At 35.3% G+C, this 72,089-nt stretch overlaps 3 protein-coding genes and 1 long non-coding RNA gene across 5 annotated transcripts; 2 read left to right on the plus strand and 2 right to left on the minus strand.

The window, feature by feature from the left end:
• Positions 1-26,263: 26,263 nt before the first annotated feature.
• On the minus strand, positions 26,264-29,453 carry LOC109815522 (cationic amino acid transporter 1). The gene is made up of 2 exons (XM_020380271.3): positions 28,692-29,453; positions 26,264-27,803 (listed from the first exon to the last, which is right to left on the minus strand). The coding sequence occupies exons 1-2, from the start codon at positions 29,095-29,097 to the stop codon at positions 26,440-26,442; spliced, it is 1,770 nt and encodes a 589-aa protein (XP_020235860.2). The 5' UTR covers positions 29,098-29,453; the 3' UTR covers positions 26,264-26,439.
• Positions 29,454-38,527: 9,074 nt separating this feature from the next.
• On the plus strand, positions 38,528-43,142 carry ROS3 (RNA-binding (RRM/RBD/RNP motifs) family protein). The gene is made up of 4 exons (XM_020380281.3): positions 38,528-38,777; positions 38,861-39,040; positions 41,073-41,483; positions 41,618-43,142. The coding sequence occupies exons 1-4, from the start codon at positions 38,571-38,573 to the stop codon at positions 42,653-42,655; spliced, it is 1,836 nt and encodes a 611-aa protein (XP_020235870.1). The 5' UTR covers positions 38,528-38,570; the 3' UTR covers positions 42,656-43,142.
• Positions 43,143-44,052: 910 nt separating this feature from the next.
• On the minus strand, positions 44,053-52,615 carry LOC109815530 (benzoyl-CoA reductase subunit C, putative (DUF630 and DUF632)). 2 transcript variants are annotated; one of them, XM_020380282.3, is made up of 6 exons: positions 52,367-52,615; positions 50,831-51,724; positions 50,130-50,314; positions 48,546-48,769; positions 45,422-45,749; positions 44,053-44,619 (listed from the first exon to the last, which is right to left on the minus strand). In XM_020380282.3, the coding sequence occupies exons 2-6, from the start codon at positions 51,537-51,539 to the stop codon at positions 44,227-44,229; spliced, it is 1,839 nt and encodes a 612-aa protein (XP_020235871.1). In that variant the 5' UTR covers positions 51,540-51,724; positions 52,367-52,615; the 3' UTR covers positions 44,053-44,226. The 2 variants fall into 2 exon arrangements, with proteins under 2 accessions (XP_020235871.1, XP_082916494.1); XM_083060368.1 differs by lacking the exon at positions 52,367-52,615 and adding an exon at positions 51,850-52,081.
• A 1,551-nt stretch (positions 52,616-54,166) lies between these two features.
• On the plus strand, positions 54,167-58,854 carry LOC145953954 (uncharacterized). The gene is made up of 3 exons (XR_014431170.1): positions 54,167-55,054; positions 56,507-56,614; positions 56,938-58,854. It is a non-coding gene; the product is annotated as an uncharacterized LOC145953954 (long non-coding RNA).
• The last annotated feature ends 13,235 nt before the right edge of the window (positions 58,855-72,089 follow it).

The raw sequence follows: 72,089 nt of genomic DNA on the forward strand, positions 1-72,089 counted from the left end.
TCCTCCCCACCTCGGACGAATCGGTCACATGCCCCAACACCGTGCAGAATCGTGAATGTTAGCCAAGGACCATTCCAGACCTCGGGTCCGAGGGTCGGCACGAGACGCCACCCTTTCACTGATGGCATCATCGAGACCCCCCTCCCACATGGATGGAAGCCACTGAACATTGACCGATATGAGGGCACCTCAGACCCGGATGAACATCTGGACGCATACATCACCCAAATGAACCTGTACACCGATGACAATGCCATCTTGTGCCGCATTTTCCCTACCTCCCTGAAGGGCCCCGCTCTGAACTAGTACACTCAGCTACCTCCAAGATCGATAAGCACCTTCAACGAGCTTTCGCACCGATTTATAGCTTAGTATGCCACCAGCCGCCCACATCATATCACCTCGGCCGCCTTGGCCAACCTCAGGCAGGGCAACACCGAGTCCCTTCGCAAATTCATGGAACGTTTTGCCAACGTGTCTGTGAAAATTCAGAACCTCAACCCCGAGGTTGCACTCCACTCCATGCTCATGGCACTCAAGCCGGGCCCTTTCGTTGATAGTCTCTGCAGAAGACCACCCAACGACATGGACGACCTAAGGGCACAGGCTGCTGGGTATATACAGATGGAGGAGCATTCCGAGTTTCGCGAAAAAATGCGCGCAAAAGCAGGTAATGGCAACAACACTAACCATAAGGAGAAGCTCAGGGTCTCCAACGAGACCAACTTCAAGCGATCACGCCAAGGTAAAGGACCAAGGTACGATTTCTACACTCCACTGAACACACCTCGCGTCCACATCCTTGACGAGGTAGCTAATACCGACCTCATCTCCCTGCCACCTTCAGCACGCACCTCGGCGAATGTCGGCAAGTCCAAGCATTGCCGGTACCACCGCAACTTCGGTCACATTGTTGAAGAGTGTTGGACACTCCGCGACAAAATTGAAGAGCTCGTACAGGCCGGTCATCTAGGGCAATATGTCCAACGATCCTAGGCCAACAGAGGAGGGAATGTCAGACGAGGACGTGGAAGAGGGCGAGGATACCACTCTCGCCACGATCAAGCTATCAGGTCTAAACCCAACATCAGGCAGGCCGACCAGCCAGAGCCTAGTTCGGAGCCCAACCAGGCCCCCTTACGAGGTGTAATCAACACCATCGCCGGAGGATTCGTAGGGGGAGGCACCAGCAACTCGGCTCGCAAGTGACATCTTTGCAATGTCAACCATGTCCAAGGTCAGTCAACAAGCCACACGCCACAAAACCCTCCTATCACATTCACCGACGAGGATTATGCCAATATCAACCCAAACCAAGATGACCTAGTTGTCATCTCCGTCGAGGTTGGAAACGAGGCCGTTCAAAAAACTTTAATTGACCAGGGCAGCTCGGTCGACGTCCTATACTGGCCTACTTTCCTCCGGTTAGACATACCGCACTTGGTGATCTAGCGTCACCACGAGCCCCTAGTCGACTTTGCTGGGGAGCGTGTCCACACTAGAGGATACGTCAAACTTTTGACCACCTTCGGAACACCGCCCTCGACCAGAAGAATCATGGTCAAGTACCTCCTTGTTGACGCCTACACCTCTAATAACATCATCATTGGCTGACCCATGTTAAACCAGTTGGGTGCAGTAGTGTCAACCCCACATCTTACCATGAAAATCCCTGGACTTAACAGAGACATCATCTCCGTAAGAGCAAACCAGAAAACTGCGTGTCAATGCTACGCGGAGAGCCTAAAGGTCTCCACCCAATGCACCGACCAGCCATCCCCAGCAACAGTGGCTCACATCACCAGCCTAGCACTGGCCGACCTGGACCCCCGGTTTCACTGCACCGACCAGAGGCCATGCCCAGTCAACGAGCTTGTAGAATTCCAAATCGGTCAAAATCCAAGGTCAATGCACCAAGGTGAGTCAAAACATAAGCAACGAGCTACGCCAACAAATAATCGCCGAGGTACGTAAAAATGCTGACCTATTTGCTTGGTCAAGTGCTGACATGCTGGGGATTAGTCCCGATCTCATATGCCACATGCTAGCCATCCATAAGGAAGCAAAATACGTAGCACTACGCCCGCGTAAAATCGGAGGAGAACGGCGTGATGTTGTAACCAAAGAAACTCGAAAGCTACTGGATGCAAACTTCATACGAGAGATCGTCTACACCACCTAGCTAGCCAACGTGGTGCTAGTCAAGAAAAACTCGGGCAAGTGGCGTATGTGCGTCGATTATACCGACCTCAACAAAGCATGCCCAAAGGACGCTTACCCACTACCAAGCATAGATAGATTGGTAGATGGTCTGTTCGGCCATACTCTTCTCAGCTTCCTCGATGCCTACTCAGGATACAATCAGATTCTGATGTATTCTCCTGACCAGGAAAAAATGGCATTCATCACTAAACATGCCAACTTTTGTTACCGAGTAATGTCATTCGGTCTCAAAAACGCTAGCGCTACCTGCCAAAGACTAATGGACAAGGTCTTCCATCAGCAAATTGGAAAGAATATGGAGGTCTATGTTGATGATATGGTCATAAAAACCACCTCGATCGGATCACACATAGCCGATTTGGCTGAGGTATTTAGAGAAATATGGAAGCATAACATGAGGTTGAACCCCGAGAAGTGTGCATTTGGAGTACAAGGAGGAAAGTTCCTGGGCTTCATGATCACCAGTAGGGGAATTGAGGTGAATCCTGAGAAGTGTGAAGCCATCATTAACATGAAGTCCCCCCAGACGTTAAAAGAAGTGCAAAAACTGGCAGGTCGGTTAGCCTCCCTCTCACGCTTCATACCAAAGCTGGCAGAGAGGGTAAAATTGATCTTCAACCTACTGCGAAAACCCAAGGAATTCGCCTGGACTGAGCAATGTGAAGCCACATTCTCAGCCTTCAAGCAATTCCTCGCCACCCCACCAATCTTGACTCGACCTAAGGACCAAGGTGAGCTGCTTCTATACCTCGCGGCTACCGATAGCGCTATTAGCGCAGCCCTCGTACAAGAAGATGGGGAAAAGCAAGACCTAATATACTTCATCAGCCATGTCCTTCAAGACACAGAGACGAGGTACCAAACAATCGAGAAGCTAGCCTTAGCTCTTGTCACCACTGCTCGAAGACTGCAACCATACTTTCAGAGTCACCAAATTGTCGTCAAAATCGACTACCCCATCAGACAAATACTCCAAAAACCCAAACTCGCCGGACAAATGATTACATGGTAGAGCTCTCCGAGTTCAGAATTCAGTACGAAAGTAGGGGGACACTCAAGTCCCAATGTTTGGCAGATTTTGTTGCCGAACTGACCTCGATCACGACAGAAGATCAAGAGACCTGGACACTACACGTAGATGGCTCCTCCAACCCAAAAGGGGGAGGCACCGACATCATTCTAGAAGGACCCAACCACATCCTTGTCGAGCAGTCCCTGAAGCTCGATTTCCAATCCACCAATAACCAGGCCGAGTATGAAGCACTTCTAGCTGGACTGAGATTGGCACATGACATCAGCGCCAAGAACATTCATTGCAATAGCGATTCCAAGCTCATGGTAGAACAACTAGCGGGCACCTACCAAACTAAAGACCCCCTATTGCAACGATATCACCTTGCCACCTCGGCCTGGATCACGCACTTTCAGAGTTTCACCATCCACCATGTACCTCGAGAAAGAAATATCAAGGTCGACCTCCTCTCGAAGCTCGCCAATACCAAGCGCCCAGGACAACATAAAACCATTATCCAAGAAACTCTGTCCTCTCCAAGCCTAGAAAGCGAGGTATTTTGCTCGATTGAACCAGTCAAAAAAGAATGGATGACCAAAAAATGGCGCTACCTAAGTGAAGGAACCCTACCCGACGACAAAAATGAAGCCCGAAGAGTTAAGAACCGGTCGCCTCGATTCATCATCGAATTAGGCAAACTGTTCAGGCGAAGTGTCTCAATGCCGCTACTCAAATGCCTTGACAAGTCCCAAGCTGAGTACGTACGCGAAGAAATACACAAGGGGATATGCGAACTACACTCGGGAGCACGCTCCATGGCTACTCGGGTTCTCCACGCTGGGTATTACTGGCCCATGTTGAGATCGAACTGTAAAGCTTACGTACAAGGATGCAAGCCATGCCAAGAGTTCGGCCACGTACCTCGGAGTTCCCCGAGGTCTTACACCAAATGAAATTACCATGGCCTTTTGCACAATGGGGAATGGACATCCTCAGCCCTTTCCCCCTAAGCCAAAGGCCAAGTCAAAATCTTGTTAGTAGCCATTGACCACTTCACAAAATGGATCGAGGCCAGTCCCCTAGCCAAAATCACAGCCGATAATGTAAAACGATTCACATGGAAAAATCTAATATGCATATACGGGCTCCCACATGTGATCGTTACCGACAATGGAAGACAATTCATAGATAGGAAGTTTGAAAGCTTCCTACAAGAGCTCGGCGTCCAACATCACGTGACCTCGGTAGAACACCCCCAGACGAACGACCAAGCTTGATGGAACTAGGTGAGGAGATTGATGATTCCTTCACTTGCTCCATGCTTAGGACCGTGAATGCTATTGAGGTTAAGACTCCAATGACTCTTTGAAGCTCCTTGAAGTGTTCTTCAATGGAGAAGAAGCCTTGAAGTGGCTCGGTTACTCCTTAGCTTGAGGTAGAAGCTTAAGGAACCAAGGTAAGGTTGAAGCACCTTTGGAGAGAACTTAGGAGAGAAAGTTCTCTTCGGTTTTTGTGACTCTTGATTTAGAGAGAAAATTCATATTTCATTTCTCAAATTGGTCAAAAGTGTTTTACAATCAAAGAATTACAAGTTTATAGGAGTAGGAAACTTGGAGAGCAAGCTAGTCTTGACCATGGTTCACTAGGAACCATGGTTGAGTCTAGATAAACCGTCCAAGGTCAAGAGGCTTGGAGAGCAAGCTTCTCACTTGGCTTGCTTGGTAAGCTAGCCAAGGAGAAGCTTGTGCTTCAAGCTTCCAAGCTTAAGAAACTCCATGAATTTCGTCCAAGTGTGAACACAAGTGTGAACACACTTCTAAGGTGGGCGGCTTCTTGGAATTAATTTACTCCTTTTGATTTGAAAATGGTTAATTTGGTTTAGTTAGGTTCATTCAATGGGAATGGAACCTAGCTAAATCAAATCTATGAAAAATTAGGAGTAAAATGAGTCCAATATGAAAAATTTAGCCTAGGACCACCTTTGGCTAAATTGCTAGGAGCACTCTCTAGCTTACTAAGGACACTCTCTAATTTGCTAATGCCACTCCTACTAGAAAACTAAGAAAAGAATGTATTTCTAGGTTAGGTTAAATGGACTCAAAGTGTCCAAGTAACCTACCCTAGAATCAATATACAATAGCTACTAAAAAGGGAAATAAAGTGCCTTACAAATACAAAGGCAAAAATAACCTATACAAAAGAAACTATGTACAAAACATATGAAAAGGTCTTGAAGATCATCCCATTCCTCTTGGTTCTTTTATGATATCACCTCTTGGATTCCTTGGCCTTGGCCATAGTCTATCATCCCCTCCCTCTTGAAAAGGATTTGACCTCAAATCTCGAGGGTCCTCATGATTATTGGCCATACCTACAAATATATAATGAAATTCATCAGAAGTGATATTTTCAACAAATAAATGTGAAAGGAATATCCTAGAAGGAATCCTTTCATGAAACCTAAAGAAATCTATGATACTAGACCTACTAATATAATGAATAGGATCTTCTCCTAAACATAGACTAGGTATATTTCTAAATCCTAAAAATGTGCTAAAGCTAAAACTATAGCACACTAAAGACTTAATCCTAAAAACTAAAATATCTTGCCTAAAGTACCCTATGTGGTAAGCTAGGCTTTTCCTAAAAAATAAGGAAAATACTACTAAGAAATTCCCTAAACAATTTTGGATTATATTATTTGTTGGATAGTTATGAAAAGAATTTGTCACAAGGAACCTTGAAGGTTCAGATGTTATATCCAACAAATAATATATTCCATAAATTGGGTGCATTATTGACACAACTAAGGTAGGAAGACTAGCTACCTTGGGCACCACCAAGGAAGTAGCATGAGAAGTAGAACTAAAAGAAGTCCACTTCTCCTTCACAAAATCTTGAAGTTGAGATTCTTTTTCTTTAAAAATAATGGATTTGTGAATCTCTTCTTCAAGACTAGTGGCAGCGTGAGGGTAAGAGTTAAGGTCTTTATGAATAAAGAGAATAGTTTTCATAGGTTCTTTATTGACAAAGTAATTCTCTTTAGACATAACTCCCTTAGAGGATATTTCTTCCTCTTTACTCTTCCCTACTTTCTCACTTTTTCTTTTTATTTTCATTTGTGTTTGATCCTCAGCCACTTGTTGAGGTGAGAGAGGATAAAACACAAATTTCTTTTCCTTATGAGTGAAGGTAATTTCATTAGTAAGACCATCATGTACTGTTTTCTTTTCAAATTGCCATGGTCTTCCTAACAAAATATGACAAGCTTCCATTGGTACTATATCACATAAAACTTGGTCCTCATACTTCCCAATGGAAAACTTGACCTTCACTTGTTGGTTAACTACTATGTCACCATCCTTATTAAGCCATTGCAAATGATAAGGTTGAGGATGTGGCATAGTAATTAGACTCAACTTTTTAACCAACCTAGTGCTACAACAGTTGCACCATGAACCACTATCAACAATGAGAGAACAAACATTATTTAAAATATTACATCTTGTATGAAAGATGTTCTCTCGTTGTGATAGGGTACCACTAGGTTGATTATGAAGGATTCTCCTAAGCATTAGGAGCTCTCCTTCATAAGGATAAATTGGCTCCACTTTGGACCTCTGAAGCTTTGTTTCAACCTCACTCTCACTAGAAGAGGAGGTAGTAGTCTCTTCTTGACTACTATAAGTGTCATGCCCCCTTAAGATCATAACTTTCTTTGTAGGACATTGAGAAGCAATGTGACCTCTCCCTAGACACTTGAAACATTTAATATCACTAGTCTTTGTGCTAGTGTGTGGAGTGATGAGATCTCTATCCTTATCTTTATTTTTCTCTTTCCTTTTAGCCAATTCTTTGGAGGGTTCTGAAATAATTTTCTTTTCAAAAGGTTTTTCTTCCTCCAAGTAGTCTTTCCTAAGAGATCTAGAGTGGGAGCTTTCTCTTTTAGAAGATTTTCTCAACATTTGTTGTTCTACCCTTACACAAAGTTGGACCAAGTCATTTAGGTCCCTGTAGGGTAGTAGCTCCACTTGGTCTCTAATCTCTAAGTTAAGACCACTTAAGAATCTGGCTACTGTAGTGGCTTCCTCTTCTCTTATGCATGCCCTCATCATTAAAAGCTCCATTTGTTGTCTATAGAGTTCTACAGACATATCTCTTTGTTGAAGCCTTTGGAGCTTATTCATAAGCTCCCTACCATAGTAAGAGGGAATGTGTCTCCTCCGCAATGCACTCCTAAGATCATTCTAATATTGGATAGGTGGATCATTGTGGAGACGTCTTTCTCTTTCCAAAGAGGTCCACCAATACATTGCATGCCCTTGAAAGCTAAGGGTTGCAAGAGGGACTTTTCTTTCTTCACTTACCCTATGGCAAGCAAAGAGTTGTTCTACCTTCATCTCCCAATCAAGGTAGGCCTCCACATCATCCTTCCCAAAAAATTGAGGGAGATCCACCTTGGATTCCCTAGTTTTAATAGTTCTTCTTGGGGGAGGTTGATAATGGTTACCTACATTAAGGCTTTCATTAGGAGATGTGTATTGTGAATGTGAACTCCTACTCTTTTTCCTATGTTTTCTCATATCTTCTTTCAATTTTTCTTCCTCTTGCTTTAAAATTCTCAACTCTTCCTCAAGATAAGCAAGATGTCCTTCTCTTTCAATTCTTTCCTTCTCTCTTTCAATGGATTCTTGCTTTTTCCATAGTTTAAGTGATTTGAGCTCTTTAGTGATATAAGAAAGACTTTTTGGAGAGCCATCACTTTCACTATTGGAGGAATTTTGAGACATTTTAATTCAAGAGATATTTTTCACACAAAAATAGTTTTTATGAAAATAAGGTTTTGGAGTGCTTTAGACTTGGCACTTAGAGGTCTAAGAGTACAAATTGAACTTTGGAGGGAGGTGAGCTACTAAAGAGCCACTTAATAACCAAGCCTCTTCAAGTAAAAATCTCTAAACCCCCTTGTACTTTTGTCTTGCACAAAACAATTTTTCACAAAGAACTTTTCTTAAAGGAAAAATAACAAGCAAGTGCCTATGTGTACAATTTATAAGATGCTTGAAAACATAAAGAGCAAGAAAACTTAAATTGCTTGAAAACTTAAATGACTGAAAACATAAATTGCTTAAAACATAAATTGCTTGAAAACTTAAACTAGACGTTGAAAGCAATTAAACCTAAGTGAGAGCTTGAAAGGCACCAAAGACCTTCAAGGACCACTCTCACAAGTACTACACGAAAATTACTATGAAAATTCTTAAGGAGAGATGGAGATACACCAAAGGCACTCCAAGACACTCCTTAATAAAGGCCTTGTACAAAAATTTAGAAGACAAAAAATTACAAGGAAAATGAAATTCAAATTTACTTCAAATGAAATGCAAATTTACACTCCAAATGCAATGTAAATTCACTTTCAAATGAAATTAGTGGCTGCACTTAATTTCAAGGAAAACAAATTAGCCACTAATCTAGAAACAAATTTAGAGACGGATTTTGTAAGGAAAACAAGTTTTAGAAACCAAAAAAATTCCGTCACTAAAATTTGTCACTAATTTTCACAAAAAAAATTTCACAACTAGCTTTCTTCCTTCTTGCTCCAATTCAGCCACCAAGTTGCAGCCTCACAAGGTGTTTCACTCCTCTCTTAGAAGCAACCTTGACTTTGGTCACTTCTAGGTGTTTTCAAGAGCCTAGCCACCAAGAGAGAACAAACTCCCTAAGCAACCACCAAAGCCTTCAAGTGGATGTCCTTTGCCTTGGCCTCCTACACCTTTTAAGAAGCACTCAACCACCTTCAAGACTGAATATTAGTGCTAAAAACTGAAAAAGAACAATTTAGGAAAGCTACACCAATTGGTAGAAGAGAAATGAGACAAGACTAGAAAGAGTTCCACAAAATTGACAAGCAAAAAATAAGGCAAGTTTAGAAAGCTAGCACACAAAAGAATAACCTATGAATGGCACTAGAATGGATTAACAAATCAAAAGCTAAGATTAGAAAACAAAATAAGACTCAAATATATGGCTGGACCAATGCAAACTTGTCACAAAAATTTTCCAAATCCGAGAGCACACAACACCAAATTTTCACTCCTATGGCTTTTTCTTTTGCTATTTTCTTTCTTTTTCTTTTGCAAAATATTTTTCTCTTAATTTTCTTTTGATGTTCAGGAGTTTCAATGCCTTTTAAACACTTAGAATTCTCGGATTTAGTGTAAAAATACTGCAGAAAAAATTTCACACAAAACAAGAGGTGTTCACATGCATTTTGTAACTAGTGCTTCACTATTTTGTATTATTTTGAGAGAAAATTTTTAAGCACTCATTCTTTTGTTTTTCTCATGCATATAAGACACACACACCTCTGTTTTGGTTCTGTTTTAAGGCTAAAAAAATTGCACAAAGTTTCAGCCACTACACAAGACTCAAGGAAAACCTAATAGGAAAGTGTTTAACAATTTAATTTGACAAAACTTTTAATATGACATAATAGAAACCTAACTATAGGAAATTTGCTAGAACTAATAGCAAATTAAGAACTCAAACATGTAAAGCAAAAGCACATATAGGAAGGTTCAGATTTAATAAGAAAATACACAAAAATTTCGGACTCAAGAACACAAAACAAAAATTAGGTCAAACAAGCTAGTCTAGGAAGTTTCAACATATAAAGGACTACACATGACTTTCTAAGACAAAACAATTGATTCAAAAGCAAAATCTAAACAATATGAATGTTGTCCAATCACGGACACATGTTATAGAATGAAGAGACTCAAGCAAAATTAAAAGCACAAGTATAGGAACCTAAAGCACAACAAAACCGGTTTGATTCAAGAATTAGGAGAACAAGCAAATATGAATCAAACAATTATTATGTGACATAAGGATCCATCAACATATTTATTAAAACTAGATCCATGCAGCAACACAAAGAGACATGTAAAAGGAGGAAGATACAACACGGATTCAAGAACAAAAAGTTAGAAACAAAAACTTCAAGAGCACTAGGCTCTAGATACCAAAAATGATGGAACTAGGTGAGGAGATTGATGATTCCTTCACTTGCTCCATGCTTAGGACCGTGAATGCTATTGAGGTTAAGACTCCAATGACTCTTTGAAGCTCCTTGAAGTGTTCTTCAATGGAGAAGAAGCCTTGAAGTGGCTCGGTTACTCCTTAGCTTGAGGTAGAAGCTTAAGGAACCAAGGTAAGGTTGAAGCACCTTTGGAGAGAACTTAGGAGAGAAAGTTCTCTTCGGTTTTTGTGACTCTTGATTTAGAGAGAAAATTCAGATTTCATTTCTCAAATTGGTCAAAAGTGTTTTACAATCAAAGAATTACAAGTTTATAGGAGTAGGAAACTTGGAGAGCAAGCTAGTCTTGACCATGGTTCACTAGGAACCATGGTTGAGTCTAGATAAACCGTCCAAGGTCAAGAGGCTTGGAGAGCAAGCTTCTCACTTGGCTTGCTTGGTAAGCTAGCCAAGGAGAAGCTTGTGCTTCAAGCTTCCAAGCTTAAGAAACTCCATGAATTTCGTCCAAGTGTGAACACAAGTGTGAACACACTTCTAAGGTGGGCGGCTTCTTGGAATTAATTTACTCCTTTTGATTTGAAAATGGTTAATTTGGTTTAGTTAGGTTCATTCAATGGGAATGGAACCTAGCTAAATCAAATCTATGAAAAATTAGGAGTAAAATGAGTCCAATATGAAAAATTTAGCCTAGGACCACCTTTGGCTAAATTGCTAGGAGCACTCTCTAGCTTACTAAGGACACTCTCTAATTTGCTAATGCCACTCCTACTAGAAAACTAAGAAAAGAATGTATTTCTAGGTTAGGTTAAATGGACTCAAAGTGTCCAAGTAACCTACCCTAGAATCAATATACAATAGCTACTAAAAAGGGAAATAAAGTGCCTTACAAATACAAAGGCAAAAATAACCTATACAAAAGAAACTATGTACAAAACATATGAAAAGGTCTTGAAGATCATCCCATTCCTCTTGGTTCTTTTATGATATCACCTCTTGGATTCCTTGGCCTTGGCCATAGTCTATCAAAGCTGAAGCGGCGAACAAAGTACTACTCCATGAGCTTAAAAAGCGACTGGGATCAGCAAAAGGTCTATGGGCAGAGGAGCTCCCCAGCATCCACTGGGCCTATAATTGCACCCCGCAATCAGTAACTCAAGAAATAACATACAGGTTAACCTACGGCTCCGACGCCATGACTCCCGTAGAGGTCGGGGAAGCATCACATCAGAGGTTGACCTTCAATAACAAACAGAACAACCAAGAATTGGCAGCTAATCTTGACATGATCGACGAGCTCAAAGACGAAGCTCGAGTTAAAGAAGAAGCCTGTAAACTCCGAGCCGCAAGAAGATACAACACCAAAGTCAAACCAAGGAAGTTCTGACCAGGAGACCTTGTATGGCGACTCCGAGGTGATGCCAGAAAGGACCCCGTCGAGGGAAAGCTAGCACCAACATGGGAGGGTCCTTTCTGGATCGGTGAAGACCTTGAAAATGGCGCATACCGATTAGAAGAACTCGGCGATAAAGCAATCCCTAGAACTTAGAATGTCACCCACCTCAAATTTTATTTCAGTGAAAATGTATGATAAGACGATGTATTCTTTTTCCTTCTCAGTCTTTTTTGTCCCTAAAAGAGAAAAAAGAGGGTTTTTGGCCGAGAAGGTTTTAATGAGGCACGTCTAAAAATCAATAAAAACAAACCCATTATCACATATCCATTATTTTACATTATGCAAACGTGAAAGGTCGGATCTCAAATCCAGTTTCAACTTTTACAGGCCAAGTTTGAGCCTTAAAACGAAAAATCAAGGTCAAGTTTGAACCTTTACAGGCCAAGTTTGAGCCTCAAAACGAACGTTAAAGGTCAAATTTGAACCTTAAGGTCGAGTTTGAACCTTAGAAAAATTAAAGGTCAAGTTTGAACCTTTACAGGCCAAGTTTGAGCCTTAAAACAAACATTAAAGGTCAAGTTTGAACCTTAAGGTCGAGTTCGAACCTTAGAAAAACTAAAGGTCAAGTTTGAACCTTCACAGGCGAAGTCTGAACCTTAAAATAAAAAGGCCAAGTCTGAACCTTAAGGTCAACCTTGAGCCTTAAAACAAAAATTAAAGGCCAAACCTTAGCGCCAAGCTTCAGCCTTAAACACGAAAACTAAAAGTCAAGTTTGAACCCAAGGCCAAGTTCAAGCCTCAAAAGCAGGCCAAAATTGAGCCTAAGACCGAATTCGAGTCTTAGAATAAAATCAAAGGTCAAGTTTGAACCTTGAATAGAGACCGAATCGAGTCAAAATAGAAACATTAAAGAGCGCAAAATCAAGATCAAATAATTGGCGCCAAATTAATGCAAACAAAGACGAAATTCATTTAAAAAATATAAACAGAGGGTTCATACATAAAGACTGCAAAATACACCAAGTTCAAGGAAACAAAGGAAAAGGCCTAAGAAGCAGTGTTGTCGCTCGTGCTCTCGGACAGGTCATCCTCGTTCACCAACTCCTCACCCTGCACATCTTTTTCAATGTGCATAGCAGAAAGGTCGACCCCTGTCGCAAGCAACCTAGCTTGACGGACTGCCTTAGCAAAGCCCCGCCGATGCTCAACCACAACAACACGCTCGATCTCGAGGAGTCTCTTCACCAAATCCTTCTTCGAAGAGACCAGCACATCCATGTCAGTCTTCAAGGAAGCAATCTCCTCCTCCCTGCCTACGAGTAGTACCTCGTCACACAGACGCTTCTCGGCAGCCTCCCCAAACTCGGCCTTCAATGCCAAATTCTCCTCCTCCAGCGAGCGAGCCCAGCCTCGAGCAGATTGGGCTTCCACCCTACAAGACTTGGCGACCTCTTGCAGGTCACCAACTTGGGCGGCATACGCCTCATTGGCCTTCAAGGCAACTTCCAAAGACTTCTGAGTCTTTGAAAAATCCCTCCTTAAGGCCTCAAGCTCGGCTTCACCCTTCTTTTCTTTCTCAAGCTCGCCCTGAAGTCTTGATCATTTGCTCTTCTAGTGGTCCACTATGGCAATGGACCTCTACATGAAAACCTCCGCAGAATCCAAGCCCTCAACCGGACCAACCTTTTCGATCATCGCCTTGTCAGCAACAAAGGCCGGATCCTCCTTGTAAAATGCCCCAATGGTCACGCTCGAACTCCACAATGATGTCACGTCTGGCAACACGCTCATGTGGTCCAATCTCACAAAAAGACGACTTACATCAAAGCGCTGCACGATACACTTCCCCCTCGGAACACCTGGAGGAGGAGGAGGTGCAGCAGCAGGAGGAACCGAGGTCGACACCTCAGAACTCGGACCTTCCTCGCGAGCTTCAGCGGAGGAAGGCATTGAAGTCGCCTACAAAATATTCAAAATAAATTTCTAAGTTACAAAATAGGAATAGTACACGATACAAGGGGAACATCACAAGGCAAAGTAAAAACTTGTTTCTCCGGAGCGACCTCCACCACGGGCCTCCTCGGCGGCCCCTCGGGCTGAGGACTCCCAGTCAAGTCGATAGGGTCGGCATCGGCGACCCTCGATGTCACTTCCTCAAAAATGGGAGGGGTCGAGGTCTCGCCGACCTCCTTTAACGCCCTCTTTCTCTTGCGGTGAGTCTCTAGAGGAGCAACCTCCTCCTTGCCGGGCTCGGGCACTTCGAGCTCCTCTGTATTAAAGTGCGCCTTAAGTTCACGCCACTTGCTTTTCCCATCAGACCTGCAAACATAAAATAGCATAGCACATAAAGAACATCGCAAAAAACAACAGGAAATGCAAAGGGAAAATAATAAAGTACTCACTCTCCAAACCCCTCTCCTTATTCGTCAAATTGGCAAGGGACATGACGAGTTTGTTGTCCAATGGGCGGGGGAGCTTGACCAAGTTGGCGATGTCGTCCCTGTTAGAATCTAATAATTGGAGACAGCTCGACCCATTAAATTTGATTGGGCTTCATTGCCAAAAGAAAGGGAACCTCGGCTCTCCCTCACTGTGGAAACCACCTCTTCCCTTGGGTCGGCAACCACAGGTCAGATCCGGAAAAATTCTTTCTTGAAGTTTTTATATGAATGGGAGTAAAGCTGGAACAACCCCCCAGCCTTACTCCCACTGAGAGACACCCAACCTAGGGGAGGCTCGCCCAACTTAAGTTGGTAGAAATGCAAGGAAACAGGCAAAGACACACCCATTCCCAGGGCTGAACACAAAACCTAAAACGCCCTTAAGAAACCCCAACTATTGGGGTGCAATTGGCAGGAGGCCACATTGACAAGCCTACGAAAGATGCACTCAAACTCGGTGAATGGCAAGCAAACACCAAGATCCCGAAAAAAAATACTCGTACATATAAAAAAAATGGGGTATTCGGGGTACCTGCCATATAAACACGCTCACCGGGCTGGTAAGGCTCAACCCAGATGAGCTTAGAAATTTTTGAACTACAAATCTTCAGCGTTTTCCACATGGCATTGACATCCAAAAATGCCCTAAATCGACTTTCAAACTCCCTAACATTGCCCCTGACCCATTTGTACCCTGAGACGGAAATGGTGGGGTGAGAATCCTTAGGATTGTTCCCACCCCTTTTCTTTTCAGCAGCGACCATTTCCCCGGCCACCCCCTTGCAAGGTGTAGGGGGAACAGAACCTTGCTTCCCCTCGCCGACCATTGTTTGCAAAACAAACGCGAAAAGGAGAAGTGGGAAGAAGGGAGAATAAGAACGAGTACCTGACACTCCTAGGATCGAAACTCGCGAACGTCAACAACGAGCGAAGTTACCATAGGGAACAATGGGAAAACAGAGAACGCAGACAACAGAGAGACGAAGGCAACAAGGAAGACAAAGAAGAAGTAGTGGGGAAATAAGGAGGGAAATGAGGGTTTAAAGTGAAAAACAACACAGAGGCAAGGGCATTAAGTAAGGCTCATAATGACAGGGCACGCCCCATCATTACAAGCTGTCACTCTTTATGACAAGCCACCCCTGATTCGCATAATGAGGCGACATTTCGAGGCGGCGTTTCAACGACACATGGCACTCAACCTAAAAGATCAAAATGAAAAGCCACGACCCCTCACATGACATCGGCACTAACTCCTCGGCTAAAAAGCATTCGGAGCTCGGGGGACTACTATACCGCCCACATCGGCACTAACTCCTCGGCTAAAAAGCATTCAAAGCTCGGGGGACTAGTGTACCGCCCACATCGACACCAGGGCCCACCCTGACAATAATGGGCTTGAGTCACGCCAACTCGGAAGGTCGGCCCATCTCTCCATCAGATAAAATAAGCTGATAAGAAGGAGATTTTATCATATCCTAACCAACTCAATTATCAACAAGGGAAAAACCCTAATTATATCAAGTTACGTGCATTATATATATGAGACCCATACACCCACAAAGACGAACTTAAGCATTGGAGTTTCTTTTGCAGGTACCAACCCCATCTCGGAGCAGCAAACATACTAAGCAGAGGAGTCTCACCGATCTTACCCAGAGATCGTTATGTTTCTTCTGTTGCTTTTCCTATATTTAAATATAAATGTATAATTTTAAGATCTCTATGGGTTCCTATGGGAAACCCTAAGAGAATGCATTTGTAATTGTAACAGGCAAAATATGAATATTTTCTGTTTTGCTTTTTGATTATTCTGTTGTATTCCTTATTGTATGAGATGTATGAATATGTGTTTAATTTCGCAAATAAACAAGTTTTGATATGAATTAGAGTGCTTAGTGGGTTCCTGTAGGAATCCTATGAGAAATAGATAAATTTTAAATATTTTCTGTTTTACCTTCTGAGTTTTTTGTTGTGTTCCTTAATGTTTGCGGAGTGTAAATATGTGTTTAATTTTACAAATAGATGAGTTTTAATATGAATTAAAGTGCTCTATGAAAATTATGAATATGATTTGATAATGTGATATGACAATGAGATGTGATAATGTGATATGACGATAAGATGTGTTAATGTGATATGACAATGAGATGTGTTAATGTGATATGACAATGAGACATGAAAATGTGATATGAGAAAAACATGGAGTCTTGATTGACATGCATCATGTGCATAAATGTTTTTAAGGGTACGATATGGAATACACCACCAGAGAAGGCCCCCTAGTGTAAAATCTTTGAGGATTAGTCCTTGGGGATAGCTTGGTTTGTAAGTCTCAGTCTCGCCCATTGTGTGCATGGGATGTATCTTGCGCAGCTTAGCTATCCTGACGAGACTCTGGTAGTATGTCCTTCTAGTGAGAGTGTGCAGAGGGTGTGACCCGACATGTACTCCTAGACTACTCTTCGTGTATTGCTAGCGGCAATATGCCATGTGATATGTTACTAGCACCACATGCATGATAATATGTAGTTCGTGTCCATACTTATGCATGTTTAATGTTATATGATAAAGTGATGGTTTATGTCTTGGATGAGTGAGATGTGATGTTATTATTAATTTATCTATGTTATACCTGTTTTGTTTGTGTTTGGCTATCCGGCGTATATTTCTACACTGTGAGCCAGAGTGAGATGTTTCTCACTCCCTTTTCTTGTGTTATTTTTCTTTAACTGTTATACAGGTGATCATCAGCGTGAGGCTGAGGATGTTGGTGATGAAGCTTAGGCTTCTATGTTAGGCTTTGCTCTGATAGGACATGTGACATCGGGACATAGATAGGATTAGTTTAAGATGTTCTTATTAGATTATTTTGGAAAACTCAGTTTTATTTCTTTGTAATTTTATCGACATGTTATTTGGATTAAGTTTATGAATGTGAGCTCTTTATCCTTACGTGGTTGAAATTTTGGTTTTTAATGATGAAAAATTTTATTTTTTTATAATTACTGTATATGTATGTTGGGGTAGAGGGTTTCACATTACTACTCTAAAATATTTTTTTGTCTTATATTTTTAGGCATGTTTTCATTTATTTGTGTACCAAAAAAGAGATTTTGGAGAAAAAGTTGGACAACCAAAAATTCATATTTTAAAGAAAATTGATGTTAAACAACAGGCAACTGCCAAGCCCTCATGGATTTATGCATACATAAGATACACGAGGTACACTTTTTTGTAATTGCTTTATCATAAATTGTTTGCGATTGCTTTATCATAAATGCAATTGATTCTTTGAAGAGACCAAGACACATAAGTCAATATATTGTCATTAATAGATAGATGCATTCCACAAAGTTTATAAAGATTTTACTCTTCAAATACCATACAAGATAATTAGTGGAATTGCTTAATTCGCAATTGTGATCTTTGCTTTCAGTTGAAAATTTTCATTCATAGGTGAAAGATTATGGACTAGGACTTCTAAAGGAATGATCAAATTTTCAAACATTGACTTTTTATTGTCGCAACCGGGATTGCGACGGGATGACGCAAACATTTTTTTCAATGGAGCCACCACCAATATTTTATTTTAAGGGTAAAACATTGGAAAACCCTTTAAAAGATAATCTTTAAAATCAGAGTTGGGTTCGGAAGTCAATTATGTGTAGGGAAAGTATTAGCACCCTATGACGCCTGTAAAAACAATACCTTTAATTAATTGCGCAAAATAATATAAATTCATAAATATTTATTTTATTCCTCAAAAATGTGTATATATATATATATATATATATTATTTTATTTTTTTTTTAAAATATGATAGATGTTTCCATTGTATTTTTTATTTAAAAAAAATCATAAGGATTTGGGTTAGCAAATGACTAATCAATAAACCCTCCCAATAACATGAAAGATAGAATTGTTAGTCAATCAATGTTATTGATTTTTATTTGTTGATATTAAATTAAGTTTAAAGCTTAGGACAACAAATAATTATTCTACTAACTTTTATGATTTACATGATATTAAAGGGTAGAAGTGCTACTCAATTAATATCATTAACCATAAAAAATAATTATTGTATTAAATTTTATGATTTACATGATATTACAGGGTAGAAATGCTACTCAATTAATATCATTAACCATAAAAATAACGTATACATGAAGCAAAATTATGTTTATATTTTTATCTAAAGAAATAGATTTTGCATAAGGATTCAAGTTAGCAAATGGCTAATCAATAAGTCCCTTCAATAACGTTAAAAATAGAAGTGCTACTTAATTAACGTTATTGGTTGCAACATATCTTTATTCTTTAAAAAACAAATTGTACAGAGAGTTTAAGCTAGCAAATGACTAGTCATTAAACTCCCATAACATAATAATGTTAAAGATAAAAATATTATTTAATTAACATTATTATTTGTCGTATATTAAATACTTTATAAATAATAATCTTAAAGACAACAAATCATATTCACTATATACATACAATTATTTTCAAAAAAAAAATGATACCAAATGAGAGGCTTAAACCTGTTGAATCTTCCAATATGACGATGTATTAGGTGCTTTTTGGCTAGCTTTCACACTATAATATACCTCACAAATCTCGAGAAATACAATGAGAGAGAGAGATAGAAATTTTGAGCTCTAAGGAGTCTTTGACGAAGTTTTGCAGCCCCGAAAACAATGTCCAAGTCGACTATTTATAGACGTTAGACCTGACCAGAACGGCCCGTTCTGGAATCGGAATGACTTGTTCTGGATCATTTAGTTATGAGCTAAAATTGAAGCTGGAACGGCCCGTTCTAAATTCAAAATGACCCGTTCTAAACCCAAAATAGCCCGTTCTATTATTTAAAACGGCCTGTTCCAGATCATGGATTTAGGTCCTTTTAGTGACTTGGAATGACCCGTTCCATTTTGGAAACTGTCCGTTTTCAATTAGGATTTTATTTCTTTTGTAGTAACTTAGAATGACCCGTTCTCAGTTAGGGTTTTAAGTATTTTTTATAACATGGAACGACCCGTTTCAATTTTAGAACGGTCCGTTCTGTGTTACTTAAACCAAAATTTTCAGGCTTCAAACTTCCTTGTTGTCATATGGTGTTGCCTCCATACTTTGGGAGCTCCTCCTCTGCATAGTAGACGTCTATTTCATTGTTATTATGGATTCGGATAAAATTGGTTATTCACATTTATTATTTGACCAATTTTTAGAGTAAGGGGTCAAACATAGTATGTGTAATATTTTGGGGTTTTAGATATGCTTGAGAGTGAGTGTAGAAAAAAATTATTAGTATTATTACTTGCAATGTTAATATTATGTTATGATAAATTCATGTGGCATGCAATAAATTTTTTCAAAACAATATTAAGTTGCAATATAAAATTTAATATAATATTATATATTAATATTTTATAAAAAAATTATATTTTACTTAAAAAAAAGTACAATATCTATTTTATACCAATAGAAAATATATACTAATAGATAATGGAGTTTTTTTTTTTGTTTCCATAATATGCTAGTCTGTTTTATCGCTCAAGTGTGATAGTATATGTATAGCATCTTATTTAAGCTTTGTACAACAAGGGAAGTGAAAAAATTTATTATTTAATAATCACACATATATAGTAATTGCACAACCTCCTCCACAATCTAAGTAACCACATATTTTGGATTCAATATGGTGTATCTCTTACTTCCCATTTCTCTCACTCTAAATATTAGAGTGAAATGCTTTTCAACAAGTTACTTCATCTTCAATGATGATGATAAGGTTCTTCATATTGGTGTAAACGTTTATTTTTCATTTGTTCTCTATTTTAAAAAAATTTATTAATGATTTTTTTAATTTATTCTTTCTCTATTTTTTTTAAATTTATTGGTGGAATTTTCTTCTGTGATGGTAAGATAATTTTTGGGAACTCTATTCTTAGGACATTCTTTTGAGTCATGGATGTTTCAATCTCTCAATTTTCTCTTAAATTGCATTACTTCTAGTATTTCTACTATATGCAAGCTTGTCAACCTTTTTATAGGATTCTTTTTTCATTGTTGTAAGTTTTTTTTATTAAAAAAAATCATACTAGGAGTTCATAATTACACAAGTTGTAGTGGATACTTTTTAATTTAATTAAAATATATTTAAAAGAAAAATTAATTTAAATATTTTCATAAAATATAAAATTATTTCTACACAACATTACACTCTAAAAAATTTAATATATATATATATTAAACTTTTTTAAAGTTATGTCTATTTATCATTTTGAATTTTATTTTCTTTTAAGTTTTCTTTTAATTTTTAAAAGAAAGAAAATTCAATTTAAATATTTTCTTAAAATAAAAAAATAAATGTGTCATGAGTTGACAGTTACACTAAGTTGTAGTGGATTCTTTTAAATTTAATTAAAATAGATTTAAAATATAAAAATGAACCATGTCATGAGTTGACAGTTACGTAAGTTGTAGTGCATTTTTTAATTTAATTAAAATAAATTTAAAGGAACAAAACTTAATTCTAATATTTTCTAAAAATATAAAAATAAACGTGCCATAAGTTAAAAATTATTGGCAGTTATATAACTTATAGTGCATTATTTTAATTTAGTTAAAATAGATTTAATGGAAGAAAATTCAATGTAAATACTTTTTTTTTAAAATATAAAAGTATTCTTACACAATAATAAACTCTATTATATATATATATATATATATATATATATTTAAATGAAATAAGTTTAGTAAACTTTTTTAAAGTTACGCTATTTATTATTTTAAAATTTATTTTCTTTTAGTTTTTTAAATCTTTGTTTCTATTTGATTTAAAAAAATCAAAATATGTCATTAAACATTAAGTTTACTATTTTTTTTTAAATCCATATTTATCATATGTCAGATTTTGGATTTCGTCTTTTTAAAACTTTTTAAAATTTCATTTTCAAACTTATTTTTTAATATATTTTATAAATTAAATATATTTATAAATATAATCTTATTTCTATAAATCTTATACATAAAAGTATTAGAAACATAAAAAATTATTTATGTTATCCAAATAATATAATTACTATTTTAGAGTAAAATTAAATATGTATCTTAAATTTAATATTTTTTCAATGATATTAGGTCTATAAAATTATTTAAAATAAATAATTTTTGTGAACTATTTTAAAAACTAAATTAAACTTATGTCCGTTTATTATTTCCAAATTTTATTTTCCTTTGAGATCTCTTTTAAAATTTCAAAAAGTTTATTTTTACAATAAATTAAGTTTATTCAATTTTTTCAATTAAATTATGCTTACTCATTTTTTAATATTATCTTAAATTGAAAACTGCATATGTGTTAGGCAAATAATAAATTAAATGTGTTTCTCAAGTTTAGTTTTTTTTTTAATGAAATTAAGTTTACTCCATTTTTTTTAAAATTCAAATTTAAGATATGTCTTGTAACAGCCTAATTTTCACTGGGCCAAGGGCCCAATTAAGGTGGATCAGTAGCCCGGAACAGGCCGTTCCAAAATTGGAACGGGCCGTTCCAAATGACTAAATATACCTATGTTTGATTGCCCAGAACGGGCCGTTCCAAATGATGAAAATGAACCCATTTTTAAGTAGCAGAACAGGCCGTTCCAAAGTAGAAAATTTGCTTATTTGGGTTGTTCCAGAACGGGCCGTTCCCAAAGTGAAACGGGCCGTTCCGGAATAAGAAAAATGCTTAAAATATTTTTGTTGGAACGGGCCGTTCCAGTGGAAAATTTTGTGTATACTTGAAGGTTCCGGAACGGGTCGTTCCGCTTTCAGTACAGGCCGTTCCGGTAGGTGAGCCAGAATTCCTATAAATAGGCCCTCATTTCTCTCATTTTGACACGCCTTCTCTCTTATGCTCTTTTTTCCTCTTCTCTCTGAAGACCAAGAGGAACTCAGAGGATGAGGTTCTGCCCCAGTTTTAGTCCCGGTCCTTATTTAAGGAAAGAAAGGAGGAGGTTATGCCCTAGTTCCTATTTATCTAGGTACGGGGGAAAAGGAGATTATTTATATGTAGGGTTACATAAGGGAATTGGGTAGAGGAAAAGCCCTTAGGGTTATGAATAATTTTATAATTATTTCTGTTTGGAGAATTAATTGTCTTATGTGATTCTATATATATTTAGGACTACGAATATATGTTTAATTTGTAAAAATGATGCTCTGGGAGAGAGAACGAAATTATAGAAAAGTGTCTGTAAGTTAAGTTGTGAAAATTGGATGATTTCTGTTTGAGGAATTGAGGATCTCATTAGATTCTGTATGTGTTGAGGGTTATAAATATGCTAATAATTTGTAAGAATGATGATCCGGGAAAGAGAACGAAATTGTAGAAAAGTGTCTGTGAGCTAGGTTTTGGGATAATTGGGGATTTTACTATTTATGTTAAAATTATATTAAATTGATAATTCTATTGTTTATTATATTAATTTATGAATGTTATTGTTATATTATTTAATAAGAATTGATGATCTAGATGTGAATTGCTTGAGGATGTGTAAACCTTTATTTTGTTAGACTTATCTATTGAGTATGTGATATGGAATTGTGTATGTGATATGAAATCGTGATATGAGATGAGATGTTGTATGGACATGATTAAGAATGTGATTGCGATGTGTTTCCTCACACTAATGACTAGGGATGGCACGGCCCCTGGATAAGTGGTGCTACAGGGAGGGCGTGACCCTAACATGGTGTGGGATGAGTAAGACAGTTAACACACACCACTTATGTCGATTATGGCAGCCCTGACATAGGCTTCATTGCAAGAGACTGTATGGATTGTAATGTGATTGTGGTTCCTCACACTCATGCTTCAGGGACGAGCGTACTCCTGAATGATCAGGGATGATACGAACCCTGGGTAGGTGATGCTTCAGGGACGAGCGTACTCCTGGATGATCAGGGATGATACGAACCCTAGTATGGTGTGGGTTGAGTGAGGCAATTAACCCGTATCACTTGTGTCAGATGTGGCGAGGTCTTGGCATAGTGTTAATTGTAAGATTGGCTTGAATTATGGATGTGGAAATGATATTGTTAATCGTAAAATTGTGTGGATTGTGATGGATTGATAAATTATGATACATGCTTGTATATATATGAATTATGATTTCATTATGATGTGGTTGTATGTACTTTGCATGTAGATATTTTTTTTTCTCACCGTATAAATTGTGGATGTTTTAGGTGAAGAAGATCCAGTTACGAGTAACATCTAGAATGCCAACAGTTGAATTGTGGGTATGCTATGATATTATGACATCAGGGCAGAGGATTTTTAGGACATAGATTTTATATGGATTTGGAATTGTAAATATGATTTTGAAAACAATTTGTAAACTTTCAAGTTTTATTTTCAATTATTATGTTGGTTATTGATAAATGAATATGAAGGTTTTATGTGAACCCTTTTACCAACGTTAAAAATTTTATTCTTTAGTTTATTTATATGATTATATTTATATATGTGTTGGGATAGTAAGGGTGTCACATGTCTGATTTTAGATTTTATTTTTTTAGATTTTTAAAAACTTATTTTTTAGTATATTTTAAAATTTTAATATATTTATAAATATTTAATCTTATTTCGGTAAATCTTATGCATAATAATATTACAATTAAAACATGAAACATAAAACTTGATTTATGTTATTCAAATAATATAATGACCATACTAGAGTGAAATTAAACTTATATCTTAAATGTAGTCTATTACTTTTCAATGAAATTATGTTTATAAAATTATTTAAAATAAAATAAGTTTAGTCAAATTTCTTAAAAACTAAACTAAAGTTATGTTCATTCATTATTTTAAAAATTTATTTTCTTTTAATTTCCCTTTTAAATTTTTTTTAAAATTAATAAATATAAAAATAAAGTTATAAACTAGAAGTGAATATATTAATATAAATTATTTATACTAATAGATGAATTAATTTTTATCTTAAGATAAAATATATATAGAGACACGAAGTGACTCAGCTCTGCTAGTATAATTGAAAGATAATTTTTTAGTTAAAAAATACTATATAAAATTCATGTGTTTAACGGACTTGGTGGGAAGCCGTGGAGTCAAATTTGATAGATTCGTGAGCTATATACAATCATGCAAACTAGCTTTGCACCTTGTACGGAGGCGACACCAACATGTGAAGTCCTCGAGTGGGTTTCATGTGTGCTAGCAGAGGGTCCTCAAGTAAGTGCTCATGTTGACCGAAGCTCTCTTGGAAATCCAGGACCTGCAGGTTTTGGAGGTTTAGTTCGAAATTCTAATGGTAATTGGTTGTGAGGATTTAAGGGAGATATTGGAATGGCTACTAACCTTAAAACTGAATTGTTAGCTATTTTACATAGTCTTCAATTATGTTAGAATATAAGGTATCTCTCTGTTCTCTTGGTTTCAGATTCAAAAATGGCTTTGAACTTAGTCAACAACCAATTCAACATACTCACAAGTATGCGGGTTCCTTTGTCATATTAAAGAATTAATGGCCAAATCATGAACTCCTAATCTAATCCATTATTAAAGGGAAGGAAATATTTGTGCAGACATGCTTGCTAAAATGGGGCCTAATTATGAAATTACGCTTTTGGAGCTCAAAGATCATCCGACTGTGTTAGAAGCCCAGTTCTTTGCTGATGCCATGAGTCTCCCCGTATTACGGGAATAGTTTATTTTCCCTTTATCTTTCTTTTTTTCTCTTGTTAACATTTTAGTATATATAAAAAAAAAAATTAACATCAGTGCTCCATAATTTTTTTTAAAAAACTTATCTTCTATTTCTATTTACTCTAATTTCTCTTTTTATTTTCACCTACCACATTTCCACTCCTTCCACGTATTTGATAGAGGTTTCTAGAATTTTGGTCAGTTTGCTACCCATTATTTTTCGAATATACTCGCCGGTGGAATTTTTTCCTTGCCACACTTTTATTAATTATTTGATTTAAAAACAATAATAGGAGAGAAAACAATGAAAAGAAAATAAAGAAATATGAAAAGGGAGAAATATGAGTAAAAATGAAATGAGTTTTAGGTTATTTAATACGAAAGAAAATTAAATTTTTTTCTTATTGAGTAAAAAGTAGAAGGAAGAAAAAATACGTAAATAAAATAATATAAATAGTCTTAATAAAAAATGTGTAAAGATAACTTGATATTTTAATTTCACTAAAACAACTTTCTCTCCTTATCCAAAGTGGACAGATTACAAATTTAGTGATTTACCTTTTTTTTTTCTCTTGCTTCTCGATAGATTATCAAATGGTGGAAGCATTTGTTCTTTAATTGTTTTCCTTCTATCCCCTTCAGTTCTTTCTTATTTCTGTAGTTCCTAACGAACAAACACTTGAGTCAATAAAATAAAAATATGATAGTCCACCCTTTTTTAGGTTGGATTTGGGTGGAAGAAAGAGAGAACTAAAGCAAAAAAAAATACAGGGAAAGTGTGATAAATGTTACATACGATGTAATAGAAAAGATAGAAAATAAAATGAAAATAAGATAAATTAAAGAAAAAATAAATGTACAAAAAATAATAATTATATGCAGAGTTGGGTGTTTACTACTTAGATTGGAGTTTTCCGGCTGTTGGTTTAACAAACAACCCACACGGGCTATGGTCCCAAAATTGGTAGTCCATTTGTGGGTTATTTTTTGGCCCAAACTATTTAGCTTGTGATTTACACGTATTTAAACGTGAGCACGTGGCTTGGCCTGCAAACTTTTTACATCAAATATTTTTTAAAAAACTTGACCAAGTGTCAACAAATATTTTTGTTATTATATGTCAACATGTATTCCACCGAAAAGAATACTCAAGTGTATGTTGCATGTTATTTCATAAATGTGTATGATAACATTACATTATCTTGATGACCACATTGGAATACTTTGAAATTACTTAATTTTAGTGGAGTAATATTACTATATTTCACAATTTAATTAGTTTATTACAAAGGTTCAAATTGGATTAACGCGTGACATAAATTTGAACACATTCAATTTAGGCAGTAGATTTTAGTCTTTTAAGCCACAAACAAACTTGTTAGCCCACGACTAACCCATTAACTTGCAAACTTATATGAAACGAGCATCAACAGACGGGTCAATCCGTATACTAAATTCTAACATAAAGTCAAGAAAACCTTTGTATATGAATTCCATGGAATCCACACATATTCATGCTCATATATTCATTTTGAAGAAGAAAATTTACAATTAACTTTTCAAAAGCCTTGTACATTTGTTCCATGTATGATATGAACAAGCTAAAACCTAGGTAGAAGACACTACCCCATTCTCCATCTTGTTCAACTCCTTACTACTCTGTGCCTCAATCTCAAACTCCTTAGCCGTATCATAAGAAGCATGCAACCCGAAGAGGACATAGTAAACCAATAGAAACACCGTCCAAATAACAAACCTAACAAACGAATCCTTATCGATAGACCCAAGAAGGAAAATGTTAATAAAAATAGATATAGAAGGCAGCCACGGAACTAACGGCACCCCCCAAAGCTTGGGCTGCTTCACCATTGGAACAAGAAGCCAAAGCCCACCGGTAGCCAAAGCCCAAAGGGGCCCAAATACAGCATACCCAACCCACCAACCATCAAGAGCCCAAAAACACGAAATCCCACACGAGGAGAGAACGATCAACAGAACGAACAAGACGAGCTTGATTTGGTTCCCCTTGGTGGTGACCCCACTAGAGTAGTACCTTCGCACGAGAAGCGCAACCGCCACAAGGATGAAGATAAAGAGAGTGGAAATAGACAAAAGGTTAGACAAAATCTGAAGGTCGGTGAAGAAAGCAATAGCGGCAGAAGCCACGACCATAGCAATAGTAGCATTCACCGGCGTCCCGGTGTGCTCATCGACGATGGCAAACCAAGGAGGCATCATGTGGGTCCGCGCGATGTGGGTCAAGTAACGGGCCTGGCCCACAGCGCTGACTAACAGCACCGTGGTCATTCCCTTCAGAGCGCCCAACGCCACGATGTACTTGGCCCAATCCCAGCCCACGGCGCTAAACGCAACCGAGTACGGCGCGTTGACGTCGATGGCGTTGAACGGTTGCATGAGGCACAGCGTGGCCGCGAGCAAGCAATACGACGCCGTTGTGATCAACATGGAAGCGACGAGGCCGATGGGAATGTCCCTGGAGGGGTTTTTGGTCTCCTCGGCCATGGTGGCGACGGCGTCGAAACCCACGTAGGCGAAGTAAAGCACCGCGGAGGCTTGGAACATGCCTCGGGCGCCGAAGGGGGCGAAGGGTTTGTAGTTTTGGGGGTTGGCGTGGAGGAGGCCGGCGATGACGATGAAGACGAGGATGATGACGTGGACGACGGAGGCGATGTAGTTGAAGACGGAGGAGCCTTTCGTGCTGTAGACGGCGAGGATGCATATGACGGCGAGGATGACGACGGCGACGGGGTCGAGGTGGCCGTAGTCGGGGCTGGTGTTGCGTAGCACCACGCGGAAATCGTCGGGGTTTCTGTTGCAGAGGGTGGCGAAGTAGGAGGTCCATGACCGTGCCACGGCGGCGCAACTTACTACGTATTCTAGAAGGATGTTCCCCGCGGCTATGAAGGCTACGAAGTCTCCTAGCTCCACTCTTAAGTACGCGAACGACCCACCTGAAGAAAAATGTGAAGTTGCTATCAAATTCATGATATTATTTCACATATGGCATATATTACAAAGTCAACTATATACTACTACTACTGGTAAGTTTAATTTATAGAGAATAATCGTAAACCTATTTTTATATATTAAAATTAAATTTTAATATTTTAACTTTTAATTAATATATTAAACCTTATTATATCAATGTGTTACATAGAATTATGCCTAAAGTCTTAAAATGTATATTTCATCAATCAAACGAATCCTTAAGTTGTATATATGTTATCAACTAAATTGATGTTGGAAGTGTGTCACATTTATTAGCTAGCTTCATTTCAACCTTTTTTTTAATGGTTTGTAAGTGTTAAGTTGAATTTTTATTTAAATTAATACTCAGATTAACAAATGCACATGATGAGTGTTTTTATTTTATATTATATTGACACACAATTTTTTTTTTAAATAGTGTTTGTTTTCACAAGAACCATGAGTATTAACAATATACTATCTAATATATTTCTCTTAATATACACTCATTTTTATAGGTTAAGATTTATTAAAAACTATAAATTTATGAGAGATATTCATTAAGTAGATGTGGGACTTACTAATTTTAGTGTTTTCAATCAATTAAAGAAAAAATATTTAAAAGAAAAAATTATTAGATGATACTTGACCACTATATATCTTTATATGATATGCAATTAGATATTATTATTATTCTTTTGTAAATTATAAAATTCAAATGCATGTCAACGAAGTGGTTATGAACTACGTAATAATTTTTTGTTTAAAAAAGTATGATAAAAAATATGTTTATATTATTTATCTTATCTTCGTATGGTTAAAATTGATAATAAAGAAAATGGAGTTAATAAGCAAAGAGTGAGGAGCAATACCTGCGACGGGAATTTCAACGGCAAACTCGGTGTAACAGAAAACTGATAGCAAGGCAGAGATACCAGAGACGACGTAGGACAAGACGACCGCGGGGCCGGCGACCTCCCTGGCCTCGACGCCGGTGAGAACGAATATTCCGGCGCCGATGACGGCTCCGATCCCGAACCACGTGAGGTCCCACCAGTTGAGCGTCTTCTTCATCTGGTGGCTGCTACGCGCCTTCATCCCCACCACCTCCGCCTCCTCACTCGACCGCGCCACCAGCCGATCCTTCAGCCTCCACGGCGTCTCCCTCAGCGCCCTCATGTAGTTCCCCCAACTCTTAAACGACTCCTCCGGGAGGAAGTCATTTTTCCAAAACGTGCAACCCTTCCTTCGCTTGCCACTCTCCGATTCTCCTTCCATTGTTTTGGTTCACGACGATGCGTTTTGGGGGAAGAAACCCAACCAAACCAAAGTGTCCAAACTTTTCTTATTATGTGTGCTTATGCACCGGAGTTTTCCCACTGCCTATGTGATTCAGTGATTGTTTTTCGTTCCATTTAACCAGTAACGGAATTTGTCATACCAATGCAAATCTTAATAACTTGTTACCTATTACGCAATTTTCACGTGTGGTTCCGCTTAGTTACATTTAAGAGAGTGGATTATAGAATATGTCGCGCATGGTTGAACCAGAACATTTATAGGAGTTGAATTTTCTTCATTCCGTCATATCTTAAGAAGTTTAATTTCTGTAACAAATTCTCTGAATAAATAATAGTTAATATGAAAATATGTACGTGGGAGCTATATTTTGAGGAGAGTGTGAGCTTTTTTTTTCTTCTTTTTTTCTTTTTCTTTTCTAGAGATAACAATTAATTAATTTAAGTATTTTTCTTTAACTAGAACAATTAATTATATTAAAATAAGATTCAATATATGAAGAGTTAAATTATTTTCATGGTCTATTTATGAAATTTATTTTGCTCTTTTATTATTACAAAACTTTATTTTAGTATTTTATTTTAAAAATTTAGTCAATTTGGTTCTTTTGAAATAGTGACTGCTATCAATTTTGTAACACAATTTTGAATTTTTTCTTGATTGATTTAATATATGAAACTTGTTTCATTAAGTTTAACTAAATGAAAATTATTAATGTCGAATAAAAAAGAGTCACAAAATTTAATGAAAATTGCATAAAAACGAGTCTAATAAACAATAGGAAAATCTAAAAATCTATTATCATATTCTCTTTTGATTGCTCATTGATGACGATGGTGATGGTAGCAGCGATATGATAATGATGTCAACAATGGTGGTAGCAACAATGGTGATGATGACAATAACAATGGTTGTAGTGTTGACAACAACGACAATAGTGGTGGTAGATGATAATAACAATATATAGTGGCGGTGATGATGGTAGTCTTGGAGATGATAGTAATGATCTTATGGAGTTTTAATCTCACTGTTCATTTTTTAGGCCAAATTGCATATTTGATTCTCCTATAATATCCAATATGTAATTTTGGTTTCCCAATTTTTAAATAATCTATTTTAGTCTCCTAAGTTTTTAAAATTCGCAATTTTCTAAATTCGTTATTATTACTACCATCACCACCATTGTCATCGTTGTCATCGTCATTAACAATGGTAGTGATAGTGATGGTGGTGACAGTAAATGGTGATTATGTTTGTAGTCATGAAAACGATGATAATAATGATCTAATAGGGTTGTGTTTATAATTGAATCGTAATATCAACTATTAGTTTTTTTTTAATAATCTAAAAGCTATTTCATAATAAATGTTTAATTTCTACACATCCTAGTTGGTGATCTCCACTATGATCACCATGGGGTCATTCTAGTTGGGGTCCATCCCTTTGAAGTCATCATTAATGAATGTGATGAGAGGTAATTAATGACTTGAAAGGGTGGTTGTTGACTGTGTTGACTTTGCTAGTGGCTCATATTCCCTCAATTGTTATCTTGTTGGACAAACAAATTGAGGTGGTCAACTCATATCAAGTCTTTGGTTTTATCGTGCAGTGCCCAAAACTTTTCAATCGTGTGTCCAATGTTATGATGGTTGCAACAATATTTTCTTATATCTACTCCTTCGAAATATGTATGTAACATGCACCAATGCTTATATCATGTTATCTCATACTTTCATCCTTTCATCCTTTCTATCTATGCCAATGCATAATTAATAATAATCCACATCTAACCATATTCATACATCAATTCATCCAGACACACACCATTCATACTTAAGCATACAATAGTCATCTATGGACATCATACAACCCACAATCATCATCAAACACATCAATACATATAGCAAATTCATATAATTGCACCAAGCTTTACCAAGTTACGCCCGACTTTAAGCCACAACAAAGAGCACACATATAGTTTTACGCCTGACGAAATTATAATTTCATTCGCGCTAAGAACCAACAGAGAGCACCAGGTCTCTCTTGCGCCCGATGCTAGGGAATCATGTTCAGCTTAACCACTTTTTGGCTTCACATTCATCGGTATGAATGCAAGCCAAACGCTAAGGACTCAATCTCGACGCCAAACATGTTTTCCAGAAAACGAGTACGAATAGAACATCCTAAAAACTCAAGATCAATCAAACAATCATTCTTTTACTAATTTAATCAGCCAGAAACACTTATTTTCACACAAAAATACATCATACAACATTAATTCATGAAATCACATATCCACTAACAATATCCCAATTTCTCAAGAACCCTAACCCACAGATACCTTCTAATGAATTCAATTATCTATCAAATCATCAAATTTACCAAATAATTCGATAAACACGTTTACAATTCAATATAGAACCTAATTGGATTGTCAATTTCAACTTTAGAAAAGAAATAGGAAAATCATAGGAATTTAGGGATTTCTCCTACTACCTATTCTTTCTTGTAATCCCACACATGAATTACTCATTTTTCTCCTTCGTACCTTATTGTGTCGACAGAAGAATTTAATGCAGTTTAAGGCAATTCCGAGCACTTCTCCTCAAAGCTCTCTGTTTCTTTTCCTTATCTTTCTTAGTCCTTCAGAATGCAAAATGAAGCAGATAGGCTAATTATGTCTATTCCTTCTCTTAAAAGCCTACTAAACTGTCAACCTAACCTATTTCTCTTCTTCCATTAAATTAATTAAATAAATAAATATAATAAAATACCAAATCCTATTCATCTTATGCAAAACCATATAAACCACTAGTATGCTTGTCCTATATGAGAGGGCAACTATGAAATTGGGATGAAACGATGAACGACACTCTAAGTTTATTATGTCCTAGTTCAATGGGGAATTGAAATCCCCAGTTAGTTTTTTTGAGAAACATGTTTTTCATTTTTTTTATATTATTTTTCTCTTATAGTTTTATCTTCATGGCGTGTTGGGTAGAACATGGAGACTCAAGATAAACTTTAGAGGTCAAAATTTATAACTTTATTGGAAGGGTTGTAACTATCGATGTAGAATGAAAAAGTATCTTTAAAATCTCAATGGGGAATAAGTATCTCAAACAAAGAAATCATTAGTAATATTGAAAACATTGTATTTATTAAGCTATTTAGGTTATTAGTAAAAATTCTAAGTCATCAACAATATTGTATTACATTGTTGACTCACTAGAGAACCACTTGTTATGTGAGTTTATCGTAGATTTTGCCTTAATTCTATCTAATAATATGTTAATTTTCATGGGAATACTAGCACAATAATAAAATAAAATAAAAAAAATCCCTTAAACTTGTAAAAAAAATGAAGATTAATAATAAATATATGATAGGAATTATAATGCAAGTAATGAAAGGTATCAAGATTTTTAACATGAAAAATTCTCTTAATATGAGAGAGGTAAATTTTACATGTACAAGTTAGCCAATTAAACTTTACAATCAAAACAAAAGTACAAACAAGTCTCAAATAAGTACACAAATCGTACTCAACAAGTAACAAAATAACCTGAGCATAAAACAAAGAAATAAGATAGACAGTCGGAAAGATAACAACTAGAAAATTTATGGTTAAATTATTTTTTTAATCTCTCATTTTATTTTAATGTTTCAATTTGGTAACTTTATTTTTTAAAAACAATATCTAATGTGTTTTTTCTTTCTGTTAAATTGAAATTAATAATGTTAATTCCTTGTACGTGTGACACGGTACAAAAAAATCATACATCACCACATATACAAGTAACTTTTTTAATGTGTAGGATTACATTATTTTAATGCTTGTGCAATCATATTTTTTTGAATTCACTTTTTGGTTGAAAAATAATGTTTTTTTTAAGAAGAAATTCCTTTCACATGTTTCTTTTCTTTGCAGAACAAACTTGTTATAACAAGTTTAATTAGAATGTACTTTGATATTTCATAGGGAACATTATTGATTATTTACAAGTTGGGATTTTAATAAATTTAGTTCTTTTAAATGTCTCAAAGTCAGTAGTCATAATCCATTATCTTTTGAATTCTTAAGACTAATCACAAAATATTTTTGAATTATCTTTCACACGAAGGGCTTAGTCTCAACTTTTTGATCATACATGTTAACTTTTTGATCAATTGAACCACATTTTAATCAATAAATTAGTTTTTTTTTATCAAATAAAGTAACTTTCTAATGAAGTTCAATGATATTTTTTCTTTTATTTTGATATTCTTTGCCATTTTTTAAAATTTGATTTTACCAACATTCTTGAAAGATTCATTACTAACATTCATCTTAAAAGACTTATAAATTGATTCACAATGTTTATAATAATTTAAATTAGACAGTTCTAAACCTAACAATTTTAATGTTGTACCTCTCTTATGGAACATTTGCTTACAAAGCTATTTAAGCACAAACTTTAGATGTTTTACGAATAAAAGTTTTTAGAGCAGAATAAAAACCAAACATAAAAAGGTTGTCACATTAAATTTTAAAGTGTATATGTGTATATATAAAAGTAAGTGAAAGATAAAATAATTATATGCAATATTACATATAATGATAAAAATAATGAGAGTGTTTATCATAGTGTCTCAATTCACTCCAAACACAAAACATTTCTTCAAGTTTTCATTCACCACCATCGTATCAAACCTCTCTCTTATCCCATCAAACAATTGTTGTTGTATAACATAAATTCTCATTTGATCATATCTCATTTCTCTTATGGTCACTTCACTTGGTGCATCCATCTCCACAACCAGGATTTTAAACAAAGTTTTCACTTTAGGTCCCTTTCTAAAAAAATATTTTTTTATTATATAATTTTTCAAAGTTCCATAATTTAAAAGTCACTTTTTTCATTTTTAAAAATTCACTTTAAAAGGTTTAGCTCTAAAATATATACAAGTATAATTATTTTTTTCAAGACATTTCTCAAAAATATTTTTTATTTTTTTAATAAAAATATTATTATTAATTTTAAAAAAGCATCACTATAAAATATGTTTTTTTAGGCCTAATAATATATTGGGCCAGATGCACATATTCTATAAACACATCCCATCGTTGATTCAAACTCTCCTTCATGAGCCTTTGTCAACAACTTTTAAAAGCATTGACCCTTCCTCCACTTGTTGTCAACCATGTGGAAAGTATGTCCCATCCACCTCTTTAAACCCACCACCCCAATTTTTGACAAATGCATTCATATGTGGGATTGCTACTTCATCAGCCCAACCACGTTACTAACTAATGACCTTGCGGACAAGGTTCCTTCTCAGCTCACCTATATTATTAAGGGCCCAATTACCATAAGACCCAAAATAATGAGTAAACAACCCAAGTGGCTTAATGACTATATCTAAATATTGCCAAGGGTAAGACTTAGATAATAAAATCATTATATGTTTTCAATTTATATCACATGTAACAAGCTCATCTTGGGCAGGATGAATATTATTGCATTTTTATTATTTAGTTATAGTCTTTCTCTTTTAGTATACACAATTTTCTTGTTCCCCTAATTCAAGACCTAACATTTGCTTATATATATATATAGAGAGAGAAATAGATGCGTTCTACGGTAGTTTGACTCTTCAAATGTTTATGGTAGACCACAATTAATATTTGTTGGATAAATCTTTTCCTTTCATTGTAATCATGCACACTCCACACTGTATCCTTTCTTGTATTCATCATTTTGATTGTTTTGCTTCCTTTGTTTCCTTTTTCTTTACCATGTTCATCTTGGTTGCTATACTCCTTCTACCCTAGTTCTTCTACCACTTCTTCCTTTTCTTCGAGAACAACATTGTCGTGATTGTTTGATGCCCTAGTTGTTCCATTACCCTGTTACTTCTTCCTTTCCTTTGAGATCGTTCAATCACTCCACTCTCTCGTCACCTCTTAATTTCCTATGAGAACAGTAACGCCTTAACCATTCGATGTCTTGCTTGCCAACAACCTCTTTTGCCTTTTCTTTTACTTTGAGAGCTACGACATCGTGAACGCCTAAGAATAAGATGAATATCCATCATTTTACAAATTTCACACATGTTTTTCATCCATTGTTCTTCCTATACTCCCTAAAGATGATACATAAACCAAAACCAAATTTTCAAGTTTTTTGTTGAAGGAGGAAAGTAATTTCAATTTTGAGTTTTAATAAAGGGGGAGAGGGGGGGGGGGGGGGAAGGCGAAACAAAGAAAATAGAAAGGACATGGGGTAATGAAAAAGGTGAAGGTAGTGTGGTTGAAGAGGAGGCTTAAAGGTAGAAATTATCAATGATGGTGTCGAACAAAACATTATCACCAAAAATTGCCTCTAACAGTAGTGTACTATGGTTGTAACAGCCCAATTTTTCCCTGGGCCAAGGGCCCAATTCGTTGCCCGGAATGGGCTGTTTCAAAAGTGAAACGGGTCGTTCCGAAATAAGAAAATGCTTAGAAAATGAAGTGGGAGAACGGGCCGTTCCAATTGGAGAACGGGTCGTTCTGGTTTGGAGAACGGGCCGTTCTAGAGGGAGAACGGGCTGTTCTGCTGGGTTTGAGAATGGGCCGTTCCGGTTTTAGAACGGGCCATTCTAGTTGAGAAATTTGCGTAGGTTTGAAGGGTCCAGAACGGGCGTTCCACTTTTGGAACGGGCCGTTCCGGTAGGTGAGTCTGAAATCCTATAAATAGCGCCCCTCACCTGTCATTTTCACACATCTCTCATTCTCTCTTCCTATTATCTTCTGTTTTCTCTTCTCTCCCTCTTCTTCTCTCTGAAGACCAAGGGACACTTAGAGGAGGAGACCAAGAGATCCCTGTTTTAGTTCAACTGCTGTTTATCCAGGTACGGGGGAAAAGGGAATTATTTATATGTAGAGTTACATGAGGGAATTGGGTAGAGGAAGAATCCTTAGGATTATGAGTAATTTTATAATTATTTCTATTTGAATGATTATTGGTCTTATTTGATTCTATATGTATTTAGGAATATGGATATATGATTAATTGGTAAAAATGAAGCTCTGGGAGAGAGAACGAAATTATAGAAAAGTGTTTGTAAGTTAGGTTGTGAAAATTGGATGATTTCTGTTTGGGAAATTGATGATCTCATTAGATTCGGTATGTGTTGAGGATTATAAATGTGCTAATAATTTGTAAGAATGATGATCTGGGAGAGAGAACGAAATTGTAGAAAAGTGCCTGTGAGCTAGGTTTTGGAAAAATTGGGAATTTTACTGTTTATGTTGAAATTATATTAAATTGGTAATTCTGTTGAGTATAATATTAATTTATGAATATTATTGTTATATCAATTGATAAGAATTGATGATTTATATGTGAACTGCTTGAGGTGTATGAAACCCTTATTTTGTTGGACTTATCCGTGGTGTGTATGTGATATGTTATTGAGCTATAAGATGAGATGTGATGAATGTGAATATGATTATGATTGAGGTTCCTCACATCAATGACTAGGGATGGTACGACCCCTGGGTAAGTGATGCTACAGGGAGGGCGTGACCCTGACATGATGTGGGATGAGTGAGACAATTAACACGTATAACTTATGTCAGTTGTGGCGTGGCCTTGACATAGTGTTAATTGTAAGAATTGTGTGGATTGTGATGTGATTGTGGTTCTTCACACCTATGACCAGGGGTGAGCACGGCCCGAGATTGTTACATGGGTATCGTGACCTTGGTTAACATGTCGAGGGTGAGCACGACCCTGGGTTAGGGGTAACGTGACCTCGACATAGTGTTATATCAGGGGTGAGTACGGCCTTAGATTGTTACGTGGGTATCGGGACCTTGAATAACATGTCGGGGGTGAGCACGACCCTGGGCTAGATATGCTACAGGGGGATCGTGACCTTGACACAGTGTTATATTGGGGGTGAGCACAACCTTGGATTGTTAAATAGGTAACGTGACCTTGGCATAGTGTGAAGTGCAAGATTTGTGATGATTGATGTGATTGCGAATTATGACGTGATGATGATGTATGATTGATCAAGTTATGATATGTTGAAATGTTTATGAATATTTTATTAAGTATAGAGTCATAATGAGACGATATGTTGTGTTTTCCTTATGTGCTTTATATATAGATGTTTTCTTTTCTCACCGTATAATTTGTGGATGTTTTAGGTGAGGAAGATCCAGCTATGAGTGACATCTAGAGTGTCAACAATTGATTTATGGGTATGCTATGATATTGTGACATCGGGGCAAAAAATTTCTAGGACATGAATTGTATTTGTATACGGAGTTGAACCTATTATTTTGAAAACATTTTGTAACCTCTTATGTTTTATTTTCCAAGTTTCATTTTCAGAATATTTTGGATATTGAAGAATGTTTCTAAAGGTTTTATGTGAACCCTTTTACCTATTTTGAAAATTTGATTTCCTTAGTTTATCTATATTATTACAGTATATGTGTTGGGGTAGTAAGGGTGTCACAATGGTGGGTGGTTGAAAAGGAAAAAAAAATTAAGCCTGTTTTGGTGCGAAAAAGTTCATTATAATAATTAAAAACTAATTTGATCTAAAGGTCATTATTAATAGTGCATCATACATCACATGAAACACTAGTGCACCCTAAAACTATATATAAGTAAATATTTTGTTAACATACCAATGTTTGACCTTTCTTAGCATCCAAATCATATAACACCCTTTTCCATCTTCTTTCATTAGCATCAATGACCATTTTATGATGATGTTACATAAAATCTTATCTTCCATGAGTATGTCATTGTCATTTTTAAGTATAATATTTTTATAAATTAAACTGAAAGTTTCAAGAGTTTGATAAAAATTATCTTGTTTACACTCTAAACCTTAGTATCAAATTGAATTTGGTCAAAATATTAAAAAAAACTCAATTTAATTTAATTAAGAGACATAATTTATTCTCATTAGATTGATCCTTATAAGAATAAAATTATACTTTTAGTCACGATTTAATTTAATTTCTCTATTATTAAAAAGTTTAATTTGTTCTTTTAACATTATTATTATTATTATTATTATTATTTTTGTCACAAGTATAAAAAGTTAGTGTTATTGATCTCAATTGAATGAGAAAATCACATTTTATTGTCTTAAAAAATTAATGATCAAATTATACTTTTTAATAACAAATAGATAAAATTAAATCAATTAAATTAAAACAAAATGAAAGATTTAAAGATTATTTATTTTAAAAAAAAGTGAGTACCATAAAGTCTAAAGTCTAAACTAATCCACCAAAACAAAATGTCACGTGGGAAAACTCTCTTGAATTGGGCATGCATGCATTGCCTTCAACTCTTCAAGTTGTTTCATTGACCAAAACGGTGTCGTCTCTCGTGCCAAGCAAGAACCCTATTATTATTGTTATTCCCATTCTCACCCTCAGCACAGCACAGTAGAGCATGGAGGAGGAAGCGAAAGAAACGCAGAGCGCAGTGAGAATATTCGTGGGAGGCTTGGGCGAAGCCGTGAGCGACGAAGATCTCCGAACCCTATTCTCGTCTCTGGGCACAGTCCAAACCATCCGAACCATCCGAACCAAAGGTCGCAGCTTCGCCTACCTCGACTTCCTCACCGACCCTAAATCCCTCTCCAAGCTCTTCAGCAAGGTGAGAACCAACCACCAACAATGCCTCTTGATCGGTTATTACTTCTGCCCTTTATCTAACGCCACGTTTGCGGTGTTTGCCAGTACAATGGGTGTCTGTGGAAGGGTGGAAGGTTGAAACTTGAGAAGGCTAAAGAGGACTATCTGACGCGTTTGAAGAGGGAATGGGAACAAGAGGCTCTCGCTGATGCTACTCAACCACCCCCCGTTGTTCCTCAGGAAGTGCCCAAAAGCCTCAGTGTTTTCTTTCCCAGATTGAGAAAGGTCACTTGTTTAAGTACTTCTTTGTGTTTTGGATTTTGGAATGTGCATTTTAATTTTTTGGTGGTTGGGTATGGTTGTTGAGGGTAGGGGTGAGTATTGGGAAAATCCAAGTGAGATTAGGCAATTAAATAATATATAAGTGGAAAACAGTTCTCACCTTACAATCCGATTATGTAGAGTTGAGTTAGGCTTAAATCCTCTAGTCTAAGAGTGAAGGTGACGTGTAGTAATGTGTTGGGGAGGAGTTAGGTTGGTTGTGTTTGGGTGGTGTGAAGGGTACATGTGGAACTAGCATTTGGGGTGTTGTGTGGTTTTTTGGTAAGGAGAAAACTTAGATGCACTTCCTTAGATGCTTTTGGTGGTGTTCTTTGATCGAGTTGGAGTTTCACCTTGGTAACTTCTAGTTCTTACAAGGTTTTGGTACTGGGATTTGTTTGGATAAACTTCTTTAGAAGCATTTGCAGAAGAGGAAAATAGGAAAACAAAATAAAATTAGCTTTTGTATCAGTAAATTTATAAAATTTTTCTCATATTAGCTTCTCTAGAAACTATTTTTTTAATGTATGCATAAGCTAGTTTTAGTTTACGGAGAAGTTAATTTCAAATTATTTTTTCTCTTAGAAGTGCTTCTAGAGAAGTTTATCTAAATAGACCATTGATCTCCAATCAGAATAAGAGTTTCACCTTGGTAACCTATGTTGACTTTCAATGCAAACTTTTATTGTGTTGAATGTTGATTATTGTGGTAACACTCTAATTCTAATTAGAGAGCAACTCCAAAAAAGCATCTAAGGGGTTGCATCTTAGTTTTCTTCTTAGTGTTAAATTGAAGGGAGAAACTTTATTGAATTAGTATTTAAGAATGTGTAGTAAATCAAGATTGGTCATTTTGGTCTGTTAGGATGGGCCCTGTTAGTTTGGGTTTGTCAGTTGAGAGAGTAGGTCGTCTTATAACCTGTTAGGATAGGTAATTAGTTGGGCTCTTATAAATTGAGGCAGTAGATGAAAGGGGAAGGAAGTTAGTTGATGAGGATTAGTTTTGGGTGGGAGAAACTCGGCTCTAAAGTTCCTGGGGCTTCATTTAGTCATTCTTGCAGATGTTGCCCTTGTTCATTCTGCTATCACATTAGGGATTTGATCAATATAATCACATTTCATTCTAGTTTCGGATCTAGTTTCCATCAGATACTAAGAACATAAAATTTAGACTTCATTGCATCATGGGTCTGGGTAAATGGAAAATCCTTGAAATACCATTAAGGTGAAATTTAAGTCTGAACAAAAGCATTACGTATGTTTCTATAGACTTCATATTATCTAATATCGTTTCTCCCAGAATTTTGGATTAGAGACAATCTAATAGTGCAAATAAACGAACATCCAACTAAGATAAACCCAAGTCCAAATGCAACCGTACACCAGGGGACATGTGGAAATTACTGCATAGTCCTGGTCTAAAATATTGAATAATGCCAAGATAAAAATTTATTATGGCCATTTTAATTTCTACTTCAACTCTTGTTTTTATTTTAATTATTTCAAAATTTTAAGAATATTCCTAGGAATGTCACTGTTGATGCAAGATTCAACTATTAGGATTTACTTCAATCAGGCCATAAATATTGCTCCTCTCTATTGCTGCATCCATTACGAGGAAATGCTTTATCACCAATTCTTTTACTTACCAAAATATGTCTATATACTGATAATGGGAAAGTGTTGTTTCATAAGTTATGCACAAGGCATTTCCAGTGCAATGATTTTAATTTTTTAATTGGTTTATTGATCTATTACGTTGAAATACATTATCTTTTAATTATATAGCATGTATTTTTGTCTTGCCATCATGTTTAATTATGTATAAAATATAAATTAGTGTTAAATTATGTGACTCGGTTTTTACATGCTACATATATACATGTGAGTCAATGTTAAATTATATGACTCGGTTTTTACATGCTACATATATACATGTGAGTCAATGTTAAATTATATGACTCGGTTTTTACATGCTACATATATACATGTGCAGGTGAAATCCATACCATTCAATGGAACTGGCAAGCACAAATACAGTTTTCAGAATATTAAAGTTCCTCCACTCCCTGTGCATTTTTGTGATTGTGAGGAGCATTGTAGTCCTTTTGTCAATGAAAGAGAAAAGCAATCTATTGATGGGGCAGCTGAAAGTGGTGGAATGAATGATGAAGAGATTAACATAATGAATGCGGTGATGAACAAGCTATTTGAAAAAGAAAAGGTTTCCAATGCCAAGAACCTTGGAGAGGAGAAGGATTCTTTTGAATCACCTGATGCTTTACATTCTGATGAATGCGAAGATAGTGCAACAGATGAAGATGATCTCATTATTAACATGCAGACGAGGAAAAATAAAACAGCTTTAATAGGGAACCAGGAACTTGAAAAGATCTTGGAAAATCAGGTTATTTATTTTTTCTTTAATTTGGGCTGGGGTGGTAGGAGTTTAATAAATTAGGTTCTAAGGGGTAATATCAGTTTCCTTTTTATCAAAGAATAGGTAGTCTATTTTATCTAATTGTTTTTTTCAATCTTCAGGAGTGGTCGAATAAAACAAAAGTTGATAAGGAAGAACCCAACAAGAGCACGCCTCAAGTGCAAAAACGGAATAATAGCAATCCTGCCAAGAACAAGAAGAGAAAATCACTTCCAAAATTGGAAGTGTCTACTACCTCGGGAGGCAAGAGTAATATGCAGACCCTTTCAGATGAGGAGGGATCTGATGCCCAGCCTACTGAACTAGAAGATGATGTTGAAGAATTGACTAAAGTTTCATGGTCTCAGAAGTCTTCATGGAGAGAACTTCTCGGTGACGGAGGCAACACTTCTTTCAGTGCTTCTCTGATATTGCCAGAGTTGGACTCTGGTAAGAATCAACAAAGTTCTGAACATCTGAGCACATCCATATCTACAGACAGCGAAACTGAAAACATGGAAAGTGATGGACACCTATGGAGCAAATCTACCAATACACAAGTAATAAAAGAGCTTGCTGAAGTTCAACCTACCAATGAACAAGTGATAAAAGAGCTTGCTGAAGCTCAACCTGCCAATAAACAAGTGATAGAAGATCTTAACGAAATGCAGAATAATAATAATGTGGTACCTAATAAGACAGGTAGAGGTGCTTCATGGCGGCGAAAACAATCCTGGACCCAACTGGTTAGTGAGAATAACAGTTCATTTAGCATTTCACATATTTTGCCTGGCATTACTTTCCCAGAGCCAATGGCCAAGGAGCCAATTATGGAACCTGCCATTTCCAATGATTGCAAGCATAATGATGTAGCCCAGGATACTATTGATAAAGTTCTCAGTGATGGGTTTAACTCAAGGGAGATCATACCAGAAAGGATTCAGCATATTGGTGCCAATGACATTGTGCCTGGTTCAGTAGCTGAGGAAAAAGTTGAAACAAGTCCAAGGGAAAGATCCATTGAAAATGTTGAAGTAGGTGAAACTTGCAGATTCATGAGAAGTGCAGCATCTTTGAAGGACTGGGCAAAAGCTAAGGCTGCTATAAGCAGATCGCTCAAAAGGAAACGTGGTGTGAAGTATGATCATAAGTTTCCATAGGGTGGAACTACGAAGGTTGAGCTACATTATCTTTCACATGGTTTTGTGCAGTATCAGAGCATCGTCAGTTAGTGTTTTTCTAATGCAAGCAGATGAAATTGAAAGGTAAGGAAGGGCAAATTAATTTCCAGATACTCGGATAAAAGCAAAATGATATTTGCACTTTGGGCATCATTTTTCCACTTTTCTGCAATGATATCAAAACCGGTTCAGAGAAGCTTGTAAATCGGTCTGATTGGGATCCAGTGATGTAGCTGGAATTGAATCGGCTTTTTGGATAAAAAATGCTATAGAACCATTGTTGTAACCCGGTATAACCTGGTTGGTTTTCCAAGTGAACCAGTGATCCGACCAGTTGAATTAAACTGAGTGAACTTGTGTATTATGAATTTTTTAAGGTGTAGCATTGTTTTTTAAAGTTTGAAATTTGTAAGTTATGAGTTTTTTAGAAAATTTTTAATATATAATAATTCATGTGTTTTGCCAAGTGACCAAGTATTCCGACAACATCCCGAGTTGGTTAACATTGCTCTTCTTTACATACACTTGTTTGGAGGAGAAAATAGTATATTGAAATGTGTATTTTTCATGATTTGTTACCCTAAAAGACATCAGTGAAAGAAAACAGGTTTTTTCATTGGATTAGATTGAGTTGATGAAGTGTATGTTTGGGTTTTCATTTGAGAAGTTTCAAATGGACAATTTCGATTTTCAAAGCACAAAACGGAGAAGTAAGTATGAAGTATTTTTTAGACAAATGTACGTTCACGTTTAGATGAACGTTTAAACAAACACACCAAAATCATACGTACGTACATGTTTAGATGAACGATTATACAAACACACCAAAAATGATTCAAACCAAATCAATCAAAATTATTTCGAATTAGTTTGTTTAATTGATTTTTTCACTTTAAAATTCAAAACAATTTACAACAGTTGTTGAACTGATATGACATTTTTACATTGATTCTTGAATCATTTATGTCGACTATTTCACATCATTTGTTCAACTAATATAGAATGTGAAATATTTTTACGTCTATTCTTGAACTGATGAAAACTCATTTTCTACATCAGTTGCTAACTTAGCAAATGTAAAAGGTGATTGTTTTTTACGTCGAAAATTACTTCCAAAAACTAGTAATTAGTTAAAATATAGTTTTGAAAATTACTCTCTAACAACATATATCCGTTTAAAAAGAAGTTTCCGAAACTGTTTTAACAAATTAAGTTAATCCGGAAACTACTTTTTGGAATTGGTTCAAGTTCTTCGAGATTTAAAAAAAGGGTGTTAAGGTAAATTTCATATACCAAATAAAAGGGGTAGTGAGATGTACTTAGTAAATTGGCGGTGAAAATAGCAAAAGCCAGACTTCTAATCACCCCTCTGCCCATTGAAAAAATTCGGTAGGTGGTAAATTTTGATACCATAAAGAATGGCTCAACACAGTTTTGTTTCAGTTCACAAACCGTCATGAACACGATTTACAATACATATATTTTGTTCTCATACCATCCAAAGCAGCAGGCAGTAGAAAAATACTTATGTGACGCAATATCCCTGCATTCTATTCTTCTGGCTTCATCGGGGTATTGATAACCTCAATTGCCTGGGCTGAAGCATTTGAAAATTCCATCAGTGACTGGAAGAGAGGGGGAAGTCCAGTTTGGAGTTGCTGTAGGGTCATGACCCTACTATATTGAACAGCTTCCAAATAACCTGCTTTCGCATTTTCCACTTGCTTCTTAACGGCTTCTGTTTCAGTTTTCTTATGATGTATTGGATGCGTATCAGCGATATCTCCATCTATTCTTTGCTGCATCTCAGCCAAGGAGTTCAAGCATTTATGGAATTTACTTTCAAGTTTTTTAAACCTTTTCAGATTGTTATCTTCCTCGGTCTGCTGTGCAATTATCAAACGGATGGATGACAAAAGGCTTTTTATTGCATCTGCAGTCTCCTGTAAACAAGAAAATCCACTCATAAAATTCGTTGCACATTTTGCAATATGAAAAATGCTAACAACATACCCCCTATCATTGATTAAAATTTATTAAAAACTAAAAAGTCATCTGAAATTCATTAAATATGATGAGATCCCACTAAATTTTATGATTTGTAATATATTTCAACCAATAGTAAAGTGTTAAAAAGTATGTTGTTAGCATTTCTCTAGTAACATATAAAATAAGTGTCTTCCAGGAGTAAGAAGTGCTTATTCAAATTCAAACAAGTCATTTAATCTTTTGATCAACTTATGAACACATCCATAATGCAAGGAAGCAACTAATATTTTGTAATCAAAGTTTTGGGCAAAGAAATTGCTAGATATAAAATCATTCATGAGCATTTATACAACAGTTATTTGGAACAGTTGGTTCATGACAAGCTATATGTATTAGATCCTCTACAACCATGTGATCTAAAAAGCCAAGAACAAGTGCTCGTGCTTGGTCTATGCTTGGTTCTCTTCTGCTCTACTAACTACTACGTGAGACAAAACTAAAATCGAGTCACTTGGATGTTTGGAGCAAAGGCCAGTGTATAGTGGGTCAAAACAACACGAACAGAACAATATGAAGGCAGCATTACAGACAAAAGAAAGCAGTAACAAACTTGCAATAGTTTGAATTTTGAAAAAGAAAACAGGGATTTCTCAGTGTTGAGAAGAAAGTCATAAAAGAGAATAGGAAAGCAGTTGACAAAAAAAGTTATACTTTTCCTATCAAAAGAATAAACAAAGACCAAGGAAAAAAAAGTACCTTGTCGGGTAACCCGTTAAGCCCAAGCTCCCACTGTTCACAAATGGTAAGAATAGAAGAGTGATTGCTACATTCTTGACCATCTCTGAGGCTGTTGGTAAGCTGAATCCACTTAGAGAGGGTCCTCACATACTCCCGCTGAGATTTTATAAGTTTGCAAAAGCTATTATACCAATAAGAGACCTCAGTCTCAAATTGAATTGTAGCCTGGGGATGATATTCAGAATTAAGTATTGTATTATGATTATCACTGAGGTTGCTCAACTTCTGGGAGATGAGTGCTTGGGCTTGATGGGACTTATGCATTGTCCTCCACATTTGTGTCAACCTACAAAACAATCAAGAGATTAAAGCAAAACCCAACCCAGGACATGATTCAGTCATAATTATTACAGTTTAACTGTTTTCATTATCTGACACCTAAGTTAATAGATGTGTTTAAAAGACCTTCACCATAGGGCAAGACAAATGACATTAGACATTTAGTTCTTTATCAGGTAAATTCAACAAGGAATTTTTTTGAACATCCCCTTTCTTCTTTTTATTTACTATCATTATCAATCTTTCATTTCTTGATTACTTGCATTATCAGTTTGTGTTTTTTTTCCCTTCTTAATTTTAATGAAAGAGGAATCATATTCCTTGTTATTAAAGAAACTTCTGTAGCATATGTAACTAGTTACTCAAAAACCAGGATTCACACCAAAGGAGCAACTGTTTTGTGGACGGACAATCAAATGACAGATCCATAATGGCACAATGATATCTTTCAGAATATAACTATATGAGATGCACAGCTACTCTATCTCTTGAAACTCCCTTCTGTCTCATTTTATTTGCCGTTTAGTACACACATCTTAGAAAAATTTGATTATACCAAATCCCATAATAAAATAGTCTTATCCAACTAAAATACTGTTGTTAGCTACATCGTACAATCAATTATACATCTAATAGAACATTTATTTCTTGAGGGTGTTATTAGAATTTAGAAAGAAAAAAAAAACTTGATATTCTAAAGTGACAAATAATTTGAGACAAAAATATTCTAAAAGTGACAAATAAAATGAGATGGAGGGAGTATATTTATTCAAACATCTTAATGAGATAACAATTATTGGGAAACTTAGAGGGGTGTATTGGATTAGGATTTTAAAGGACTTTTTTAGTTGAAAAAAGTCCCATGGATTTTTAAAAGACTTTCAAAGATTTTCATGACTTTTAAAATTTTGTAGAATTTTACAAGACTTTTAACTAGGATTTCAATGGATTATGCAAGATTTTTAAATTAAGATTTTAATGGATTCTGCAGGACTTTGTGTAAACTTTACAGAATTTCATAAATTTTTTTGACATAGGATAAGAATTCAAGATTTTTTTTCATACATTTAAATTTAAAAAGAGTCAAATATAAAAATAATAAAAAAACAATAATGTCTGGATAAATAATAATAATAATTTTTCGTAATATCATGTCGTTCTAAATAGAATTCACCCACATATCCATAGCTGTAATAATCCTCCAAACATTAGTATCTTTTCGCTCTCGCTCCTGTGTTTTAATAATAAGCTCAAAATTATGATTTTCATTAACCAGTAATATTGAAGATGAAGGTTCGTCTATCACTTCAATTGGAAATTCATCATAATGACATTCTTTATGAAGAAAGTTATGTAGTCCCACACATGCTAAAATATATTCTAAACAACATTTCAAATTTTTTATAATTTGTGATTTAAAATATTTTATTTATAATTTTATAAATGATTAAAAAAAATAGTAGGACAACTACCCTACTCTCTTATAACTAAATATATCCCTTCATTTTATATCGGTAATAAAGTAGAAATTTACAAACATCAATTAAGAGAAAAAAAAAATCTGAAATTTGTTACAGGTACAAAATAATTTTTTTAATTTTTAATTGCTTTCAATTATTGACTCATTAAAAAATATTTTTAGTATTGAATTCTAAGATACTGCAATGTCTTATGTTAATTTTCTTTTTTAAAATATAAAAATCCTAATTTCATAATATAAAAATTAAAGAAATAAAATTCATAGTAAAAACAAGAAATAAAATAATTATTGAGTCATAAAAGGGGAATGATAACAATAACAAATTCAAGAGAGGGAGAGAGATAGTGTTTTTATGTTGAGAGGGTTCTTCCCTCAACTAAGATCCATTCTTATTTCATTCTACTTACACAAGCCCTAACTCAAATTCATTTTTTACACACACACACTTATATATATATATATTATTCTAATAAATCTAAATTGATTACAAGGTCTTGAAGATCTATAGTTGATTATAGAGATCATGATATCAATTTTAACTTTCACCTTTCTCTTTTCTTGACGCGTGTTATAAAAAAAATTACTACTTAAAAGTTAACATTTCAAGTGTTTTCTGTGTTATATAACTGAGGAACAATCTCAATTAAATAGATAAAAATAGAGCAAGTTAATTAAAGAGAATGGAGAGAAAAATAGAGCAAGTTAATGACACTATCATTTACGAATAGAAGTTTCACCAAATATGAGAATGGAATGAGAACAGTAGTACAGTATTATATATAAGTAGTAGAGTAGTATTATTAACAAGAGAAAAAAATGGAGAAAACATGAACATAGAAAAAAAAAGATGAAAAACTCACTTGAAAATTCTTGAAACACTTGAAAAGTCACTTCAAACAATCCTCCAAAATCTTGTAGGTTTGGATGGGATTGTTTTATGAATTTGGTATTTATAGATACCACTAAAAAGTCCATCAAAATCCCTCTAATACAACAATCCTTTAAAATCTCTATATTTTTGAATACCAATGGATTGTTTTTAAGTTGGTAAAAAGTCTTAAATGAATACCAATGAATTTTAATGGACTCTTTAAAAAATCTTGAAAATCCTAATTGAATACTACTGAATTGTTTTTAAGTGACATAAAATCCTGATTGAATACCAACAGACTTTTTTACTCAAAAAAAAGTCTTTTAAAATCCTATGAAATCCTAAACCAATACACCCTCCTTAGATTGATATTTTTATTTTTTTACTTAGATTGATATTAACACATCATTAAGTTAGAATATGTCTAATGCATCCAATTCTGAGAAATATACCCTGCAGTTAATGCAACCAGCTGGGGTAAAAGCTCCTCATCTATAATTTCCAAAATTGATGAAGTTGTTTCACTGATGCACTGCCGTAGGCTTATTAAATCGGACTCCAACTTCTCAACACTTGATCGAGTTTTCTCAATCTTGACCAAGTCAAGGTTCTCGTCCTCTTGTTTTCGCAATAATGAGGACTTCCTATCAAACTCCAAGGCAGCAACTCCCTCCTCCTACATTATATGACATTTGAACAATGAGAGAAGAAAGACATTCATGCCAAAAGATTTAAAATCCAAAAACAAAAATTTCCTTTCAGATAAAAGGGGAAAAAAATATAATGACCAAGATAAATTTGAAACCAATTTTATAATTTGGTGGCAATTTAACTATATATCAAACAGGCAAAGACTACAGTTTTATTTTTTGTGTTTATATTCTTCCTCTTGATTACTGTGTCACCAAAGAATCAAAGCATGGCACTATGACTAACTATAACTAAAAAGACTGACTCCAATTGATTCTTTCATCCCAATGGATTGAACGGTCCTGCTATGGCCTTACTGGATGCCCCTGCCTCCATGGTTACCACATCATAAAGATGTGAGTAATCAATAAGTAGTAAATACAACAAGTTATATATAATAACAATTCATCCCACATTAAATTAGGTTATCAATCAAGAGATCGAAGTAACTGTCAGGTTTCCTAGTGAAGGCAAATGAGAGTAGTTTCCTAGATTAGGTTACCTTAAGATGGAGATCACAGTGGCAGTGATGAGAAACGATGCCAAAGATCACAAAATTGGCAGGGCAGCAGCCATGGTGACAAAAGGTGAGGAAGATCACATGGAATGAGAGAGGAAAGCCATTGAAAAACAAAATAGTTCAATATTTTTAGGAATGTGGTAGCTGAGTTGTGACAGTAGTCTTGGTAGATGGTACTGCTCTAATACCATGTTAAATTTAGTAGAGAAGAATGTAGAGAGAATAAGAGAACCTAGAGAAAGAAACAGCTTTTAATTCAGTAGAATATGTAATAGATACGTTCTGCATATCATTCCATGCAAATGGACATAGGTCTCTTATGGCTACCATGGCTATTACAATTAGAGTATCTGAAAATGTCTCACAACATCTCAAACTATTCTATGGCATTAATCTCCTTATATCCTCATTATCTCTTAGGATTGATTACCATAATTTGGAAAATATAAGGTGCGGACACATGAAAAACTAGTTACTAGTAGTGCTCTGGAATATAAAAACACTTCCAGTGACCGTTGGCTAGTGGGAGTTAGTTACTAGTATTCATTATTCAATACACTCTTGTATCAAATATATAAATATATATTAAATAGTAAATACCTTTTATTTTTCTATCTAGTCACTCTTCACATTTTGAAACAGAGACAGTGCTCTCCCTATATGCCTCGAAGTTCTGTTCCTGATCTTTTTTTTTTCACTAGATATATTTTGCATTAAACGTTTTTGTCTGTCCCCTATGACAGCCACATAATACGTGGGCCACACTCAATTGCCAACTTTCTAAATTCCTGTCTATAAAATCAGATAGCTAGATTCACCAGCTTACCTTAAGTGCCTTGAAAAGTTTCTTCTCTGCTGCATATAACTTTTTAAGTGTGGCACAATGAGCTCCAGGCTTGCATGGTTCACTATGACCAGAAAACTCAGCACCATCTTTGGTGGATGGAGGTGATTTTGAATACCTACTCCATGGCAGTACATTGAAGACCTTTGCAGAATTGCCTCTCTTCCCTACAAATAACACAGCCACAGTAAAAAATTATTACCACCCACACCACATAGGAAATGAATGACGTCTAAAACAAATGTTAAGTACAATAAGACAAATCCTACTAATGTCATTTGACAATATAAGACAATATAATATTATGTCATTTGAAGAAAATTATTAGTCAAGAAGAAAGGCTACTACAACATATTTTAAAAGCTTGACAATTTCAAAAGTTTAGAGTTACCTACCAATGTCTTCTGCGATCTATTAAAGATGCAACAAATACAATAATTGTAATCCCTACGAATGCAGAAGTTATTATATAAGCTGTAATTATTATTATTATTTTTTTTGAAGAAATAACTAACCTCATTTTTATGAGTATTAAAAGATGCATTATAATAAATACGAATATCAAATGAAACTGCAAAGTTCCAATACATAAAGACAGAAGACAAAAGGTAAGGGTCAACCAATCACAACACAATCTATCATAATGGAACTAATCCTAAAGGGTACACAGTATGTAGCCTTACTATCGTGATGCCCAGAATTCTGCCACAGAATAGTATCTCCTCCACTGATATCAATCAGAACAGCAATTTCCTTTATACATCCAGATGCTAGCAGGAATTGATCATCTAACTCTTTACCTATACCCTCCAATGTTTTCCCACTTCTACGACCCACCACAGGCATAGCTGTAGTCTCTTTTCTATACAAATCCATTGCAGAGGAATTTTCATCAACAGGCCCCATTAACTGTTGCTTGCCCCTACGCAATTTTTCAGCCATTACAGCAGCTTCTGCTTCTGCCTCTTCATCCTCAAATTCTGTTTTGGTTTCTTCCCAATTATCCTCTTCCCCTGGTTCTACCATTTCCTTTCCATCAGTGGATCGAAAAAGCCTTAATGAGCTCAAAGTTGGATCAATTTGCAGCGGAGGAACATTGCTCTCATCATTCTCTAGTATTTCATCTTCGTGCACTGTTGTCTTGTCAGCAAGAAAAGGAGGCCGCGGAGGCGGTAGCAGAGGGGATGCATTAGAGGCAGTTTCCAACTCAATTGAATCAGACTCAGTGAATTGCCTAAGGGTAGCACCAGTGTTCTTCAATGATTTCAAATAAGCTAATAGGGAATCAGAAAACTCCCCTCTAATCTTAACCAACTGTTTAATTGCCTTCTTCCTTTCCTTGCACGTGCCAACCTTCGCATCCTCTTCAATACTTGACCAAACACAACCCATTTTACAAGACAAAAGCCCCCCAAAAATCCCTTAACGAATGTTCTAATCTACACTTTTTCAAAATAATTAAGTAACAATCTTTGTACTGCCAAGAACTCAGCTGGTATGTTCAACTCAATCAATAGATACCGGCGATTCAATAGTCTTCAAAATGCCCAATATTTCAATAACCACAAGATTTCCACCTACAAAAACAAATAAACATAATAAATTAAACTACAAGGAAAACATAATTACAAAACAAAATACCCCATTTAAAGTATTTCACGGTTCTCAACTCAACCATAGCCACAAATAAAACAAACACGACCTTACTTAACTCCTGCTTCATTAATTTTCTAAACGAATTCCTCACATGATTTGTCACAACCCCCATAACTAACCCAGAATCTGGAGAACAGAATATGCATTACACTCTCCAGATGACACAGAAAGGAGAAGAAAAACCGAACGAAACATGTACCCATGACCAAACTCTATATGGAAAACAAAAAAAGGCTCCAAATTCGAAACAAAAGGGCAATTTATTTAATTCAATAAAAAAATGCTGAAAATAGAAAGATAAAAAAAAAAAAACGAAAGAGAGAGGAAACGCGAAGAATTGTTCTGACACAGAAGGTGTCGGAGACTGCAACACGCGAGTAACTCATCAGAGCATGGCAAAATGTGGAGACAGAAAGGTGGTTCTAAAAAAAGCATTGGAGAGAACCACACTTTGTTGGGTTTTTAGAGAACAAAGAAAGAGAGAGAGAGAGAGAGCTCGAAACCCGAGAGAGAAGCATCCAAAGAAGAAGAAGAAAAGAGAGAGAGGAATTGGAGTTACTTACTAGTGTGGTTGAAGTTGCTACACAGAGAGAAGAAGAAGAAGAAAATACTAAATAGTGTGGAAGAGTGTGTGATGATAGCAATAAAGATTAGGTCGTTGAGCATGTGATAGTAGTAAAGCAGAGCGTGGTGGAGTTCTGCATTGGCAAGAGAAAGAGAAGAATGGAGTGGGATGGTAGCTATGAGCTTTCAGTGAGAGAAACTACTTTTCATCAAAAGCTTTATTGGACTTCACATTCATACATCTATCTACATGTCAATCAAACAACTTAGTTACTTATTTTCATACTAAAAACATAATTTTTAGATATAAATTTAGAAATATTTTAAAAAAGTTATTAATTTTTTAATAAAAATATTCTTAAAAACGCTGTTCATAACATCTGATACAGAAATGAGAAAACCGAACATGGAAGGACAATGTAAGCGTTACATGTTACTTTGGGACACTGGTTTTCACAGTGAGGCTAATTAGTTACTATTATTAATAAAGTAGTAGTGTAGAACTAAGGACAAGAAAACTATAAGAAAACAAAAATAATTATAGTTGGGTTTCTTTATGAGTGTCACCTGTCTGCTTGCAACAATGGAATGGTTGGAAGAAAATAAGTATGAGAAATTAAAAAATAGGTTATTTGACTGTGTAAAAATAGTTCTTAGGCCTTACACTTTATTATTTTCTCACCAAAGTGAACAAAAATTTCAATAATGATCTGCGAGAGACCAATTATGAATTGTTGATACTCGATTATCGAATTCTTTTTATATGCAAAAACGAGTAATTCTTTTATTTATTTTTCTTTAATATGATGTACACAATATTTTAAAATTAGTAATTTAAGAATTAATTTATATTCACAAAACATAATTTTTATTGATAAAATATTTTTTATTTAATTGATTAAAATTTTGATTTACTTGATTAAATTAAAAATTTAATTTATTATTGAATTTAAAAGTTAATTTTAAAATAATTTTTATTCTTTTATGATTTAAACTAAACATTTATATTTATATTATCTAAACAATTTCATAAACCCTAAAATTTCTTGAGGATTTAATTATAATGTATTTGTTTTAGATAAAAGTTTAAATTGAAATAAAGTTTGATCACATTTAAAAATATAAAATAAAAATTGAATTCAATCTTAAAGTTCTAATTAGTAAGAGTGGATGAATTTGTTTGACTGGATTATTCATAGAGGACTTTAATTATAATATACTAGTTTTTAGTTTGATAAATATAAATCAAATTATACAGTATTAAACTCAACTAACCGGTAAATAGATAGTGACATATGTTATTAGCTTCTTATCTAATAATTTTATGAAGTAATTTCCTATCTATGACTTTATTCATAAAAAAATTATTATGTATTTACAAGGGTAAATTATTAATTTTTGTTTTAATTATTTTAAAATTTATACATTAAAAACCATTCAATTAGTAGACAATTTATATCCATAACATATCAAAATTAAATTCTATATTTTCTGATAATAACAGCCTCTAGTTTTTGTGATTTTGATAAGTGGGATGCCGAGGCAGAAACGAATATCATGGGTCCATATCTTAGGGTTTAAGTTACATCTAATACGTATCATTAGTCATTAGATTATTTGGATGTTGGGCAGTGCAATTATCCTTTTCAACCTTTTGGCGTCGTGCAGCATAAAAAGCATTACTTTCTGGCCTGAATACTTGATGGTAGGTAGTAGTAATATTATTATTGTCTTTGTATTTTGGCCAACCAAGCTTCAACAATAACAAGCCAATTTTGCTAGCAATTCTTATACTTTGTTCATTATAATATAATATAATGTTTTTTGTATGTTGGCAGTGGCATGCTTATCCTTTGTTATTACTTATTAGCTAAGGGAGTGCACATGCTTTTAGTAATCCCTAGTTTCTGCATGCTATGTCTCCATTGTGAGGGCCCTTATTTTGCAATTTCTTTTGCTTCATTTATATTTTTTGGTATCAATTATTTTAAGTTAACATGCATGGGATGGTCCCAGTCCTGTCTTGCTATTTCCATAATGTCTCCAAAAGAAAAAGTTGGCATGAGTCTAAGTCAAACGTGGTTAGATAGTCCTTCAAGAAAATAAAAGTAAGAAAAGTTTAGAATAGATAGGTTTTTGGGTCTAGCACATGTTTATGTACTCAACTGCATATGTTGCTCGAGAAAAGGCTCATCAATTTTCTTCATTCATTTACTCTTCGTCCATTTTTTTTTTATTCGTTACTTTATCCTTGTCTAACTATTTTTTTTAAAATTTTTTTTTTCATAATTTCTTCTCTCCACTAATCAAGATACTTGCAACATGTTTTTAATTTTAATTTTTCACTCTATCTTTAATATTGTATATATTGGATACAAGATTGTCACTTTTTTTTGAAGATATTATTTTTGCAATATCCTATTTTTTAATAATAAAAAAATAAATAAAATATTATAAGAAAATATTTTATTTATAAAATAAAATGGAGAAAGGTAAATTAAAAGATTTTGGATTGAATTTTGGGTTCAACATAGAGACTGATTTAAAGGAAGAACCGGAGAGGTAGTTAGGTCATTATGCACCTCTTGAAAAACCTACAACACTTACAAGAGGGAACTTAAAGAGAAGGTGCATATTAGCATTCAAAACTTCTAGAAGCTCATTGATTCGGAAGATCGTCACTCCAAGTAAGGAAGAGTGAGATTATTACATCCACGAACATTATGATGGATACGAGTAGAGAGCCAATCTCTAAGTCTCTTAAGTTATTGATTTGATTTGATTTGATTTTTATGGATGATTATGTGCATGCTCTAAGGTCGAATTATTATATTATCCTTATAATTTCATGCGTGAATTATAATTGAATTAATTTGATGATGAATTGTAATTTGAGGGTTGAGAATATGAGATTTGAGAGTTTTGAGTTTATTGGATGTATGACTTAGTGATTTGGTGTGATTTGTTTAATTTTAAAAATTTTGATATGAACACATATCGGTATTTAGATTATTGTTTTCTATGTGATTAACTAAATAGAGTTTTATTTGTTAGGTTGGAAAGTAGAATTTGAGAATATAACTTAAACTCAAGAATCACATAAAAACGTTAAGAAACAATCAAATTATGTTTGTCCCAAGATGAGTCTCACATTCTATGCGCGAAATATAACTCTTGAAGCTCGTAAGCATTTCTAGGACCCTTAGATGACTGAATCATGGTAGTCATAAGAATTGTAGTCTTGGATGTTAGCTTTCCAATGGAGTTAGAATCATCCAAAAAGGAGGTCTAAAACTCAAATTAATGAGCGAAGGTCAAACTGTCAGAATTAAGCTAAAATACTACGATTTTGTAATTTTAAAAAATACTAAATGGTAAGATCAACTATTGAGGTCAACGTATAAGTGGTAGATAAATATCTTAGATTTCTAATAAAAATAAGATCAACTTGATATCATATATACATCTCTAGATAACTTGTTTAGACCTCACGATGTCATAGAAACTTAAGATAAAAAGAAATAGTTTGTAAGTTGTTGTATTCCTTAAGTGTTTAATCTTGAGACTTTGTGTGCCTATATGTGATATGAAACGTGGATGTTTGAATTGAGAATAATGTGTACAATGTTTGAGACATTAATTAATGATGTTATAATGCTATAATGCACAATGAGTGAATAGTATGAGTAACGATAATGTATAATGTTATGTTGTGTGATGATAATATATAATGATAATATGATGCATGAAATGAATGATGATGTGATGCAATATTGAGTTGTGATGAAGCATATTGTGACGAAACATGATTGAGTTAATGTATAGAGAGTTATGTTGAGATATCATTGTGTTATTATGATGAATATTGTGATAATGCATATTGTGAAAGTATTGATGATCGATGAGATGAGATAAATAAGTCTAATGTTGTAGACTGGCACTCAAGGAGATAAGTTATGCATATTGTGTTGTTGTAATGTGTGTATTGAGTCCATGCATACACGTAACCCAACCCTAAAGTACTAAGTCTATCCCTCTCTCAATTCATTTGTTACTTTTGAAACCCTAGTGTCACTTCTAAGAACTCGAGAACTTCACTTGTTAATGAAATTCTAATGTTGTTCTACTTTGTTTTGTAGCTTGTCATCATCCTTGAATGGTTCAATCCATGTGATTTTAGATCGTTTCACTAAAAGGATGTAGCAATTCATGAGTCCCTCTTAGTCTTTCTCACTAAAAAACAAAAGGTATTTTTTGTTGAGTCATAACATGTTCGATTGTTTGTTTCTATCTTTATGTAATTATATTTTTATGATGAATCATGTTTCTAGTTTATTTATATTTATTTTGAATGTTACTGGGTTAGGTTTTAGTGGTGAAAATCTATGTAGTGAGAGCCATGCCTTTTTTAGAATAAAACCATGTTTTGGTTGCATTATCGAACTAGCACAGTAACACTTGATTTAGTAAGAATCATGATGCATGATTATAACCTTTTGAGTTTTTTTGTTTTTGTTTTTTGATAATGAGTTTTGAAGCTAACCAAATGCTCTTTGTCTTCCATTCACAGGCACAAAGAATAGGTAAGGGTTGACATGATTAAAAGTATTTGCATCATGGATTAAGGTTGTGGAAAATATAAGTATATTATTGTGATATTAATTTTCCATCTTAAACAATTTACCAATGTTTGTTTGTTCAATTAATGTATCATTCTAGGCAAGTTATCAACTTTTAAATTTGGGTTTTCAACTTAATCTTTGCAGATACTTGTCAGATGTTGAACTACTACTCATAATTGGAAATTTTGGCTATCAACAAGCATATTATATCATTGATAAAGTTTTGACGCAAGCGCACCAAGTCATTATAGTATAGGAGTTAAAAAGTTGCAAACCTCAGGGACTTGGAAGATATTTATAATTTATGCTATCCTAGTAAAAACTTGAAATATAAAGATTCATAAATATTATGAACATAATGTTGATCATTTTTATATTGAAGTTATAAAAGATAACAAGCAAAACAATAATAAAATTGAAAGATAACAGTATGTAAATCTATTGAGATTAAACTTCATCGATCTCACCCTTATGTGCTCCTAAAAGATCTACATATGATTTCTATTATCCAATATCATTGAGCTTGCTAAATTCATTCCAAATCAACTCATTGTATTTAGAAATTCTAAGGAGTCTAACTCAATAAATGATTCCTCTGTTTATCAAATTAGAAACCTTGCATTAAGTTTAAGAACTTATTCAACTAACAACTCCAAATCTATTCCTAGTCTTTAGAGTTGTTATGCGATTTGATTCAAAACCAAATTTGGAAAATATTTCCAACCAAAATCCAAATCAAGGATCGAAGATGAGTGATCAAGTCACCTTAACATTAAGAGCTGAATCAAAATCACATAATAGATCATCATATATATGAATCAAAGTGAGTACATAAGATTTTGATGGTTTACATTTAATCCCAACAAAATAAAAGGATCAACCACTAATGATAGTGAGAACCAATCCATAATACATGGAGAAAGAGTAGAAGAAGAAAAGAAAATCCTTAAAACCTCCATTCCTAGTTGATTCTTGGATTCCTTCTGTGGAAGAAAATATGCACAAAGTTTTGATGATGCCAAAGCATTGAAGAAAATAAAGGTCAAGTTAAAGCAAGTTGATCAAGAAGAAAGATCTCAAGTAATAACTAGATAAGTCTTGACTGCTTAGCTTAGTATGTAAAATGAACTTTTAGAATTTGCAAATTTCACTTGGCCATTAAAATAAGGATTTCAAGAAAACCTAAACTTAATCTTTTTTAATATAAGAATAAGTGGTTTGAAAAGAAAGCAAAAGAGTATTCAAAAGATTAAACAAAAATATTCTTAACTGGAAAATAAAAGCTTTCTATATCTTAAGTTTTCATAAAGCTAATTTTGGTATTATCAGTCTGGTAATCGATTACCAGGGCATGTAATCGATTACCAGAGGATGGAAACTTCTATGTTCAAAATTGAAATGTTAAATGGTCTCTGGTAATCGATTACCAGTCATTGTAATCGATTACTAGAAGAGAAAATTTCAAAATTTGAATTTGAATTATACAACGTTTCAATCATTTTGAACTTTAACCGTTGTAATCGATTACCAGAGCCTATTTTCTGAAAAATTATAGAGAGTTACAACTCTTCATGAAAAGACATAACCCAAGAAACAATTGTCTATAAATTATCTATAATTTTTCAGAGAAAAGTGACGAACTCTATTTGTGAAAATAATCTTTACAAATCACTTGGCCAAAATCATTTGCAAAATCTCTAAAGAGTTCATCAAAGATCATGAAAGTGTAATATCCACTCTTCAAGAGAGTCATTCTGTAATACTTAATAGATCATTGGATCTGTAAAGGAGAAAAGGTTTTTCTCCTTGTTGGTGTTTGAATCTCAACACAAGGAAAAAGAGTTCCGAGGTGTTGGAGGATTCATTTTCTTGTAAGGTTTACAAGAGTAGTAGAAATCTCAAGTGGGAGACTTGAGGACTGGATGTAGGTAGGATTGGCCGAACCAGTATAAAATCAAGTTTGCAATTCTTCTTTCCCTACACTTTTAATTTCTTGTTATTAATTATAATTGTGTAGTTTGCATCATCATTCATTCTTTACATACAAATTTGTCTAAGGAAATAAATTGATAAAGAAGTTGGAAAAGTTTTTATAAGAGGAAATTTAGTAAACTTAATTCACCTCCCCTCTTAAGTTAATTGAGGCTAAGGGACTAACACCTTCTAAGCTATATTATTTTCTCCCAAGTCTTTGTATTCTACTCTTCTATTTTTCTTCTATCCAATCCTAATATATGTGCAACAAAATAAAACAGGGCATGGAGGAGAGGAAGTAAATTGCTCAGCCATTTCCAAACAGTTGAGCAATTTGAAGGATTTTTCAAGGTGAAGCAACTTTAAGACTAAGCCATTTTGAATCCACTAAGCCCTTGGAAGTCAAATTTTTCATCCTCTCCAGACCTAAACTACTCAGCCCTTTCCAATACTCAGCCCTTTCCAAATAGCTGGCCAATTTTGGGTTTTCTCCAATTCCTGCTCTCTGCCTTTGAATCGCTCAACTTTTCACAAATGGTTGAGAAGTTTTTAGTATGTTTTGAGGCCTTTGATATTCTTTTATACTTGCAAGACATAAACTCAAAACTGTATAAATAAAACTTCATCAACTTTTTACAAACTCCTAATTTTCACAACCTTTTGATCCTTTTAAGTTTTTAGGAGTTAAATGAAAAGAAACCTTTTAATCCAAGCTACATAAGTGTCAAAATCATCAAACATTTTAGGTAAAATAGACGTTTATCAATCATTTCACAGGTATTGTATTTAACTTTATAATAATACACTTAACGATAGTTCCTATTTGATTTGTGCTATCTCCCAATTCCTAGTTGATTGTTCATTGTCTTATAATATGATATCATTATTTCTACATATTATAATTTTGTGTAAATTTTAGTTATAACCCTTGTTATGATACACTTATAAATTTATGGTGGAATGAAATTCAATCTCTTTAGCCAATTGTCCATTACCCCACCTATAGTTTCCATGCGTATATTAATAATTAACCAATTGAATCATTTTTTTTAATCTATAGAATAAATATTTGTTCAATTAATACCAACTTAACATAGATTAAGATTATTTATTGAATAATAGCTTTTCATGACATTCTTATCAACCTATATGTTGCAATTAATAAGATTCCTACAACAATTTTTGAAGTTTCTATTTATGCATTATTACTTTGTTTCTTAGCTTCTCGTTACATACTTTTTGCCGGAATATCAATTTACTTGCTTTTAATATATATATATATATATATATATATATATATATATATATATATATATTATTTTGGTGTGTTACTTATTTTAAATGGTTTATTATAGACACGTATAATGGTTGTTTTTAATTATTTATGATAAAGTTTTAATCAATGTTAATAAAAATGATAAAATGCTTTCAATTTCTAGTTTGCATGCTATATGAGAAAATGGATTTCTTGGTTTTTACTAAGTATGATAGGTAATATGCCGAATAAATTGGTAAAACCAAAAATATTTAATATTTTGTAGGTTGCTAATCTAGAGAAATAGTCGCATAGACGAGCTACTTGAAAGTTCAGAAGAAAAAAGATAAATATTTTTAACGTTTCATAAATTTAACTTTTCAAAAATACTTAATTATATTAGCACATTTTTTTTTTATATAATGATTTTATATTTTTTGATTTAACTTGTAGTGCAATTATACTTGTTAACTATTTTGTGATTTTAATTTATAGTACAACAAACCCTTCTTTGCATGCTTTATTATCATTTCATTTAAATTTTACTAATGAGTAGATGTTTTTTTTATATTGTTTAATAATTTTAATTAGTTCACACTTCTCATGGTGTTTTTTTCCTTTCATAAATTGAATTAATAAAATTTATACAACTTTAACACTAAATAAAGACTTGTTATAACAATTTAATAAAAAAATTGTAGTTCGAAGTTATTGACTAAGACTTCTTCATTAAATTAGTTATGGAGTAATCCTATTTGAACTTGCCAGCTACCATCGATAACCTCACTCAAGCTATTGCTGATGTTGGAAACACTCTTCCTATCGTCCCTGCTAACTAGTCTTTTAAGTCCCAAGTGTTGGCCGAATCCTGTCTCTGAGTGGTGGGAGGGTACCTGCAAAGGCACTCCGACGTTCAAGTGAGTATTCGGTACAAAACAATAAAGATTATCGTATTTAATAATTATACCTGTTTATGTCCCATCATGCGTGTATTTATAATGACGTATTTGGGCCTGATGGGCCTTCTATCTTGGGATACGTGTAATTAAGGTTTATAGCCTTTTAATTTAGCCTTAAGTGTTGATTTGATGTGGCCCTTATTGTTTAGTTTATTTCTAATAATCTTGGGGTGCCGCGAACCTCTTCAGTGGACCTTATGGCCGAGGGGGGTACTCGATTTATCTTTAGGTCGGGCCCTGTCTAGTGTTCTTTGGTGGCATCTTGGCTTGTTTCGTCTAGGTTATCCCTTCGACCTTTGTTTGGGCCGATTAAGGGTGTTCAGTTTGGGTACTGTTTAGGAGAGGTGGCTTTTGGCTACTGTTTGGCCGGCGCTATGGCCGAAGGGTGTATTAGATTTTGGTTGCCCTTCAGCTAGGTCTGGGGCCGAAGGGGGTCTTTGGTCTTGGTAGTGGCCGAGAAGAGGTGGGCGTATGCCCCACACGTACACTACCCCCCCAAGCCCGACAATGTCAGACGAAGGGGTTTGGGAAAGCCTACTAACATGGGTTAGGTGGTATTTTTTGGGAGTCGCATCCCCTCGGGCCTGGATGTGACCTTTCTGGAGCGCGCCGCCCTTGGATTTCGTGCCTAGATGGGTAGGGTTACAGTTCCTGGCTTTTCGTATCTAGGGGCATTAATGAGGGGTATCTTTGCATTCCCTCAAGGGGTTTGTATATATGTAAGTGAGGGGGTACGTTCTTATTCTCCCTGAACCCTTGACCTCGAACTCCTGTTCTCTATCTCCCCTCTGAGTACTACCTAAGGTAGGTTGGTGTGTGTGTGGTTATATTTCTTAGATAAGGAATGGCCATTGAGGAAATAGTGTTGTCGTCTAGGGCTTCATCTGGTGCTAGGGACTCGGCCAATGTTGTCGAGATCGAGTTGTCTGAGGATTCGTCCAAGAGGCTAGGGATGAGTGATGGTGTTAAATTTTTGGGGGATTCGTCCAGATCTGAGTTGCTGGATGCCGAGATGGATCCCTGGGATTACAAACAAAAGTTCCCCTTGTGCCAAGTTCTAGGTTATGAATGGGTAGATGGCGAGGTGACGGCCTACTTCTCGCATTTTTATGAGAGGGTTGCCGTGGAGTTTCTTTTGAGGGTATGCCGACTGGCCAGGTGGGAAAGCCTGGATCCCTATCCGGTTATGTTACGCTATTGTTGAGCCAAAGGTCCCGGGGAAACCGATATGGTCTTTCTCGCGAAGCGAGAGGACCATGGTGACTTCTTTTACATGCATGAGTGTTTTTTCAGGGAGCTCGGTGTGTCCCTCCCCTTCGACAATTTTCAGATGAGTGTTTGCGCGTGTTAAATGTCGCGTCGACCCAGTTACACCTGAATGGTTGGGTGACCGTTCAGGCCTTTCAGGTTTTGTGTAAATACCATTATATAGAGTCGACAGTAGGTTTATTTTTGCATTTTTTCTATACTCGTCCTTCGCTGAAGACGGTTAAGTGGCTTTCATTAATAAGGTACGTGGATCGGCCACTTTTTAAACCTTTTACTTCGTCATTTAAGGGTTTTAAGTCCGGTTACCTAAAGGTTATAATAGACCTGGTAGTTGGCCATAACTTCTTATATGACAGTGAAGGAAATCCATTGTTCCCTTTCTACTGGACCTGGGTGCCACGAAAGTATGATGAGTTCCCGGCCAGGATGTTGAATAGTGATGAGGCCGCAGCGTTGACATATTTGAATACCCTACCTCGAGAGATCCCAACTTGGTTGTTGGTGCTTTTGCCGAAATCCCCTCGGCCTCATTTTGACTTAGAGGGTATGAGATTTTTTTATTCAAATTGATCATTATTGTTAGGTTGAAGTGTGACTGTTTACTTTTTACAGGTTGGATGGCACAAAAAGGACTTAGTTTTTCCTACCGTCAGGCTCTTCGAAATCGAGCCCCTGCGGGCACTTCTACTGAGGACCACAGAAGTGTGGTTGTGGACTAAGTACCCGTTGCTAACGAGGCACATCCCCCTCCCTGAGATATGTCCTTGCCTAACCCACACACCAAGAAGAAAAAGGACAAGGGGAAACGTAAAGCCAATGTAATAGCTTCGGAAGCTCCTAAATCAAAGCATCGTCAGGTGGAGGGGCCTTCTACTGATTTGGCTATCCCCTCGGTTATCGTGTCTAAGGACTTCCTTTCGGCCAAAATCTGACCCTCGAGGATGATATCCTCTGACCTTCTTTTTGATCACGGCCACCGGATGCTTGAGTCGACCACTCCTTCAACTTAATGGACGATGGCTTGTGAGTTACAAGTGAGGGTGATGGCTATTCTTTGAAAGCTCGCCTTGGAACCTATGGTCGATGCGCACAATTTGCAAAAATCTCTTGAAGAGACAAAGATGACTTTTCAGCAATCAGTCGAGGTACATGAGGCGACTTTGAATGAGAAGTTGTAGCTGGAGGCTAAGGTGGCTCGCTTAAAGAAGGCTTTCAGCGAGATGGAGGGTCGAGCTATAACAGCGAAAGATGCCAAGAAGATGAGGGTCCAGGAGGTCGAAGAGGTCTTGGCCTGGAATGCTAAGTTCAAGGCCGATGCCGAAGCCTCTATGGCTACTTTCCGGATAAACTGTGAAAATACGATCAACTTGGAGTATGAGGTCGGTTTTATGCATGCTGCCTAGCAGGCAAAGCACTTTTGCCATGTTCCTTCTAACTTTTCATTCAAACTAAGTAAGGATTTTTACCGGAGGGAGTACATGGATTTCAACGATATGCTGGTAGATGTTGAGCTGGACGAAGTGGCTCCTCCTCGCGCTGCCTACCTTGAGGACCCGAGCAATATTGCACAGGATGACGAGATGCAAAACGATGATGATAATATCGTAACTGAGGATTGGAGTGTCCGGTGTTTTCCCTTTTGTTGTACATCTATTTTGTTCATGATGTATAGTTTTAGGGTATGTCCTTTTGTTGTTTCATGGTCCGGTATTCGGCCATTTTTTATTGTACTCTTGGCCATTAGTGGTGCTTTGTGATTGTACCCTTGACCATTAGTACCATTTTATGATTTATAAAGTGTTTATTTGACCGAATGGTTAATCTATTTCATATTGCCTTTTAGTTTTATGTTTTCTTAACATGTGGTACTCAGTCTTAGTTGCGACCTTTCTTGGCCGACTAGGTATACTTGGGAGTGATGCATCGTTGATTGGGGGGTGGAAGTTTTGCTTTTAAGTTATGTTGGCCGACTAGGTTTTGCTGAGTACGGGTGTTCGAAAAAGGTCACGATTGCTTCCTTAACGAATTTTTGGTAGTTGATGGAGAACGAAACCTTTCTTGGCTGAGTATAGGTGCACAAAGATTTAAATCTTTCTTGGTCGAGTGAGGGTCCTTGGAAGGGAATGGAGTACCTCCCGAGACTGAATGATGACACTCAGAAGGGGCTTGTTTTTCTCCTTTGCCAAGTTTGTGCTCGGGAGGGGATATATTATCTTCCTTGGCCGAATATGGGTACTCGAGAGCGAATTGTTTATCTTCATTTGCCAAGTATGTATACTTGGGAGGGAATTTATTAACTTCCTTAGCCGAGTTTGTACTCAGGAGGGAATTTTTTTTCTTCCTTAGCCGAGTAGGGGAACAAGAATCTATGTTAATAAAGCCTAATAATTTTTATATTATTATTCTAGCTTTTTAGGCTGCAAAATTATTTATTAAAGTTTTATAATCAAGTAATTCTAACATCTCACTCTCAATAGATAATATAGCTAACTCATTTAATCTATCTTGTAACATAGTTGATCTTAAATATGATTCAATTAATTTTAATTTTGAAAACTTCTTTCAGTAGTCACAATAGTTACAAGTAATGTTAATAATATTCTATAAACAATGTATGTATTTGGAAAAGAATATGATATTTTTATATAGTTCAATATTTTTAATGGTGTGTTAATTTCATTTGTTACAATTTCTTTCGATAACTTTAATTATGAAAATAAATCAAGACCATCAATATCAGATTTGTCCTTAAAACTCAAAATCTTTTCAAGATTGATACAATATTTTTTCAATTCATCTTCCCCTAAACTTTAAATTTATTTGAATCAAATAAAAAACCAAACATGTTTTCATATTATAAAAATTGTTCAAATCGACTCTCAGTAGAAGAAATAGATTGATCTAATATATACAAAAAATAATTAATGCAAAAAGAATCTTCAGCAGAATGAGCTATTTCATCACTATCAATGTCATCAAAATGTTTTTTTTTCTATGAATCTTATGTTTTTCATTAAACTTAGGCTCTATATCATTTCAATAGCCATTTCTTTGGTGGATTCTAACGCAGATACAAAACCATTTTTCATATAATTTTTTAATTAATTTTTCAATTTTTTTTCAACTTGTTAGTCAAATAGCCTTGTATAACTTAAGAGAGGGGGGTGAATTAAGTTTTCCAAAATTTTCCTCTTATAAAAATTTTCTGAATTACTTTCTTACAAATTCAATTCCTTAGATAAATTTATATGTAAAGAATGAATGATGATGCAAACTATTCAATAACAATTAATAACAAGTAATTAAAAGTGTAAGGAAAGAAGAATTGCAAACTCAATTTTATACTGGTTCAACCAACCCTGCCTACGTCTAATCCTCAAGTCTCCCACTTGAGATTTCCACTATTCTTGTAAACCTTACAAGACTTGAATCCTCCAACACCTTGGAACTCCCTTTCCTTGTGTTGAGATTCAAAAAACCAACTAGGAGAAAAACCATTTCTCCTTTACAGATCCAATGATCAATTTGGAATTATAGAATAACTCACTTTTAAGAGTAGATATTACACCTTTTTGATCTTAAAGAACTCTTTGGAATAATGCAAATGAAGTTGGCCAAGATGTTTTTGTATATGACTTTTTTATTGAGCTTAGGAGAGCTTGAATCTTAAAGGAGTTTTGATGATCACAACAAGTATACAACAACAACTTGGAGCACAAAAACAAAGTTAAAGAAGAGTCAAGAAAATGCTATGAAATGGAGCTATGTAATAGAACTTAGGAAATAAATTGTTTTGAATGTGTTTTTACATTGTGTGTGCTAAGTATGCTTTGTGCATAAACAAATCTTATCTAAACCAAGTAAAGAATATATGATGATGAGTTAAAACATTGAAAAGTTATTTTGAGACTTAAAATGAAGTTTTAAGTACTAACTCAAAATAATCGATTATTGTTAAATATAATCGATTATCCCAGGAACAACTCTCTGGAATAATTGATTATCCAGCTAAATAATCGATTATATTGTTCTTGGTTGATTTCCAGAAAATCTGAAGAACAAAATAATCGATTATTCTCTAAAATAATCGATTATCTGTATCTGGAACTTTTATAAATAGTTTGAACTTTGAGAAACTTCAGACAAGAGTTAGAACTGATAATCAATTTGTGAAAAACGTTTTGTGGAGTCTTTGTGACATCTTGGAGAGTTTTCTTTGTGAAATCCAAGAGTGAAAACGTTTGTGAAAAGCTTGTGAGAAGATAATCATCATCATATTCTTGAAAGGGGAAGATAAAGATTTGTTCAAGAATTCCAGGTGAATTCGTTCCTTTTATTCTTTGTGAATCTTTGTGGAAAATCTTGAGAAGGTTTTCTCAAGTGGTAAGGTTTCTTGTAGTGGGTTCTACAAGGGGTGCTTTCTTGGGGTCAAGAAAGTGGTTATCTTTTAGTATTGAAGTATATGCATGTGTGTGTGCTTGTAAACCTTCTTGCTTAAAGATAGTGGAACAAATCTTAATCAGGTATTGATTAAGGACTGGATGTAGGTCACATGTGGAGTGGCTGAACCAGTATAAAAGACTTGTGCAATCTTCTTCTACCTTATCTTTTACATTGTGTAATTTCTTGGTTGAACTTTAAAGAAGATAAAACTTGATTAACAAGTGTATGTGAATCTTGATGGTTTAAATCTGAATTAGTGCATTGTTATTGAACCTTATTATGTTGTAATCAAGTGGGCATATTGCATTCATATTTTCATAACAAGTCTTTAGAAAAGCTTCATTTGGAAATTCAGTCATAAAAAAGTTTTAAGTGAAATAAAGATCCTAGAAACTCTGATAATTTTTTAAAGGGTCATAGAATCCAATTCACCCCCCCTCTTGGATTGTGCCATTCTTTTCTAACATTTTTCACAATAGATTTTGTAACCTTTCTTTGAAAAATTATAGGTATTTATAGACAATTATTTCTTAGGTTATGTCTTTTCATGAAGAGTTGTAACTCTCTATAATTTTTCAGAAAAGATACTTTGTAATCGATTACAAGACTTGGTAATCGATTACAACAATTTTTAAGTTCAAAATGTTTGAAACGTTGTATCATTTAAATTCAAATTTTGATGATTCATCTTCTAGTAATTGATTACAAGGTCTGGTAATCGATTACCAGAACACATTTTGTATTTTGAATTTGAACTTTAAAGTTTCTTTGTTCTGGTAATCAATTACAAGGTCTGGTAATGGATTACCCGAACATATTTTTGCATTGTTTCAAAAACGTTTATGTAGAAAACTTCATATCAATAATTTCTTTCACAAATCTCTTTTAAGAAATGATTTGAACTATTCTTTAAAGCTTTTGAGACTTTTGAAAACATTTTTACTTACTTTCAAAAGATTTAAAACTTGCTTAAATTTAAAGAGATTAATTTGAGATTTTTGAAAACTTATTCTCAAGGCCAAGCATACTTGCAATTCTAAAAGATTCTTTTACATTCTTAGCTAAGTTGACAAGACTTATCTATGTTACACTTGAGATCTTGTTCTTGCATCAATTTGTTTTAGCTCAACCTTGATTCTTCTTCAATGCTTTATAATCACTTTGGCATCATCAAAACATTTATGCATATTTTCTTCCACACAACTTTTCAAAACCAGATACATACTTTATATTTGACATATTTTACTGATTGGCTAAAATAAAAATAACGAAAAATTATATTTGTGAATGAAAATTTCTTTAATCTATGGCTATGCGCTATCGCAGTTATGAGTATCCAAAACTGAAATTGTAGTGACAATCACTTTGGGTGCACCTACAATGATAAACAAGAAAAAAAATGAGATGTAAAAATTATAATTTGTAAATAAAAGTACTGTATTAAATTATCTTTTCTCATGCATTAATAATTAATTTGCAATGTTTTAGAAGGGTTTGATCCTAGTTTTTCAAAGACACGCAGGAAATCATGAAAAGAAGAAATCTTGTCACAATGACAAACTTCAATTTCAATAAAGAAGAATATGTGGTATTGATCCCCGGGATGACCCATGACAAATTCACAATGCAATATCATGCAAGAAGTGCACTACAATGGATTGTTAATGGTGATAACTAAGAAAATGCATTAATGTTATTGAACCAACACCTAGAATTATAGCAGTTTTAAGGATCTTACAAAGTAGGAATTAACCTAGAAAAGGCAAAGTAGGACCGTATTGCTCCCAATCAAACTCTCAAATTAGACGCGAAGAAGGAATTGAGAATGAGAATCGAGAGAGAATTGTCGCAACCCGAAAATTTCCGATCTCGCGACTAATGGTTTATACATCCTTTTGAAAATCTCATCAATTAAGGAATGCCCGGACACTAGACTAATCCTTAATTAATGGTTTTGAAAATAGGTTCATGGAGTCGCCACCAATGTTTTACTCAAAACATTGGAAAAAGAAAAAGTTTTTTAAAGGTCCAATAATGGTCTTGATAACCAGAATTGGGTTCGGGGGTCGGTTACGTGTAGGGAAGGTATTAAGCACCCCTACAACGCCCTTAATCGGTACCCTATGACGAAGTTAACATTATAAACAATAATAATATCAATACTAAATCCCCTTTTATTGATGATATTTACATGCTTGAAATTTAAATTAAATAATTAACTTTAAAATATCTACATGATTGCTTTTATTATAATAATATTTATCAAAGATAAGAAATAAAAGAGAGAGAAGAAGGTTGATTAAAATACCTCGTAGCAAGCTTTGTTAGATCTTCCAATATGGAAATTGTAGGTGCTTTTTGGCAACCTTTCACACTACACAAATGCCTCACAATACTCAAGAAATACAATAGGAGAGAGAGAGAAAAAGAGAGAAATTTCGAGCTCTAAAGAGTGCTGAATGAAATTTTTGAGGTCCTTTAGAAATGAGCCCAAGCTGCCTATTTATAGCCTTCAGAAGGGGTCCAGAACGGCCCGTTCTGAAATCAAAATGGCCCGTTCTGGATCTGGCCGTTACGTGTTAATTTAGTGTATTGGAACGGGCCGTTCTGAAATCGGAACGGCCCGTTCCAGAGGCGAGTTTAACACATAATTGCCATTCCGGAACGGCCCGTTCCAATTTACAAATTCAAGCCTTTTTTGTTATTTGGAACGGTCCGTTCCAATTTGGGAACGGCCCGTTCCAAAATGTAAATTTTAGCCTTTTTAAAAGAGCCTGGAACGGCCCGTTCTAGTACTGGAACGACCCGTTCTGGTATTGGAACGGCCCGTTCCAGTATTGGATCTTTAGGTGTTTCGTCACATTGGAACGGCCCGTTCTGATATTGTAACGGCCCGTTCCGAGGTTCGGAACGGCCCGTTCCAATTTTGGAACAGCCCGTTCCGGGCTACTAAAACAACCTTATTTGGCCTTTAGGCCTTCTGATGTCCTATCTTATTGTTTGCCTGCTTCAGGAGCTCCTTCCCTTCATGACAGAGGTCCATTTTCTTGTTTGTGTGCCCCCTGGACGAAATTGGGTGTCTACAAGAATGAGAAAGAGATAGACTAGAGAGGAAAGAAAGAGGTTAAAAATCTGTCATCTGTAAAAGATAAAAGTAAGTAGTAGTGACTGTTGAGTGTTAAGTAACTTTTCATTTACAAAAACTAATAAATGGGTTGTGGTAATTTAAGTAATTTTAATAATAAGAAAATAAGAGATATAAAAAATATAAGATATGTGTCTTATAAAAATATTGGGTCTTATCTCAAATATTATTAATTTTTTAAAAATTAATTCATATCAATAATACTACTATTAAAAAAATTTGGAGGCGTTATAAATTTGGAGGCTCTAAGCATTGGCTTTAATTGCCTTATTGAATATTCGGCCCTGTTTGTACCATATGTTAGTCGGAAGGGAGTCTCTTTAGTATAACTTTGTGGAGTGCAACGGTAGGCCCACAGGATTTCAGGTAACTGATCGGGCCATAAGCCCTTGGCCTGTCCCAACCATCTCTTTAATTCCTTTGAAATGACTTTGGTTGCTACTTCTGGTTGGCCGTTGGCTTGGGGGTGTTCTACGAACGTCATCCTATGCCTGATTTGTAGCCCCCCGAGAAATTCATTAAAGCCGCAGTCTGTGAACTGCAAATCATTATCCGTGATCAGAGTGTAGGGAACTCCGAAACGGGTGATGATGTTTTTCCAAAAAAAAAATTTGAACGTTGTTGGCCGAAATGGTGGCCACTACTTCTGCCTCGATCTATTTGGTGAAGTGGTCTACCGCCACTATTAAGAACTTTACTTGTCCCTTTGCCGGTGGGAATGGCCCTAAGATATTCATCCCCACACAAAGAAAGGCCATGGGATTGTGATGAAGTGCAGCTCTTCTACGGGTTGATGAATAAGTGGTCCATGTTGTTGGCATGGTTTGCATTGTTTGGTGAACTTGGCGCAATCCGTTACAATGGTGGGCCAATATTATCTGGCTCGGAGAACCTTAGCTGCCATAGTTCATCCTCCGGAATGTGTTCCGTATATGCCCTCATGGATTTCACGGAGGACGTATTGTGCTTGTTCCGGGGTTAAGCATTTCAAGAGTGGGGATGAAACACCTCTTTTATATAGCTCGCCTGATATTAGGGTGTACCACGTGGTTGTTATTCTTATCCTTCTTGCTTCGAGTGGGTCTGCGGGTGAGTTTCTAGTCGAAAGATAACTAACAATACTAGTCATCCAGTTGTCGTCCCCTTGTTGGATTTGTAAGCATTCAGATTCCATAATGCTTGGAATCTGTAACTCTTGTTGTATTACACTACGTAACTGGTTTGCCCTTTTGCTGCTTGCTAGTTTGGCCAGTTGATCGGCCCTTGCATTGAGTTCTCGGGGGGTGTGGCTTATTTCAACCTCTTCAAAGTTAGACTTGAGCTTCTAAAAGGTGTGGAAGTATTGGAGCAATGTTGGTTCTTTGACATGAAATGTGCCATTAATCTGCTCCGTGACTATTTGGGAATCACTCCAGCACTTGACTCTTGCAGCTCCTATTTTGCTTGCCAGACGTAGGCTGGCCAATATAGCCTCATATTCGGCTTGGTTGTTGGATGTTTTGAAACCAAACCATAAGGATTGTTTGATCACCATATTGTCTGGTCCTTCCAGTATTTTGGCTCCGCTAGTTTGATGACTCATCTATATGCAGTGTCCAAACGACCATCTTTGGCAGGCTCTCAAGGTGGAACTCATTTAAAAAATTAGCCATGCTTTGAGCCTTAATAGGCCCTCTTAATTTGAAATGGATGTCAAACTATGATAGTTCTATTGACCATGCTATCAACCTGCCTGCCAGCTCAGGCTCGTGCAAAACCTTGGCTATTGGACTATCTGTTCTTACCACGATTTTGTGGCTTTGGAAGTAGTGGCGTAGGGGTCAAGCTGTCTGAACCAGGGCCAAGATCGTCTTCTCAAGTTTTTGGTATCGGGTTTCTACTTCTTGCAAGACTCAACTGACAAAGTATACTAGTACTTGTTCTTTTCTCTTGTACTAAGGCAGCATAGATAGCCTTGTTGGAAACAACTATGTAAACTATGAGGTCTAACTAAGGGTCCGGTTTAGCCAAAAGGGGTGGTGTAGCAAGCATTGCTTTGAACTTTTGGAATGACGA

The sequence above is a fragment of the Cajanus cajan genome, chromosome 1 (assembly GCF_000230855.2).
Source record: "Cajanus cajan strain Asha chromosome 1, NIPB_CcT2T_4, whole genome shotgun sequence".
NCBI classification, from domain to species: Eukaryota; Viridiplantae; Streptophyta; class Magnoliopsida; order Fabales; family Fabaceae; genus Cajanus; species Cajanus cajan.

Coding starts and splice junctions, on each gene's coding strand:
- LOC109815522 (XM_020380271.3), bottom strand. CDS start 29,097: ATGGAAGGAGAATCGGAGAGTGGCAAGCGAAGGAAGGGTTGCACGTTT. Junction 27,804..28,691: donor CGTTGAAATTCCCGTCGCAG/GTATTGCTCCTC, acceptor ATTTTTCTTCAG/GTGGGTCGTTCGCGTACTTA.
- LOC109815530 (XM_020380282.3), bottom strand. CDS start 51,539: ATGGGTTGTGTTTGGTCAAGTATTGAAGAGGATGCGAAGGTTGGCACG. Junction 50,315..50,830: donor GAATTCTGGGCATCACGATA/GTAAGGCTACAT, acceptor TGTTATTTGTAG/GGAAGAGAGGCAATTCTGCA. Junction 44,620..45,421: donor TTAACGGGTTACCCGACAAG/GTACTTTTTTTT, acceptor TCTTGTTTACAG/GAGACTGCAGATGCAATAAA.
- ROS3 (XM_020380281.3), top strand. CDS start 38,571: ATGGAGGAGGAAGCGAAAGAAACGCAGAGCGCAGTGAGAATATTCGTG. Junction 39,041..41,072: donor TCTTTCCCAGATTGAGAAAG/GTCACTTGTTTA, acceptor ATACATGTGCAG/GTGAAATCCATACCATTCAA. Junction 41,484..41,617: donor AAAAGATCTTGGAAAATCAG/GTTATTTATTTT, acceptor TTCAATCTTCAG/GAGTGGTCGAATAAAACAAA.